Source organism: Leuciscus leuciscus, assembly GCF_965113295.1.
Source record: "Leuciscus leuciscus genome assembly, chromosome: 5".
Lineage (NCBI taxonomy): Eukaryota > Metazoa > Chordata > Actinopteri > Cypriniformes > Leuciscidae > Leuciscus > Leuciscus leuciscus.
This window is the reverse complement of record NC_138729.1, coordinates 18,488,662-18,560,750: the sequence shown is the minus strand read 5'-3', so window position 1 is coordinate 18,560,750 and position 72,089 is coordinate 18,488,662. Positions and strand designations below refer to the sequence as shown.

At 38.2% G+C, this 72,089-nt stretch overlaps 1 protein-coding gene across 2 annotated transcripts; it reads left to right on the top strand.

The window, feature by feature from the left end:
- The first annotated feature begins 18,915 nt into the window (after positions 1 to 18,915).
- On the top strand, positions 18,916 to 63,949 carry notch1b (notch receptor 1b). 2 transcript variants are annotated; one of them, XM_082168891.1, is made up of 34 exons: positions 18,916 to 19,243; positions 20,709 to 20,781; positions 32,746 to 33,008; positions 33,229 to 33,456; positions 36,139 to 36,261; positions 36,361 to 36,594; positions 38,034 to 38,189; positions 38,360 to 38,545; positions 38,821 to 38,934; positions 40,518 to 40,631; positions 41,366 to 41,599; positions 41,694 to 41,804; positions 44,117 to 44,309; positions 45,247 to 45,392; positions 45,482 to 45,595; positions 46,855 to 46,974; positions 47,065 to 47,217; positions 48,159 to 48,387; positions 49,736 to 49,937; positions 51,282 to 51,435; positions 51,545 to 51,729; positions 51,928 to 52,060; positions 52,992 to 53,249; positions 53,358 to 53,470; positions 54,147 to 54,715; positions 55,349 to 55,783; positions 55,871 to 56,019; positions 56,918 to 57,131; positions 57,388 to 57,478; positions 57,601 to 57,763; positions 59,441 to 59,739; positions 59,850 to 59,997; positions 61,016 to 61,113; positions 61,259 to 63,949. In XM_082168891.1, the coding sequence occupies exons 1-34, from the start codon at positions 19,186 to 19,188 to the stop codon at positions 62,576 to 62,578; spliced, it is 7,380 nt and encodes a 2,459-aa protein (XP_082025017.1). In that variant the 5' UTR covers positions 18,916 to 19,185; the 3' UTR covers positions 62,579 to 63,949. The 2 variants fall into 2 exon arrangements, with proteins under 2 accessions (XP_082025017.1, XP_082025016.1); XM_082168890.1 differs by having other exon boundaries at positions 33,118 to 33,456.
- Positions 63,950 to 72,089: the final 8,140 nt, after the last annotated feature.

The window sequence follows — 72,089 nt, the reverse complement described above, 5'->3', positions numbered from 1 at the left end:
AACAGAATGATTACGCAGGATTAGTGAACGTAAATTAGCCTTTTGTCTCCGTCCACCTTTCTCACAGTCACACTCCCTCCCACATTCTTTATTAAAGATTTCCCTTTGTGGTTTCCCATCTGAACAACATTTCCTTCACAAGACTTCACACACTCCCTGGCTGAACATGAACGGTGACAAAAACTAAAATTTACTTTGTTTACCCAGCATCTTTACAGACATTTGAGGAGCCTGTGAAAATGCTTAGCTGCACCGCCATATATCTGGGAAAAGTGGCTCACGTGTGATAAGACCGACATAGATAACAGAGACTTAAGTAAACAGAGAAGACTTCAAAGACAATTCGACAAGAACATTTCACATATGCTGTGCTTTTTTTGAACCATGACATCAGTCTTATCATCTAGTGAGGCAGGGGCATCTTTAATCTTGCTATAACAGTCTCTAGAGAAGGAAAGGAGAAGAAGTTGCATCGATTACTCGTGGACCAATGATATTTTTTGGACAAATCAGGTATTTATCCCATTTAGCAAGGCTAGCATAACAACCAAAATCTTTGCGATAACACCTCATATTCCCTGCCCAAATCTCCCTGGAGAATCGTGACCTCAGATGTCAACAGGGAACTATCAACAACATTTGAATTGCAGTAACATAATAACACTCAGGGGTTAGCAAAGTTTATAGACAACTGTGTATGTTGACGTCTGTTATTTGTTATTTATACACAGAGAGCAATAAGTCAAACTGCATAAATTACAGTGAAATCACATTCAGCCGAAGTCAATAGGGAAAACAAGTTAAAGATAGGGCCATTTGAATGTCATCTCTGTTATGGGGCCATGTGTCACACAGTCCCAGCAGTGGAACTTTATTTAAGCTTCATTCCCATGAATGAACTGTAGTTATTTACCCAGAGTTCCAGACTGCATGGAGCCAATGTGTTCTCTCTGATCAGTGATCCTGCCACTTCATTCAGTTCTAAATTAATGTTGAACTTTGAACATGATGTTCAAAACTGCTTGTTTTGTCCTGGGAGTTAAGAGATATAATGAGAAATGAGGGTAATTGTGAGATGGATTCCAAATTTATCCCATGTTTATACCATTGGCTGCACTTTATATTAAGTGTCTGTAAGAAATGGAAAAAATTGAGAAAATGGAAGATTATTGGAGTAGGCCTATGTTTTACAAGAAAATACTGTTTCAGTCTTTCAACTTCAAAATCTCATTTAATTCAATGTGTTACTTGTCGTTTCTTTGTAATTAATTTTGAAATTAACTAGCAATTTCAATAATACAGAAAGTACTGTACCTTCTGTACCAAACTTTGTTTTTGAAGTACAGTTTTCAGGAACAACATGCCATGTGTGTGTACATTTGAGATATTGTTTATATCTTCTCAGGACACATTTATTATTTACAGTTAAGCAGATGTTTTGGTTTCAACAAAAGAGCCATAATTTCTCTTATAGTGCCGCTCCTGGAGATTTACCTGCCTACAGGGTTTATTTGTCTAATCAAACACACCTGAGTTATAGATCATCAGGTTTTGGAGTTCGGCTAATACATGGTTGGAGCTGAATGCAGGAAGGAAGAGCATCAGGATCAGGGCTGTGCACCCTTGCATTAGACTGAGATCAATTCTACATTTTTAAGAAAAGTATGTAAGAATAGTGCCTAATGTATACTGTTAATTTTCCACATTGTTTTGATCATATTTTAAATTACGCAAAATTTGCGGAAACTTTTGAAAATGTCCTGTCAGAAAATTACCAGACTTTTTTCATTTTTCTACAGATTTTTTTGTGATATGCTACAGATAGCATAGTGTATATCAAGTAAACTGCAAAGATAATGTATGTTTTCTTTGTACTGTATACTATAGTACTTACAAACTTGTTAACTTGTTAACTATCATTTTTTTTGGTAAAAAATAAATCATTTTTGTAAATAAATAATATGTTATTTTGCCGATAGTTCATAACTGTTTGTCATTTAGTTAATGTTAATATAGAAATCTATTTGAGCAAAAAAAATCAAGGTTTAAATGTTGTTTGTATGTCTATGTGGTGTTTTTAATATAATTTAAGTCAGACCATGTGTAAATTCATAACTTATCACAAGTCAACACAATTGCTGCGTATTTTCTCTTTAAAACAGTGAACCAAAGACGCAGTTTGAAATCGCTGGTGTTTCTGACATAACAAACTACCTTGTAACCAATCACGTCAACATGTGATCATCCATGAGTGAATCTCTGAGCTGGTGTGAGTGAGTGGAGGTGGGGCTAATTTGAATATTATAGAACCGCATTAAATTAGGCAAGAGTGTAGAGTAACATTCAAGCTATTTTAAGGTTTAAATATGTCATTTTGGCGATCACAGATGAGTTTAAAGGGATACAATTATTGACTAGAGGGGGACTTTAATTATTGGATAATTGATATAACCTACTTTACTTCTGAAAACATTTGTATTACAATATTTCACAGAAATACTTTCAAAAGAAATACATATTTTGTCTTTAGGCTATGTATATGGTATGATAACTTACATTTAGTAAATAAACAGGTGTTTACTGTAACATTGTTTTCTTTTACTTAAAAGTAACATGATTGTAACTTGACCAAAAACATAATACACATATTCAGAAGAGGACTTTGATAAACCTGTATAAAAACAGAAATAGTCTCAACAGATTTCTCAGGTTATGCTGGTTTTACATGCAATCAGATTGGTTTTACTGATAACAAAATAAAAATATTCTAAATCTGAGCCATGTGTTGGGTTCTCAGTCAAAAAGCATGTTAAAACATAATCTTCTGTATTAGTCCCAAATTATAATCAACATGGTGACGTGGAAATCTATCAGAAAAGATTGCTATCATGTGTATACAAATCAGAAAGTGAGGTATGTTGACCTCAAATTTTGATCTTCAAATGATCAAGGATCCATGCAGAGATTGCTGAGAATTAAGAGAAATGGGGCGACATGGGGTCTGTAACGTAAACGACTCGGGGTAAATGTGAATTAGCTCAAGAATATAGGGAATATTAATATTTATAACGCATGGTCATAATTCATAAGTCGCATGTACATTTATTTTATCAATTTTCGAGATTACCTTGTTCTGTACTGTCTGATCATTACAGTTAAGAAGGGGTATCCCTTTTAAACTCCACGAAAGTTTTATCTTCTGGCCGCGAATATCAAACTTTCTGAGTTTATGAATTAAAACTACTCAAGGTAGTCAATATCGAGCTTGTAGCTTAGATCTTGAAGTTTCATTGACTTTTATAAGGTGGGTTTTCAAACACAGAGACAATTAAAAGTATAAATGGGTTTATTAATAAAATGGCACACACTAGAGATTATATAAACTACAAACATAAACGTACGTAAAAATGCAAACAAACCAATAAACATTTAACCGAACACAAAAACATGAAATGAAAGAAAGAAAGATATAGAGGGAAGATAGAGGGTAACTTAGTCCACAGACCTAAGACCTAGACACCTGGAACAGCTTTTATAGGAATCAATATACTTGCGAGTGCTCTTTTTGGTCAGGCTGAAGCTGATGCAAGAAGCGAGGATGGTGTCCTGTTTCTGCTGCGTCTTCCGGTGTCGCGGGAAGCTTGAAAGGCTCACTGAATGTGATGTTACCGAGAAAGTTCAGATTCGTCTCCCGGGATGGGAGAGGCTGGAAATCTTAGTTGCAGAGACCGGCAGCTACGACTGGAACATGGGTTCGTTCGATGGAGAAGGCCAGGGCCTCCTTCAGATGTTCCTTGGAGAAGCGCTGCGCCGGGGAGGAGGGTCCAGAGAAGTTGGATGAGTTGGAAGTGGAAGGATGAGAGAAGAAAAGAGAAGAGAAGGTTTTGGACTTTTATCAGTGTCCCAGGTGCCGTCCCCTCCTTCGTGTAGGACGAATCAGCTGTCGAGATTTTTCGAGCGGGAAGATTCCTTTGTCCGGTTAGACACGCCCACTCGAATGAGTCATGATTGACTTTAACTGGAGAGGATTTTCTCCAGACATATGAACTTATAAAACAATGCGCATCACTGAATTCTGTTATTGGAATTCAACTCCGTTAGCTGGAGAGGATTACAAAGATATCAAAAATAGAATCTAGGCGTTGTAGCCATGCAACGATACATTATTATGCATTTGTATAGGCAATAGCAGTTCTATTAAGGTCACAAATAGGACATATGCTTTCCTATGGGTTACACACACCTCTTAACACACAAATATATATATTTAGTACCTTTAGGAGTGACTTTATGGGTAAAAGTCCTTTTCTGAAAGGGGGTTTCTGTTTCACAGTCCAGAGTGTGTTTGTATGTGTGTGTGTGTTGGAATGTTGCGACCCTGTTATCTCATGCATAGGGCTGGATAGCTCTGTGGTCAAATTTTATGACCTGCCAATGAGCTCGGGTTACGGGATGCGATTCTACTGGGAGAACATTCTTCAAAAATACATTTCAGATCCAAACACTCGAAGATCATAACTGTATGATCACAACACATTAATCACACATACATACAGGAAATTCAGATACCAGTCTGAGTTACACACATTTTAAGTTAAACACAAAAGGATGTTGTGTGTGTGTGTGTGTGTGTGTGTGTGTGTGTGTGTGTGTGTGTGTGTGTGTGTGTGTGTGTGTGTGTGTGTGTGTGTACGTGTGTGTGTGTTCTGGAATGTCACGAGTCTGTGAGGTTGTAAAAGTCACAGGGAGTCCAGAGCTAAAATGGGGGTTTTAGAGGGGATTCTAAGAAAACAGGGTTTCCTTATGTGACTCAAATGTCCCTCGGGGGAGCCACAAAGATGCAATTTTGACCGTTCAAGCAGACTTGGAGATCAGGATTTACTAATTTGAACAGCATGTGACCGCATGTCATAGTCATTGTCGTTACATATTCCCCCTTTTTGTTAGATAAAGACCTCGGAAGGACTTTATCGAACAACAAATTAGCGCAATGGTCGATGGCAAGCGGCTGATGACTGAGGACTCAGGTCAAATGAGGTTTAGGCGAGCCCCGGATCGGGACCCCCTTTTTGCGGTTCCATAGGAAACCACCAGACACGGCTTTGTGAGCTTTGCTGTGGCTGCTCACATTTGGTAGGGTCTGGTACAGGGTGAAAGCCAAGACGGGAGTCAGGGCGTGGTCGGTTACCGTGGAGGTGCACCGCACAGTGTCATCTGGGGTCCAGGTACGGACACAGGTGAGGTATTCAGGCTGGGCGGTTGCCCATGCTTGGAGGGCTGTGATGGGAGCAATGTCTGTACTCAGCGTTGTGAGTTGCTCTGTTAGCTGTGAAAGTTCAGTCTGAATGTTGGCCACAGGCTGTCTTACTGTGACTATGTTTGCTGTTTGAGGTAGTGTGCTCTTTCGACGTTGCTGGGATTGAGTCGAACGTACACTTTATGAGTGAGAATCCTGCCTTGGTAGTCAGGACCGGGGCTGCTCTCTCCATGCGATGCCGGACGCCGGACCTGGTGAGGTGATGTCCGATCGTGGCTGCTTTCTCGCGAACCACCACAGCATCCTGTTAGAGGAAAGAGGGAGAGAGAGAGAAAGAAGGAGAAAAAAAAAAATTCCAGCGATGGAGGTCCTTAGTTGGTTTAGGACAGTCTTTTTGGTTCGCTGAGGTTGGTATGCCACATGCTTTGATGTCCCATGCATGGCTTTTTGGCACATGTGGCGTCATTGTTACGCCTGCCCCCCCCCCTTGTGCTTTGTGGCTTTACGAGCTGTGGCGCTGTGATGGCAACAGGTGCACAATGCGTATTGAAGTCTTGTGAACGCAACATGTGCATGGTGGCAGACAGCTGTCTGAGGCACTGGTTGTCAGTGAGCTCGGATGGCCTGCGAGGGCATGACTTTCTTTGTACACAGCTGAGGTAGCGTTTTAGCGGCTCTGAGGCGTGCAGTGTAGTTGGTAAAGTTCGTTTGTGCTGTGTAATCACTTCAATGGTTAGGGTGGGTGCACTGTCTTCATCTGTGATGTAAGAAGACTCTGCCTCACCAGTGTTCTGGAGAGAGTGGTTACAGGTTCGACGGTCTGGGCTTGGAGTTCTGGACGGCGGGTGATGCTGGTTCCAGAATCTTTCCGAGCGGTCGGTCCGACGCTTTGGACGGGCACCGTCACAGTCGTGCCGCCACCTGCTGGCCTGGAACGGTGTTGATTCTCTGTGGTAAGGTCTGTGTGCCGACGAAGATCGTCCAGGGCATTTTGAAGTCTTTCAACTTCCTGTTGTAGCGTTGTGTCCGTCTCGTCCTCTTCCTCGGTCAGGAAGATTAGCTGGTCTAGCCGACTCTGTGTGTGGGCTCGGTCCTTCCGGGCTTCTGTGGCCTGGAGCTGTAGTGCGGCTGTCTTTTGCTGCAGGTCGGCGTTGCTCCTTTCGCTGTCCCGGGCCCTGGCGACGAGTTTGAGTGCGAGGTCTCCGAAGATTTTGGACAGCTGCTCGCGGCTGTATGTCTGGGCTGGATCATGGGGCTCGAACTGGCTCAGGTCTGTGTCCCGTTGCTCTTGGCTCGAGCGATGTGGGTCCTGGGGCAGCACGGTCTTTGTTATGTCCCTCAGCCATGCCTCAAGGTCGTCCCAGCGGACTGCAGGACAGGGTGAGCTCGACATCTCGGCTTACTGTTGGCGAGAGAAGCACAGCACACACAAAAAGAGACAAAATGCAAGTTTGTTTTAGGGTCAAATGAGCTATACTCATACGGGCTATGCCGTTTATGAGAATTTCGGGGCTAACTGATGCCGACAGTTAGCTGAGCCAATTTCGTGGGTATGGATGAAACCCACAATAGAAATTTGGACAGGCGGTAGCCTGGGGGTCGTTTTAGCGACGCCCGCTTTGATCGTCACTCTATTATTCAGCTTTTCCTGGGGTCTCTCTTAGGTTCTGTGTCTAAGTGAAATGAAAGAAACAAATCACAACAGAGTGGAGAAAGAGACAAGGTTGAAGGTAGGGAAGATCAGAGGGAAACACAACACAAGGAAGTGAATTGGTCTGCAATGAAATGTCACAAACAATAACACGGGGAGCGTTATTTAAGGAAAATAAATCAAATAAGATAAAATAAAATAAAATAAAGAGGCCTAAGCCTTATTAACACTGCGAGAGTTCCTGATCGGGCCAGGAGATGCGTGGGTTATCGGGACAGGACCTCGAAAGAAAGTGTGTCTTAGAGAGAGAAAGGTGAGTCCAAGCACTTAAAATACACCCGAAGGAATAGCTAGTATTCTGTGGTTCCTAATAAGTGGATGGGTTCTATCAAATTTTAGTTCACCTGGGGTGAATAGAGGTCATCCAGGTGGAAACCAGCGGGCGCGGTCAGACCCTCCGACGGTCCCAACACCAGAAGGAGTGCAGTGTCAGTAACGTCGGACAGATGATCCCCGCCCACCGGAAACCAACCAGTGATGACGTCTCATTCACCACAGTGCACTGACTGAGTCCTGCCAATAGATACACAATGAGGGATTACAATGTTAGACTTAAAGTAAATTAAGGCTTTCTGGTTTCATCAAATTGAGTAAATAGGTATGCAGGAGTCAGAGGCAAAGGCTTTACTAAAATAATGATACAACAAAGGAAATTACGATAATTGGTTGTAATTATCAGAATAACCTACCCCCCCCCCCTTGGAGAGACTGGAGAAAGAGGGAAGAGAAAAATAATTATCAATGAAAATAAAATTTGAATAAACAACACAGGTTTGAGACGCAGGCAGAGGAAAAGGCCCCGGCAGTGGGTTTGTGCCACAAGGGTGAGGGCCGTGTTTCCTCTCAGTGGTCCACCTGGTTGAATAGACACAATTTGAAAAATGCAAACTTGTTTAAATTAAAATTCAAATAAGCATGCAATGAGAGGTCCAAAATAATAATAATAATAAGGAAGGAAAGAAAATTAGAATGATAACAGTGATGTATCAATACTAAAAATAATCAAAACTGAAATTCAGAATGACTTCCTATAATCCTTACAACAACACTGAGGTTATTAGTATGGATCATAAAAATAATCAAACGAAAAGGGGAGCAAGGAGACACTTCAATTGCAGACTGGGGGTTAAACAGATATTGATAAGTCGACCCAAGATCGCCACACGGTGGCGTGCTTCTTCCTAGGCGGACCTATCAATGAACTGAGTGAATCGAATCTAAGTTTTTAATTCGAAAAGTTTTCCTTTTTTTTTTTTTTTTTTTTTCTCGAACTTAACTTAAAGTGTGACCGTCGAAAACAGAAAAAGGAATTGTCTAACTCCAAATAATATCAGCATAAGCTAAGCTTGAATGCAGTTAAGTATTTGAGAGAGAAAAATGAATGCAGAGAGAAAAAAGAAATTGAAAGCAAGTATTATCTTAGAACGCCACGAGATGGCGTAGTTGCGCTCGCGCAGGCTGACGTCAGTGGGAGGCGACGCTCACGCAGGATGACGTCGGTTGGGGGCGCGTAATTTGAGAACTGCCCCAGACTTAGAGGCTGCCCTCTAGTGTCGGTCAGTGGCGTAATTCAGCAGATTTTTTTTTTTTGGAATCACGTGGTGTTTTGCGCTTCTGTTGCATGCGGAAGACTGACGCGAGTTTCACAACATGTGACTAACAGGAATTACACATTATGCATTACACATTGAGACGGTTTTAGAATAAGAACAGGGATTATCGTCTTTTCTTAATTCATAAAACTGGTCTCCAATTTACACATTATATATTATACACATGAGACGGTTTAAAGAAGGAGAACAGGGATTATCATCCGTTTTCTTAATTCATAAAACTGGCCTCCAATTACATATTATACATATAAAACGGTTTACATAACAACAGGCATTAAAACTTCGTGTTTTAATCACTAGAAACTGTGAGCAAACAGGCGTTGAACATCTATTTACTTAAGCTGTGAGCACACCAGGCATCAGAACAGCTGTGAGCAGGACTTATCATCTGCTCATCTCCCATAAGCATTAATCAAAATAGCACTTTTATGATTTTTGCGTAGGTTTACGAAATTGGATCGCGAGGCCAATTTCTGACCAGGAGTTATCGTTAACGTATTGTATATCATAAGGCCTATTACGACTGAAAACTATCAGATTTACGTCTTCGTCCTAAAAGAGATCCTTCGTCTTCATTTAGTCGGTTTACATCATGTTACATGTATCAACTGCAAAGAGTTTTGCTTCGTCTTTACAGAGACAGATGTAATGTCATGGACTGCAGTTTTAGCAGAGCTGGGCTGGCTTTGTGCCCGCGATCAGCTGGGTGAGTTCGCCTTAGCGACTTACCTCACAATTCAAAACGCGCGTATAGCCTACAATTATTAATACCAATAATACACATTCAACTGAAACTGAATTTTGTCCACCAAACAAAGTTTGAAACTGCTTTTGGATTCTCCACCATAATAATGTAACGTAAACGACTCGGGGTAAATGTGAATTAGCTCAAGAATATAGGGAATATTAATATTTATAACGCATGGTCATAATTCATAAGTCGCATGTACATTTATTTTATCAATTTTCGAGATTACCTTGTTCTGTACTGTCTGATCATTACAGTTAAGAAGGGGTATCCCTTTTAAACTCCACGAAAGTTTTATCTTCTGGCCGCGAATATCAAACTTTCTGAGTTTATGAATTAAAACTACTCAAGGTAGTCAATATCGAGCTTGTAGCTTAGATCTTGAAGTTTCATTGACTTTTATAAGGTGGGTTTTCAAACACAGAGACAATTAAAAGTATAAATGGGTTTATTAATAAAATGGCACACACTAGAGATTATATAAACTACAAACATAAACGTACGTAAAAATGCAAACAAACCAATAAACATTTAACCGAACACAAAAACATGAAATGAAAGAAAGAAAGATATAGAGGGAAGATAGAGGGTAACTTAGTCCACAGACCTAAGACCTAGACACCTGGAACAGCTTTTATAGGAATCAATATACTTGCGAGTGCTCTTTTTGGTCAGGCTGAAGCTGATGCAAGAAGCGAGGATGGTGTCCTGTTTCTGCTGCGTCTTCCGGTGTCGCGGGAAGCTTGAAAGGCTCACTGAATGTGATGTTACCGAGAAAGTTCAGATTCGTCTCCCGGGATGGGAGAGGCTGGAAATCTTAGTTGCAGAGACCGGCAGCTACGACTGGAACATGGGTTCGTTCGATGGAGAAGGCCAGGGCCTCCTTCAGATGTTCCTTGGAGAAGCGCTGCGCCGGGGAGGAGGGTCCAGAGAAGTTGGATGAGTTGGAAGTGGAAGGATGAGAGAAGAAAAGAGAAGAGAAGGTTTTGGACTTTTATCAGTGTCCCAGGTGCCGTCCCCTCCTTCGTGTAGGACGAATCAGCTGTCGAGATTTTTCGAGCGGGAAGATTCCTTTGTCCGGTTAGACACGCCCACTCGAATGAGTCATGATTGACTTTAACTGGAGAGGATTTTCTCCAGACATATGAACTTATAAAACAATGCGCATCACTGAATTCTGTTATTGGAATTCAACTCCGTTAGCTGGAGAGGATTACAAAGATATCAAAAATAGAATCTAGGCGTTGTAGCCATGCAACGATACATTATTATGCATTTGTATAGGCAATAGCAGTTCTATTAAGGTCACAAATAGGACATATGCTTTCCTATGGGTTACACACACCTCTTAACACACAAATATATATATTTAGTACCTTTAGGAGTGACTTTATGGGTAAAAGTCCTTTTCTGAAAGGGGGTTTCTGTTTCACAGTCCAGAGTGTGTTTGTATGTGTGTGTGTGTTGGAATGTTGCGACCCTGTTATCTCATGCATAGGGCTGGATAGCTCTGTGGTCAAATTTTATGACCTGCCAATGAGCTCGGGTTACGGGATGCGATTCTACTGGGAGAACATTCTTCAAAAATACATTTCAGATCCAAACACTCGAAGATCATAACTGTATGATCACAACACATTAATCACACATACATACAGGAAATTCAGATACCAGTCTGAGTTACACACATTTTAAGTTAAACACAAAAGGATGTTGGTGTGTGTGTGTGTGTGTGTGTGTGTGTGTGTGTGTGTGTGTGTGTGTGTGTGTGTGTGTGTGTGTGTGTGTGTGTACGTGTGTGTGTGTTCTGGAATGTCACGAGTCTGTGAGGTTGTAAAAGTCACAGGGAGTCCAGAGCTAAAATGGGGGTTTTAGAGGGGATTCTAAGAAAACAGGGTTTCCTTATGTGACTCAAATGTCCCTCGGGGGAGCCACAAAGATGCAATTTTGACCGTTCAAGCAGACTTGGAGATCAGGATTTACTAATTTGAACAGCATGTGACCGCATGTCATAGTCATTGTCGTTACAGGTCTGTACCACAAACTTTCACACAACCTCCAACAAACAAAAGGGGGAAGTACCTCTGTGTGACTAGCCCAAAGCAACTTCCTGTTTGTGATTATGTAGCCAAAAACAAAGCGTGTAAGGGAACTGTCCTGCAGTTACAGCTCTATGGCGCATTACATGTGCGCTGGGTGTCTGTCCACACACTGTATCTCTGTACAATGCTGGGAAGCAGCTGTGGCCTCCCTAAAACAGACAAGTCTGTAGTGCATCCAGCTGGTAAATTTGGGGTTGAAATGTTTGGGTTGAAACTTTTGAATTCTACATTTTACCATTTGGTTCGCCCATATCTTCCCCTTCGCAATGTGAGCTCTACATCTACCATGTCTTAAAATGTTCTCATTCCAAACAGTAAGACGCCAAACATCTATTGTGAGAAGAATCCAGAGGAGCAGGATGCATAAATCAATCGCTGATTCACTAAGGAAGCTATTAGACTACAATAGAACCACAATAGGACATTGTAGCAATTTTTGGTGGGCTGTCCTCCAGCAACACCAGGAACACTTATATGCACAGACAGCCTTGAAGCTACAATGGCAGGATTCATTCAGTAAAATTGGAGACATCAGCTGACATAAATCTGATTCTAAGTGGTGTGATTGAATGCTATACACCAATGTTCAAAAGTTTGGGGTCAGTAAGATTTTTGGGGTCAGTAAGAAATGCTGACTTTCATTCAACAAAGATGCATTAAATTGATTTAAAAAAAGTGAGTCATGACAGTAAAAACTTTCAAATTTTTTCAGAAGATTTATATTTCAAATACATGCCATTATATTATTTACTTTTTATTTATCAAAGGAAAAAAAAAAACACATCACATTTTCCACAAAATATTAAGCAGCACAACTGCTTTTAAAATTGATAATAGTGAGAAATGTTTCTTGAGCACCAAATCAGCATATTAGTATGATTTCTGTAGGATCATGTAAGTCTGGAGCATCAAAAAATATTAAAATAGAAAACAGTTATTTAAAAATGTTAATGATATTTCACAATATTATTGTTTTACTGTATTTTTGATCAAATAAAGGCAGCCTTGGTGAGCAGAAGAGACTTTTAAAACATAAAAAAATCTTATAGAGCCCAAACTTTTGAAAAGGATTGTGTGTCTGAGAAAACTTCTCATAAAATCAACAGTATTTCCTTGTTGAAGCCATACAAGAATGTAAAAGAATTGCAGTAATAGGCATTATATTTTTCAATGTTAAGTGGAGAATACCGATCTAATAGTTTCTTCTGTATTAACATCTTTGAGGTTCCTGCAATGTAAAGTACTGAGTTTAAGTAAATACTGTAAATAACGTCCTGTCTTTTAGCACTAAGAGTAATAAAGCCTTTTGCACTTCCTAAAGCTATTTACACCTCTGACTCTCTGTGAAGTGTGAGGTGATTAGTGTGAACTGCGTGTGAACACAGCAAGAGAGACCTTCTCCTATTTTGTCCAGTTTCCCCATCCGTCTATTGGTTTAAAGTAAACCAAGGACCTCCCATTCCTCCAGGACCCCCTGCATGGCATATTATTACGCCTCACTAATTTTGCACACACAATTACTAACAAGATGATGAGTTGAATCAGGTGTGCAAGAGCTGCAGTAATGGACAAAGAAACCCTGGACTAAATCAAGACCAAATACTACATCCTTAGTCTGTTTATGAGGTTTACTTCTAATCATCCACTGCAGCACATGTACAATTATTTACATAAAATATGTCTGCAAAGCATCAAGAATAGTCAGTTTATTTATAAAAATACAGAGTGGAAGTGAACTGTAAACTGGTCTGATATCTTCGTCTCAGTGTTTTCTTTATGCAGGACATTCACACTGAGTGCTTCATCTGTCTTTGACCATCACAATGGCTTCTCAACCACACTAATGTTGCTTCCTTTGTGCTTAAGTTTCATAAATAAGCATTTGCTATAAGAATGTTGGGAACCAAACAATTTTGGTTACCATTAACTTTCACAGTGGAAAAAAAAAATCTCAAAATACCTTAGACATTTCTCAAAATATCTTCTTTTGTGATCCGCTGAGGAAAGAAAGTCACACAGCTTTGGAGCTACATGAGGGAGAGTGAATGATGACAGAATTTTTGGGTGAACAATCCCTTTAATACAATATGGTTAAGAGAAAGACATTTAAGAACACCACAATATGTATTTTCACAGATTTTTACATGTCTATGCATCAAAATCAACATGGTACCATATGACCTTATTTCACCCCAAAATGAAAGTTTTGTCATCATTTACTCACCCTCATGTTGTTCCAAATCTGTATGAGTTTCTTTCTTCTGTTGAACACCGTCGACTTCCATATATATCTTTTTTTCAAATATGGAAGTCAAGTGCCAACGTGGTTGCAAAATTCTTCAAAATATCTTCTTTTGTGTTCAGCAGAAGAAAGAAACTCATGCAGATTTGGAATAATAACATACCATTGTTCCTAATAATCAAGAGTCCCAAAACAATTGTAGGAAACTTTGATTTATATCTCTGATATGCCACCTATGAGCAGTACTTCACACGAGAGTTTTCTTTCCACTACAATATGATAATTACTTTGCAGTATGTTACTTATTTACTAGTTTATCAATAAAGCCCAGCAGTGTGAATGAGACAGTATGTTAATAAAATTAAACCTGCACTGATCAAAAGGTCTGGAGTGGCGATATTGACATGTTTGCAAAACATCATTGTAAGCATACTGTCAGACATTTTTGGAGTGTTATTATTTTCAAGTGGCCCATTATACCATTTAAGCGGCTTGCTAGCCTCACTTTCACATCTAATGGATTATGATGGATTATCCTGACACATAAAACCTACATAAATATCCAATTAAAGGGTCTTTAGCCATAGAAAACTGTAGTGCACAGTGCCGGCTGGAATGTTGTGGTTTTGTGGGTTTCACTCGATCCCCCACAGATATGAACAGAAGTCCACAACAGACTTTACTCACAGGAAAATACCTACTGTTCTTTTTAGCCATACAAATGAAAAATATAACAATAATTTTTAATAGACTCAATGAGCACATTGTTATGGAAGCTTGTTTCCGCCGCAGAATAAAACATTTAAAAAGATATTTGCGACTTTTTATCTCACAATTGCGAGTTTAAATCTTCAGAATTGCAAGATATAAAGTCAGAATTGTGTGATATAAAGTTGCAATTGCGTGTTATAAAGTCAGAATTGCAAAATATAAACTCACAATTGCATGTTATAAAGTCAGAATTGTGAGATATAAACACAATTGCGTATAATAAGGTTGTAGAGACCATATTTAACTCCAGAGCTCCATCCACGAGGAAGCTATCTGCCCTGAAATGGAAATTTTTACTACTTGGTGTAATTCACGACAATGGGAATCTGCAAGATCATTTTGCTTCAGGATTATCTCCTTCCACACTGAAGGTCTATGTTGCGGCTACTGCTGCCTACCGTGCCTCTTCAGGGGGTTTATCTATTGGAAGAGATCATCTTATTATACGTTTCCTTAGTGGAACCCTGAGGCTGAGGCCTGCAGTGCTTACCAGAGTTCCAGCTTGGGATCTGGCACTTGTTTTAGAGGTTTATATATCGCTCCCTTTGAGCCTCTTGATACTATTTCAGAAAAATTTCTGACCCTCAAAACTGTGTCCCTTCTAGCCATTTCCTCACTAAGAAGAGTTGGAGATCTTCAGGCCCTTTCGGTATCACTTTCGTGCCTTGAGTTTGCACCCGGGATGGTCAAAGCGTTCCTCTATCCCAAACCTGGATACATACCTAAAGTTCCAACAAATGTACCACGGCCTATTGTACTGCAGGCATTCTGTCCTCCTCCATTTCATGATGTAGACCAGGAGAAACTGAACCTCATCTGTCCAGTCAGAGCACTGGACACCTACGTCCACAGAGCTGCCCAGTTTAGGAAATCTGATCAGTTACTGGTATGCTTTGAGCCTCCTAAAAAAGGCCTTCCGGTATCCAAGCAGACACTTAGCAAGTGGATAGTCGAGGCTATCTCTCTTGCATATGAGGTTATGGGCCAGCCTTCACCTTTGGCCACTGAGCCCATTCTACTAGGGGTATGGTGGCCTCCAAGGCCCTAATTTCTGGGGTGTCTCTTCAAGAAGTTTGTGATGCAGCTGGCTGGTCTTCGCCGCTTACGTTTGTCAGATTTTATGACTTAGACATGGATACCCCTGAGTTTAGAATTCTCATGTCGTGACAGTTTCGACAGAATCGTCTCGTTCTCTACTCCGGGAACTAGGGTTACAGTCATAACCTGATACGTTTTAGTGATATTTCCCATGTTCACAATCATTTTTGTGAATATAATCTGTTAGTGTGTGGTGTGCTGTCTTGGTCACATCACAGCACACCACACACTGAACAAAACTGTTAAATCTATGATTTTTTTTTAATCGTCATGCTTGTGGTTTCTCACATTTGGAAAATCTGATTCTAGTGTGGGCCAGCCTTATAAGGGAGGCCTTGTCTGTGTTCTCTGAAATTAGTTATCAGAATTAAAGAGTCAGTTATGAAATGATTCTTTAAAATTGAGCTGGCTGGTGTGTTAGTCATTTAGAAACTCATGGAATTAAGACAACCTGCTTACTTGACAAAATGAAATACACTAATCGAAACACCAAACAAAAGTCAAACACTGCAAGCACATGCAGGTGCCAGATAGGATGTCAGTTCTCACGCTTCTGATGCCAGCCTTGAGTGTGGGAAGTGTTTTTGCATGTCCACACACAAGTCCAATTATCTCCTTATCGTGAGCACCTCCTCTACAGCCTCTTAGTTTTCCCTGGCCCACAGGTCACACTACATCTTGAGACATTTCCCGCACACCATCACCTTACTTGAAGCCTTTTGACATACAGACACAAATACGCGAACACACACATACAAAGGTTTATAGAATACCAAAAGAATTTGAAACACAAAACTGCCTGCGGGTGTTAAAATATACAGTCACACCCTTTTCTTACTAACTCTACAAATACATCAGTCTTCTTATGAGTTATTAAGTTTAACTGAATTAAAATGGAAATGCTGTCATCATTTACTCACCCTCATGTCGTTCTTTCTTCTGCTGAAATAAAAGAAGAAATTTTGAAGAATGCTCTAACCAAACTGTTTTGGTACCATTGACTTTCAATTGAATGGGGATAAAAACTAATTTCAAAATGTATTTTTCAAAAGAACATTTTATAACCATAATGTCTAGAAGATTCAATATTTTAGCTGCCGTGTAAATGCTAAACAGGACAAACATATTGGAATGTGGCTTTTTCAACCCAATCTCATGAGAAAACATAACTATGTTTTGGTGGTGAATTCATATGAATTCAAACAAATGAAATCCTACTGTTCTAGCAATTAAACTAATCATAAATGATAAAATGTTTATTGTTTCTTTTCACTGCTTAGGAATGGCTCTTGGACATCCGGACGATAAACTGGTACATCAACTAGTTTTTTAGCTTTTAGACTGGAGGACCTATAGTATTTTGGATCCAGTGCTACAGAAAGTTACTAAAACAACTAGCCCTTATTTTTCCAGTTTGAATCTCTGTTCCATTTGTCATTGCTAAATTGCGCAATCCAGAAACTTTAAATCTAACCCAGCAGTGGTGTAATAGATGCAGTGCTTTCTCGTAAGGAGAATTACGATTACTCACATTGAAAGGCTCCACCGCACCTTATACAATAATAATAATAATAATAATGAGGGTCCCTTTTAAAGATAAGCCAGTCAGTGGCTATCTTGGTTCTACATCTCATATACTTAAGTTGGGAAATACTGAAACCGTTTATCAAAATCAGTGTGCGCATTCAAGAGCAAACAGTCAGGCAACGTTACAATTTTCCCAATCCGTTTTTTTTTTTTTTTTTTTGTCCATCCATACCCCTTTAATAACAATACATAAATTATCTGGTATTTCTCTTTGGAAGAACCACATGTTAGGAGGTTTTCTGAAAAAAATATATAATAATAATATTCTGAAAATTTTATATTTTAAATATATTCCAAAAAAGTTAATCAATGTAAATGCATGTGACTGAAAGGACACTGTAAATGTGTCCTTCCATCATAACTGCTACTTATACAAATTTAGTTCACTCAGATGTGCTCAATACTATATGTGGTGTCGAGCAGGCTTACTACAAGCCTAGGTCATTCACAGTCTGAGAGTCTGGAGTTGATTCTGTCACATACATTGGAGCATATTTTTTCTCCCCCTTTCACTTTAAAAATCTGCTATATTCCTCCTGTGGTTCACAGCTATAGAGCACAGGGACTTTCCATTTGTGTTCAGACAAAGTGAGAAAGTGAAAATAACTTTGTGTGTTGTGATTCATTACTGCATGTTCTAGCTTTGTATTGCAAAATACCAAAAAAAAAACAAAAAAAAAAAGAAGATAGCAGCAGCCTATTTTTATAAGTCCACAGAGAGGCAATTAGGGCCTGACTACTTCTCACCTCTTAATGAAATTAGGACCTTTTCCCTTTTGAGCTTTGTTATTTTCATTCTTATAATATTGGCCAGTGTCAAAAACAAACTTTTTATTTATTTATATTTATTTATTTAGGTGCAATATTTGAACCATGTTTTTTCAGAGGCATTTTAACTTGAGCATATAAAACAGCACATCCTGCATTTATGTTAAATTCTTTAACTGAATCAGTTAATTAAAACTTATGATGTTACTGACAACATCAATTACAGCTCTCTGCTTCTCTGTTTAACAACAGTCACCTGGTTGAACACTAAAGGCCAACTAGTGTCTGCAGAGGCACTAGTTCCTAAACTGGAGAGATATACAATAGGATAAGATGTAATATAACTATGGCGGAATTTTTGCCCCAAAATTGTAAATGTTTGAAGCCATTGTCCTGGCTCTTTTTTTACCCTAACATTGGCTGATACCTTTCTGAACATAAAAGACTGGCTCCGAACTAAATCAAAACAATACAAATGTAAGGTGTCAAAAGTAAACCCCAAACCTCAGTGACAGCATGCTGCATAATGTATGCAACTATTTCCACTTTATCAATAACCATCATTATCATGCAAATCAAACTGAGAAAAATCTGTTTCTACAAGGATAATATTCTATGTTACCACAGGAAGAGTTTCTGAACTAAAAGTAATTTCCTCATCAATAAAACAAGCACAAAAAAGTGTAGCCTGATGACAAAAACTCCCATAATAATAATAATAATAATAAATAACTTTTCAAATACATTATCATAAAAAAAATTATAATAAAAAATACTTTATTTATTTAGTTTAAATTAATTGGATTGGATCCCCCATAGGTGCAGTGTAGGCTTTAGATTAAATTTTAAAAGTCGATATTTGATTAGTTATATTTCGATGGTAACTAAAATCTTACTGTAATTGAAACAACAACATCGATCAGCTCTTTTGGAGATTTTCCCGCTTACATGTTTTGAAATCCCCAACCGAGTTTAAAGGGTGGGCGTGTTTTTCCCACTGCCATTTCAGAAAGTTTGTCAAGTAAATGAATAGCTAAGGCTCCAGCTCGTGAAGTGGAGTGGCGGAAGGAGCCTCTGGATGAGAGCAGGGGAATGAAGCCTTGAATACATGATCTCATTCACTCAGCTGAGACTGCACGAGCTGCACCGGAGTTCGCGAGGACAAGCCACAAGTGCCATTTTTGGATCTATTCTTTATACTTACGTGATTTATTTCCTTTTCTTGAACAGACCAATGTTGGATATATGTTAAGCCTGCGTGGAATCCCACAACTATCCATAAGAAGGAATGCATCTTTTCCTCGTGAAACTAATTCTTCTGATATCACTCATTACTTTGACGCAAGGTAGGCTACGTTTCATTGGAAGATGCTTTCTTCGTTATCAGACAAGTAGCACATTTCTACACGATCTTACATTAGGATTAATATGATTACTAATCAATAGCCTAATTTAATTTCTGACATTTATTGTAAAATAAAACACCTTGTTCGAGAAGAAGTCACTTGTTGCGCACTGATGTCAGCACGCAGCCTCACTTATTTCAAACAGAAAGAGCAGGCAATCCAGGCATCATAAATCGTTTGATTTTCTGTAGACTAAAGTTTAACTTTGTTACCTGTAACTGTATCACACATTATAGGGTTATCAAAATATTTTGGACTACGGCTGTTAACTTGTAACTAGTGTAACTTTACCGCAAATACATATTAATCTTTTTAGTAAACTCTGGATATTGTATTTTTCGCACGTCACTCGTAATGATATCGATTTGTACTGAGCTGTTTTTGAATATCGCTCCGCATGGCGGTTCATAAGTAGTATTCGGTGCAAATATTGATCTAGCGCACTTTGAGTAGATTTCTAAGTTTCAGCAGTTTTGCAGTTAGATGCTACCTAACGTGCATTTATGGCAAGCCGTTTGTATTCCCTGCTACTAACTGTAATATTTATGTTTAGTAGTATTTATTTTTAAATACTAAGTAATCCATTAGTGAGCATCCTTTTCAATTTCATTGGTAACTATTTCCTCCATGCTTATTCCAGTTGTGACAAGTATCAATTCAGTTGCTAACAAGTAGGCCTAGCCTACATATAGTCATTACACAGCCTACTAATACTTATTCCATTGATTTTAGTCACTATCCTAATGCTGTATATAAAATAATATAAAAAATAATAATAATTAAAACAAATACAATGCAATTGAACTAATACGATAAAAAATAGCATGAGTTGGTAATTGAACCTACTACTGGAAAAAGTAGTATAGTATCTAATGGATAGTTAAATACAATAAAAATGATACTAGTCACTGTTGGATTGCTTAAAAGTAATTAAAAATAAGTATTAGGATATATGTATATGATACTAGTCACTTTTGGATTGCATACATTTTTTTTTTATTAGGCAATAGGATATGCAATAAGTACAAGTAATGAAAAATTTATATTACTTGGTTTTAAGTAATAAATGTTAAGACAGCTTGCCATAGTACATTCCCCAGAACAGCTGCTGTCCAGTCCCTCTGTCCACAAACATCACTTTAAGGTGTTAGGATTCACACTTTCTTTCTGGATTCTACCCAGTATCTAACTCACTTTTGCACAGTTTGGAACCAAACTGACAAATCAAGAAAATGTAATAAATAGTATTATTAATTTAGTATATATATTAAAAAGCAAGCTTGCTTAATTCTATTCTTTTTAAAATTAAGGATAATACTACTTTTGGAAATATGTAATAGATCGAGATGATATCAAATCATGCAACACTCAGTAGAAATGTATTACCCTGTTTCTGTATTTCCAGGCCTGGAATGTTCGGAAAAATGCCAAAATGATGGTACATGTGAACCTACGGCAGACGGGAGAGGAGAATGCAAGTGAGTAATTAGAACTCAATTACATAAAGCTGCTGCGTCTGAACCATATTGAAACCCTGGTGGAAATGAATATGATGTTTTTGAATTGCACAAATCACTAATATGAGATTTTCTTTTGATCCGGTTCCAAAAGTTTTGAATGCCGTGTACAAACAATTGCATGCCAAAACACATGCGATCAATTTGAATTCCAGCCTCGCAAACAAAAGCAAAGTGTGCTTCTCTCCTTGAAGAACATGGCCTCAGCTAATGAACGACATACACAACCTCTGATGAAGAGAGTCTAGGGCATCACCCCCCACACCCCCCTCCGGCTGGTCGTGAGTACGGGCCACTTCTCCAGCCCAAGTCTCGTAGACACCCGGAGCCCTAAATCTTATTTCGCTTTTCTTTTATGGAACGACAGCTGGGGTTTGCCAGAAGCCCGGTAATCATTGTTCTCCAGTCTAGATTAATTCTGTGTGACTAATCTGTTTGAGGCTTCCCAGAATGCCTGAGTCCCCCCCACCCCTTCGCGCCCTGCCCCTGTTCGGGTGTTTTGTCCTATTTTGAATGCCCATTCACTCTCTGTGATTTACATTAGAAGGACAGATGGCAGTAGAGTGTAATTGGACTGGATGTTTTCATAATTGGTAGCATTGCACCAGTGGAAAATCATGAGCAAACAGGTTGCCTCAGCGCGCATAGCATCACATAACTCTCCTTTCTGTACTGCGCCCAAATGTACGCTCGCAAACAAACGCAATGGTGGACTGCTACTTTCTTCTGATTGTGTTGGTTGATTTTCTAATAGGGTTAACTTCTCTTTGTCCCTCTGTACTTTTTTACTTGCATTCAGCAGTGATGTGAATGAGGGATTGGGTTGCAAGCATTTGGCCAGGGTAGCATTGTCTTTCTCCGGCTATCAATGAGTTTATCAGGGTGGCTATGAAGGAGCACTATTTGAAATGGGATGGTGGCGGCTCTGTTTTTTGGCCTCCCTCAGTGGACTGCAAGCACATGGAGCCGCGCTGGCGGTGGGCCACATCTTAATTCTGTCTGGCAGCCTCCCTGCCTTAGTCGGGCCACAAAGCCACCATTGTGCCCTATCATACTCAGATTCCACTAATTAAACATGGAGATACAAACGAAGGCCGCTCTCCCGCTCAGGATGGCACGTTACTATGTCTAGTACCTTTTATCTATTGTTCAAATGCAACTGGTGGACAGACCGCTTTGGCCTCTAACATGTCTGACAAACTTTGGCAAAAAGTGAGTTCGGAGCTCAGTTTGGGGCACACTGTCCCTCTAATCAAATGGATCCATTGTGAATGCCCTCAAATGCTTCGTGACATACTTGCTCTTTTAGTAGCCTAGCCGCACTGTAAATAGTGAAAAAGTGTAGAGGTTCCCTTAAAGGGGTAGTTCACCCCAAAACAAAAATTATGTCAACATTTAGCCTACTCACCATGTCTCTCCAAACCTGTATGACTTTTCTTCTTCTGTAGAACATAAAAGAAGGTATTTTGAAAAATGTCCATAAATGAAAGTCACTTGGGACCAATTTGGTTTTGACTTTCATTAGTGGAACAAAAACATTAGTGTTATTATTCCTCAAAATATTTTCTCAAAAATAACTGAATGTAGTCATGTTGATTCAGTAATATATAAAAAAAAAAACATTTCTACATTACATTACACATTAGTTCTTCTTCTTCTTAATAATAATATTATTAATCATATTTATGTATTAAATAATATTTACCTACATAAAAGTAGTTAATTGTCCCATAAGAGACAATTTATGTTACTTGACCAAATATGTTTACTGTGCTTGGGCTCCTGATACGCACTTGTTTTTATTGTGAAAATTCGTATTAGTTAATGCAGTTTTAATAAGTAAAATGAAACTGTCTGCACATGCTGAAAAAAAGTTAAAATGTGCACTGCAGATTTATTTTATTTTTTAAATCTGATCCCTAAAAATTACGTTCATTGGTTTCATTTAGTCAGTCACATTAAACTTTTTTTTTTTTTTTTTTACTTGAAAGTTATTTAAATTAAAATACAAAGTACATATTATTACCTGACAAACATTTTATTACAGTGCAGTAATTTAATGTGGCACTTCAAGAGTAAAACGTATGTATAGTTTAACTGCAGGTATATCATTTTAAATCAAGTGCTGTTCATCTAATCTTACTGTATATTGTTCTGGAAAAATATGTTGGATCTACTTGACATTCCATGCCAGGAATACCAAACACTCATATCTGGCGCTCTGACAGGCTCGTAAAGGAGTGAGTGAGCCGTTATCTTTGACTCTTTGGCAAGGCCAGAAGTCCAACTGACAGTAATACAAACCAGCTTCCACATCTGAATTCCTTGTATGTATGAGGGACGGCAGATTTGAATCAAAAGGATTAGTGTTCGACAAGGAGATGAGAGATGCAAGACTGGAGGGAGATGAGTAAAAGTTCACATGCGAACTTCAGATCTTCCGACTCAGTCTTTGATGGTCGGGTGTTGATGTAATGTGCAAAAAAAGCTTACTGTCTTCCTATTGGGTCCCCATAGAGTCACAAAGATTTTAATAAAGAGCTAAAGTGACTGATATAGGTGGGATACACATTGTTTTAACTCATCACTAACATATGATCAAAATGTTAATTTCACACTTGCGGCTTAGTTACATAATTGTAGTTTGCTTCTATTTTTGTAGTTACAGGATTAAGCTCTTCGCTCTGAAAAATATGTATTATAGAAGTCAACTGTTGCTATTTAGAAATTCTTATAAATGTTGAAAACAGCTGCTGAATAATTTTTGTGGAAACGGTGATACATCAGGATTCTTTGATGAATGTAACATTATAAATGCATTTATTGTCAATTTTGATAAATTGAATGTGTCCTTGGTGGATACATTTATTATTTTTATCAATAAAATAACAAGTTTCTAAGTTACAAGTTGCCAAAATTGTAATTTACACCCTGGGCCATGTTGTGTCTAATGAGTTAAGCCAGAATGGCCACTTGTTTGTTCAGGACAGTTTCAATACAAGCTCTGTTTGCTTTCTAGAGATGAGTTCTTCTGAGTTCTTCACTGCATTTAGATACAGGAAATGGACACCAGTGCCAAAGAAAGAGAAGTTGTAGTCTCTTATCATATCACTACAGAGGCCTAATGTCTTCATGAAGATGCTGGGTGTCCCATTCTTGGCATGAGTTTAATGTCAGCATAATATCTCTACTAACCAAAATGACTTGTGTTGGCAAGTTGAAATCTGATTCTTCCTCATTTCTATCTGGAATTCAGCAAACTTTGATTGTACATTCTGTTATTGGTTGCTAGATTGTGTTCTGTATGTACAGCTGGCCAAGTACAAAAAAAAAAAAAAAATGCAGCGAAACACACCAGGCGTGTGTTGTTTTTCTTTGATGCTTTTGACCTGAGCCATCTGTCTGTGGAACACTGCATTACAAGTGATCAGTATCAAGGTAAATAATTCACCATGTACAATGGCTGCTACTTACAGCATAAAAGCCGCTAATGCCTGTGGTTTTGCCATTCATCCCTGGCAGTGGCAGATGTTTGAAAGTTTCTCACATTGTCACACTGTCAGAGGGATTGACGAGTATATTCTAATAAATAAATCCTCTTCCTGTTAAATCGTTCCACTTAACATGACTTCTAGTGCCATGAAGGACATCTGAAAACATTAACCTAGTCCCTGGCCTCATAAAATCACCAGGAGTAGCACTCATTAGAAAAGTATTGGGTTCGTTAATGGCTGCTTCCTGTCCCTCACTGTCGTTCCCATAGGGTCCCTCAGTACAAGGGACAAATAAACACAGGCGTAATGAACACTAACAGATGTGGGCCTGGAGGATCAGGTCTCCACCAGTGATTACAGAGAGAGTGCGAAGAGCCCCAGGCCATTGTTTCATAAAGAACAGACAAGACTCAAAGACTCCTCAGAGTTAAACTCCCCACTACAGGAAATTAGGGTTTAAAACAGAGTAGATTTTGCGTTACTGTTGAATGGCTTAAGGGGACAAAACATGTCAGTGGTGCAGCCACCTCCCTAACAAAACGTACAGGTAGACTCATCACACAAACAACTAATACTAGCTTATTGCCTGTAGGAATGTTCTGGGTTCATTACAATTTAAGCTTTATTGACGGTATTTGAGGCATAATTTTGACAACCACAGTAATGGTCATTTCAATTAGTTTATCAGTTTTTTTGTAATAAAACAATAGGGGGCATTAAACATTAAAATAAACATATATATTTAATAGAATAGAATAGCTTAAATATTTAACACATCTGTAAATATAGTTTAAATTAATGTAAAAAAAAATTGTAAAATAAAGTACAGATTAAAAAGTGAAACAAGAGCACCATAAAAGTATCACAAAGATGGTCCATAAAGCTTCTGTTCTATATTCCAAGTCTTCTGAAGTCATATGATAGCTTTCTGTTATAAACAGACCAAAATTTAAGTTGGTTCTGATAATCTTCCCCTCCAGTGAGCTGTTAACTTGAGAAGCTCTGCAACCGGATCAGTCCGGTACATGAAAGAATCATTCGCTACTTCTCTCATGAAGAGCTAAGGCAGACGTCAAGGTTTTTTGTCAATAACGGATGCAGTTTTTGTAAATTTGTGCAAAAATCATATCAACTTCAGATAGACTTGGAATCTAGTATGGGAGTAATATGGATCAATATTTTATGTTATAAAATATACATTTACAGTTTGGGGCTTTTGTGTCATTTTTGGATTAAAGAAAATGACTTTAGTTTAAATAGAGAATAATCCTAACATAAAAAAATAAAAAAAACATTTATCCAAGAATTCATGTAAATGCTTTAACCTAAATACTAGATTCATTTTAAATTTTGTACCCTCAGGCTTTGTATACATCCATTTAGGGTTGTCAGAAGTACCGGTACTTCGATACAAAGTCAGTACTGAAATTTTAAATACGATACATCTTTGCAGAACCTGTAGTACAGAGTATATTGGGTATCCTCTTATAGGCGCTGCTTTCAAACACTCCCTTGTATCTGTGTAAGTGCTCAGTTAAGACTAAGGCTACATTCAGACTGTCAGTCCAAATCCGATTTTTGTCCATTGAAATCCGATCAGATTTAGCAAGTATGAACAGCAAAAAATAACATGAAATGCAATTTTTTTCAAATCCGTTTTAAGCTAAATTCATATGTGGTTTGAAATCTTATTCAAATCGCATTTCTGGAAATCCGTTTCTGTCTGACCGCTCTGATCGGTTTTCGCGTGCAATGTGACTTTCTCATGCCACGTAAAACGTAAACTTCAGACGTTGTTATAGGAAACATGCTGAAAGTCGCTGCCGAAAGTCGCGGCGGCTACACATTGTCATGTTGTAAAATTTAAATAAGACAACATCTCTATTGCAAACCCATCCATGTTGCGGTTGTTGTTGTATTTGGCGTATTCCTATCAACGCAACATCATTGCCATAGAAACTAATGCAGATATTCTGGAAAATGAAACAGCTGCATGGACACACAAATCGGATCTGAACAGTTGCGATACACAGTGTGGACGTCAATCATTTTAGATCAGATTTCAATCGGATACACAAATAATCGGATTTGGACTGACAGTGTGAACGTAGCCTGAGAGCATTAAAGGTTTCTATTTACAACATGTTTTTGAAGTGCTGATCATTGTAACCAATCACAGTTGATCAATCTATTGAGCGCATGAATGCAGTGACCAATCAGAGGTTTTTAAGTTAGTCAGAATACGCTAAAAAACACACACACAAAAAATAAGTTCACCGCGCGCAGACAACTTTTTGAATTATAGCGGTATCGTTTTTGCAGGAGTGCAGATCTCAGTGAGCAGGCGCTGTGATTGACAGCTTTAGTGATTATAAAGGGAGCATTCTTTGCTCGCTTTCTGTTTATAACCCATATACGAAAAGTTTTGTTTTTCACGCAGCTCAGTATACACAAGTTTCTGGATTTACAACTGTATTTAAAAGCGCGATTGAATCCGAAACTGCAATGATTGACAGTGATATAACCATAGCAACAGATGGGACAAAACAATCTGATTCTGTATGTCAAAATATGCATTTTGACATAATTAATTAATAATTAATTTCTATGGAAATCAATAGAGCTTAACGTGTATTAAACCTGTAACATCCTTTAATTAGCCTACACTTGTAGCATGATATCCAAACAACACAATGCTGGTTTTAGACATTCATTCATTGTCTATTTACAGTGTCAACCATGAAAGGGCTTACAAGTTAGACTTTAACTTTTTTTGTTGTGAGAGATGGACAACCCCCTTCACTTTGTGACCTTTCAATGGCAGATGGCAGATTGGAGCGCAGTGGGTGGAAACCCCCTGTGTTTCATCTGGCTGAGGGTCAGGTGTCAACAAAACATCTGCTCTGGCCTGGGCGAGCATTGTAGCACTAGTAAAACACTGTTGTCATGGGCTACTGGTGGCCACAGAATGAATCCCATCATAGTGAAGGTAGAATAACAGTATGGGGTCATTCTCTGGTCACAGAATCAAACACGAACTAGGGCTGTTTACAGAATCTGTGATTTATTTTTATGGGCTTTTTCTGTCTTAGTTGAATGGAGATTTGCAAACGGAGAGATTTTCACCTAGGTTAAAAAGGATCCTGCAGTTTTAATATGCATAGTTGGAAAATTTTGTGTTTCTATATTGTTTTTTATAGGAAACAAGCAAAACATCAACTAAAAACGAAGCGAAAAATCTTGTTTATTTCCTGTTTGGGGAAGAGATTTGACATGACACTTTTAGTCATCACATGTTATATTTTTAGCGATCATACACAACTATATGCTGTTGATTACCATTGAAAATAATTTTGATGTTTCAGTTTGTTAAAACAAACGAGAAAATCATTTAGAAGAGAAACTTTGATGGAGCAAGAAAATGGGCACTGACAAAAGGGGCTATGCTATCACATAATTTGGCCTTTATTTACAACTTGTAAATAAGGGCCAAACAGACCTGGCCTCAATGCTTTTGTCCTCTTTAATGTATTTATCTTAGTAGGCTACTCTTTTGTGGCCTTATGCCACTTTAAGTAGCTTGATTGCTAATGTGACAAGCATTTGCCAAGTTAAAGAGCAAACTGGCAGGATTTCCTACTGAGGTCCTCAGTGTACTCCCCTTAATTCCCTAATGTGTGCTTTACTAGCAGGAGCCAGCTCTGACTAAGTGCCCTATGTATTTACCCCCTTCAGAAGCAGGACTGTTTGCCAGGACGGGCAGGTCTAGTAGACTTTCAAAGGTGGTGTGATTTTCCGCAGGGTGCCGTTAAGTGCGGCTGCCAGGACTCTCCATTGAGGAGTGTTGTCAGGGATGGGGACACAGAATGGGGTGAATTTCTAATGTAAACGGTTACATTCCAGCAAGGCCATAGACTCCTCCCCTCAGGCAATGCAAAAATCCTTTAAACCAGGTTCATATTCTTTCTTTCAGAAAGCTTGTGGGTCAAAGGTCTATCCATCATGGAATCCTCTAGACTTGTTTTGGGAAATTAAACTGAAGAAGAAAAGAATTAGGGATTTTAGTGAGCTGGTACCAGACTGATGTGTACTAGGAGAGTTGTCTTCATTCCACACAACAGATAATATTGTATGTGCTAAGGTTTAATTCTAATAAAAAGTGTATTTAATGATTTGTTAGTAGTACCATACTTGTTAGTAATAATTACTATATTTAAGGCAAGCATCAACAACTCCTGTCTGAACACCTTAAATAGTGTGGCTATTATAATTGATAATTTTTGTCAAACATGATTAAACAGAAAAAACACCATAGTAACAGCATAGCAACACACTAAAAACACTCAAACATTGCCCCGGCAACCACCAACAACACCCTAGCAACATGGAAGTGACTTTAGCATGGCCGCAACTCACACTTTCTCTAGGCAATGTACAAATCAAGTTCCTCTACTGCATCAAATTATTTCATGCAATAAATAATTACAGGTTGTTATTATATCGTCCATCCCAAATAATTTGCCAGTAGTTGGTCATTTTGAACTTACCAGTATCAGATGGTTAACTGTTATGTGATAGTAACCACTTTTTGTCAGTGTCAGTATCTACTAATAACTTTGTAAGTGAATAAAACACATTTTCTTTTTTCAAATATTTTTTATTTAATTTTGAGTAAATATTAGGGATACACCGCTATTTAAATTCTGGCCGATACCAATAATTATCTTCATGTAGTAGTATGCAAATATCGAGCTTAGTAACCTTAGTAACATTTAGCCCAGTGTTGAGGCGTGTGATTCAGTAATGACCTCATCATCCAGATATACCAGGAACTGCTTAAGATAAGGAAAAGGCAGAAGGTAGTGAAAGGCATACGTGGAGAAGTGCGACTACAGCTCTAGTCCAGCCAAGTAGGAAGGAAGTGAAGAGGAGGCTGGGAGATTAAAAAGGGAGGCCATGATTAGAACAAGAGGAATAGAGAGGTGACCGAAGGATTGGGATGGGATGGAAGGGAGGGGAAAGAAGAGGAGGTTTAACAGCTGAATGCTCACTCAGAGGGGTTAGAGGCACCCAGACTGCGGTCAGCTCCACTGTGAATGGCGGCAGGAACAATGGGCCTTCTCATGGAGCCTGTCTGCTCTGCTCTGTGGTGGGCAAACCATTCAACTGCCTGCTGCCTCGGCCCTCTTATTCTCTTTGGGAAAGTGTGGGGGGAGTTTATGAGCAGGGAGTCGGGTGCGCTGTGACCAGCAGCTGCCGCTCCCTCATTAGCATGCGCACCTGCTCCCTGAGGCCTTTTTGGAAGGCCGACACAGGCCCTCATTGCATTATTCCAGCTCAGTACAGATCATAACTGCACACAGCGATGTGTTGTCTGGGTTAAATCAGCCTAATTTTTCTGTAGCCTATTAGATCTCAATTCTTGTTGAAAAAAGCTGTTATCATTTTTTTTTTTTTGTGATACAAGAGCTTGATAAGCTATGAAAACATACTGTAACTTTGAAAATGCTACTTGAAACCAAGCTGACAACTAAGCTTGAACCCCCCCAACCCCTTGCAAAAACATAAAAAACAAATCAAAAGTAAAGAAAAGAAAAGAAATAGTCCTAATTAATTCTGTTAAATATTTTGCTGTTCTTATCTATTTAGCACCTATATTTTACATCTTATTGATCTTATTGTGTGAACAATTCATCCATGCATGCATGTTTCATTTTTTAATATTTTTTATCAAAATGTTAATCTTAACTCTCTTTCTAGTGACGTATGCAGGACTTCTCCAATCATTTAGTCCGCTTAAACCCACTCCTTTCCTACAATCAACTACAAGCTTACATTCACATCTGCCTTCATCTAAACAACAACCAATGATTATAATCAAGTTCTTTTTTGATGGTTATATGCAAGAGAATGTCGGATATGGAAGAAAAGATCTGTCGCTACTTCCATATTTTATCACAACTTTAAGGGCACAGCAGCAAAATACAGACCGTTTAATTCTCAGGGTCAGAGAGAGGGTGGAAAATGGTCATAAAACCTAATAAATGGACTGCAGTAAACAGAATAAAAATGTATGATATTACCCTTAACATATAATTGGATTTGAATTCATGAATATTTCTGCCTGTTTCACAGACTAGAAACCAATTCTCTACTAAGGAACTTTTACGTCGGGATTTATAACACTTATGTAACTTTAGAGAGTTTGTTGTTGTGCTGATTATGTATAAGATGTTTGTGTTGTTTGTGTAATATCGCAAAAAACCTAAACAAACCTCCAGAAATGTGCCAGAGTGGCCATGGGACAATGAGAGGAAAGGTAGCATTGTGGGCAGCAGTGCAGTTCCCACAGCGCACTTAATGGTTTTGTCGTGCCTGGTTCTCAGTCCCCTGTGTTTTCTTTTCTTGGTTGAAGTTATTGGCCATCCTAATCCTGGGAGAGACACAGTAAAAACACTCACCCCACTGAGGGGGGCCCTGTTTGGATCAGAGAACAGTGCATTGGGAATGTGTTGAGATATTCCGGCTGCCCCCCGAGGCCAAAAACATGGCATAGGTATTCCAGAGGCTCTGGGTGGCTTTAGCTTTTTGCAAAAGGTTATTTCAGCATAGTCATTTTCGAGGGAGGGCCCCTTTTTTGTCGCTGAGTAAAATCGGCAAAAGATTACTTTCAAGCCAACCCAGGAAAAACCTGTTATGAAGTCTGTACGGCTCTTTTACAAAGTTTTCGCTGTGCCGTCTCCGTATTCCCAAGGCCCTGATTGATGCTGTGGAGACTCTCTACTGTAGAAGAATAGCAGGCATTGAGGTGGAGGAAGACAGCTTTGAAGTCCTGATAATGTTAGCCCTGGGTTCAAAGACCCTTGTATAGACACTGCCTTGTCTTTGGAGTGAATGAATTCAGATTCATTCAGAAAGGCTGAGGTGCTCGATTTTCTCCCTAAGAGCCGCTGATGGATGGCTGACTTTCATAAATCCATTTGAAACAGGATTAGACTAGTTGAACCTTTTGAAGGATTAGAACTTTAAACATTCAGAAAAGCACTATCATTTTCCTTTCTTATACTTTTAAAACAGCCAGATATTTGATCTGAATTCATTTCTCACTTCAATACAATAGAAATGTACTTCTTACACTTTTGTTGCTGCTGTGTTTCGCTGCTGTATAAGTCAAGTCAAGTTTATTTGTATAGCGCTTTTCACAATACAGATTGTATCAAAGCAGCTTCACAGTATTAAATTAAAATAATACAACAAAGTTTTTTTCAAGAGGAATTTATTGATTGATAAAATTAAATTAAGTATCCCCAAAATATCCCCATATATACTGTATACTGTTATGTATTTCTCAAGCATACATTATATGTAAGGATGCACAGAAATAAAATTCTGGCCAATACAGAAGATAACCTGTATTGCATTATTAAAAATAATTTTGTCTAAATTATTAAAAAATTAACATCAATATTAATGCTACAACTACAAGTGAATTTAGGCACCATGATATTATAATGTACAGAATCAAAATGATTAATTTTTAAACTTAAATTATTAACATTTTTACAGATCATCTTTAGGTGAGCAATTCCACCATTTAGGTGATGGAAAAAGTAATCTAAATAAGTGAAAATAACTGCAGCAATAATGAGCAAGCACAATTAAATATTCAACATTGTCTAATATTTTTAAACTAATATTTCCAATTCCACACCAGTAATTATATGACAGTTCAGTGGTGGACTAAGTAAATAAAAGCCAGTGAAACTTCTGTGCTTCTTTTCCATTGTTTTTATATATAAACATGCACTAGATGTATGTGTTTGACTGTTGCACTCTAAAAGAAGTTCAGCTTTTATAAACACCTCTCTAGGTCTTGCGTTTTTGCCACTACCCTGCATTTCAAGTTTTTAAACTTAAAGACATACTCTGTTTAAATGGTCCCTTAAAGCTGGTTTGTGTAATAGTTTTGACGTAAAAATGCTATCCCAGCTTACTATGCAACTAGTTGGAAGCTGTTTGTTGGATGATTCCAATAAAAAGTTATTTTTCCATTTGTATGAGCATCTTAGACACAGTTACATTCCTGATTGGGATTTGTTAAAAGATACTTTGTAAAACCTTTAAAAGTTAAAAATGTTGTGGTTTCACATCATTGAATCAGTTGATTTAAGAGACCTACTAATGTCCAGTCCTGTCAATATTATTTCTCAATACACTCTTTTTTTACTCCAAACTGTAAGACATTTCATGTTTGGTAATCAAAGTCTAAAAGGATTTGCAATACAGCCCAGTTACCTCAATTTACACTGACACTTTATGCCGTATAGGCTAAAGCCAATGAAAGTGGCCTTATGACTATAAAGCTCAAATCATATACTGAATTCAGTTTAAACTAATTTTTAATGAATTATGGTTGCTTTCCACTCTCCAGGTGTCTCGATCGTTATGCTGGCTCAGGGTGCAAGTTCCGCAACCCTTGCTTCCTCTCCCCATGCAGAAATGGCGGCGTGTGCCATTTGATTACTTCTGCCAACAAGGTGGACTTTGTCTGCAACTGCAGCCTGGGCTACACGGACCGACTGTGCCTCACTCCCACCAATAACGTGTGCCTTAGCGCCCCGTGCCGAAACGGAGGCACGTGTGAACTCACCAGCATCTACAATTACAAGTGTAAATGCCCACCTGGCTGGTCAGGTAAGACCACAATCCAGTTTTAAATGAGGCATTTCAGAAGTATGAACTAAAATCTCAAAGCCAGACAGTGTAGAGCATATTCTGACCTTAAAACGCTCTTATTCACTAGGTAAAAACTGCCAGCAAGCTGATCCTTGTGCCTCAAATCCTTGTGCCAACGGCGGTCAGTGTAGTCCCTTTGATTTTGACTACCTCTGCCACTGCACACCCTTCTTCTCAGGCCAAACCTGCAAACAAGACGTCAATGAGTGCGCCCAGAGTCCCTCTCCTTGCAAGAACGGTGGCGTGTGTGAGAATGAGGTGGGCACGTATCGCTGCAACTGCCCTGCGGAGTACACCGGGAAACACTGCGAGACCCTCTATCAGCCCTGTAACCCCTCACCATGCTACCACGGGGGCACCTGCGTACAGAAGGGAGAGACGAACTACGAGTGCTCCTGTTTGCCAGGTAGGCATCCTTAATTCTTTCATAACCATTTCCATTAGTTACAAGTGATAGCATTGAACTAATCATGCTACATATGCTTCACCCAAACTGGTAAAGCAAAGGAACTAGTTCAGGTTCCTTTCTGACTAACAAAATAATAAGAGTCCATCTTTCCATCTTTTGATATTCTTTTTCTCAATGTTTATGTACTTTCTCTGGAATCATTTAATGAAATGTATAAAGTACAGTAAATCTATTTCAAATTGAAATTCCTAAATAGTATTACCCCAATCAACAAAACCTCTACCAATTATATACAATATAGCAGTAAAATATTGTTATTGTTATCGTTATTGGCCTGATAAGAAAATTTGGTTGATATATTACAGCCGATAAATAAAGATTATTTCCCTCGGCTGAGACACTTCAGATGCACACTGTTCCCAAAAACACTGATGGTTTTGAATTGCTTGAAAAATGATTGGAGTGCAACATGTGAAGCGCTAGTCTGTTATATTGGCTACATGAAATTATAGACATAATATATAATTTTGTGCTTAGGACATGGCTTTTAATTGTGAGACTTTTGTTTTTGTAATCAGGCAAAAATCATATAAAAATTTGGATTTAGATTTCTCTGCCAATATATCGGTTATCAGCTTTTAAATATTAAAGAATTATCGGCATCGGCCACAACGTTCATATCGGTGCATCCCTACAAAATAAATAAATGAATCAACCGAATAGTATATCAAAACACAAACACATAATTTAAAAATAAATAATAATATTATTAAATTAATATAAAAAATACGTAAATAAAAAATACAGTTACAATGCAGTTTGGCTTTGTGACAGAAAGTAGAGACAAAACAAAGCCACATGACATGGAAACGTATTGGTTAAAATAAAAAGCTTTAAAATAATTGCAATATTCACAGTGTTGCCTTATTTTATATGGCCAGCTGAATCACCATGAATATATTGTGAATATTTGATATATTGCCTGGGTCTAATACTTATGTGATTATGTATTTAGCAGACTTGTTCTAGCATATACCCTTTCCTGGCTTAAAAGCTGTTTACCATGCTAACAATTCAAAGCCACGATGTCTTAAACACCCCTCCTGATTATGGGGTATATGGCTTGAATCTTGAATCTTTTTAATAACAACGAAGGCTTTAACTGACATTAGTTACATAACAAATGAGTTCATTAAATGACGAATCAATGGCAGCCTCTTAACTTTGATCACTCAGAGGAAATCCACTCTGCTTATTTTGACTCAAAAGTGTCCTGTTGACGACATCAGTTCCAGTGGCAAGACAAATGATATCGGCCTTCTGTCCGGGTCAACACTGAAGGTAGAGATTTTAGATGAGCTCAGTGAGTTTGCAATAACAACGCAGTATCAGTGTTTCCCACAACTTTGGAACATGGGATAGGCTACGTTTTCCAGCGTGCCCTTCTCTCAGCCTCATTTAAACCCAGTCTAGTCATAGTATCTGCACTTCCACTGCAGCTCTGTGTATGTGTGTGTGTGTGTGTGTGTGTGTGTGTGTGTGTGTGTGTGTGTGTGTGTGTGTGTGTGTGTGTGTGTGTGTGTGTGTGTGTGTGTGTGTGTGTGTGTGTGTGTGTGTGTGTGTGTGTGTGTGTGTGTGTGTGTGTGAACAGGCCGGCAGGAAAATATTTGCGCTTATCGTGAGGAAATGTCTGAACGACAACATCCTTATGCTGGTGTCCCTAGGCTAGAGTCAGCGTTGGGAGAATGAGTGTGTGTGTGTGTGTGTGTGTGTGTGTGTGTGTGTGTTTAAGTGTGCTTGTCTCCTGTCACTACTTTGGACCTGAATGGAACTCGTATCATGTCAGACAAACATAACCTAAACCTCAGCTGTGAGGAAACACCATCAAAGTAATTTCTCACTTTTTTTATTCCATGCATTCATGGGTTTTGAAAAAGGAATTAATTTTATAAAATGTGATCAGTTATTAAATATATCCTAACTGAACTTTTTGGCGTTAAATCGTAGGAAATTGTGGTTAGAGTCGGTTAAGTCGTTGTCGTTGGTGCCTCTAACAGAGCCCTGGTACTGCCAGCCTTCTCAGAAAAGGAAGACTGTTGACCGCAACAACAGTAACGACTGTTTTCGAATGTAATAGGGAGTTTCACAACATTTTATCCCTCTGTTTATACTGGGAAACAATCACATTTTCATGTTTGTGTTAAAGGATCTGTGCTGTGCAATCTGATATAAATATTTAGTTCTTTGCAAGGCGACATGAATTCTGTCAGCAAACAGTTGCTCAAATATTAATCCATGTCTAGTATATTTGAATTTATGGGTTTATGTGTTTAGTGCTGAATTTTTTATTCACCCTGCTCAAAAGTTACAGGCTATATAGGCATAATACTGTGAACAGCAAAAAAATCTGCAAACTGCAAAATAAAGTTTTACCACTGTTTTCTATTACAATGTATTTTAAAAATGTAATTCATTCCTGTGATGCGAAGCTGAATTTTCAGCATCATTACTCCAGTCTTCAGTGTCACATGATCCTTCTGAAATCATTCTAATATGCTGATTTGCTGCTCAAAAATATGGGCAGTGCCTGATATGGGCATGTAAACAATCTTGTTGCTTCTGGCTTTTGAAACTAGATTTTTAAGAACATTTTTGATGAAATCGCTTCTTTCTTTCCAGGCTTTAGTGGTCAGAACTGCGAGGAGAACATTGATGACTGTCCAGACCATCGCTGCCTTAACGGAGGGACCTGTGTGGATGGAGTGAACACCTACAATTGCCAATGCAAGCCAGAGTGGACAGGTACCAAATGCCTACTCAAACCCTATCTCTGTTTAGAAAGGTACATGCTGTATTTTGCAGTGAAATTAACAGCTAAATATTTATATATTAATTCCTCAGGTCAGTTCTGTACCGAAGACGTCAACGAGTGCGATTTGATGCCCAATTCCTGCCAGAACGGTGGTACATGCTTGAACACGCAGGGTGGATACAACTGTGTGTGTGTGAACGGCTGGACAGGGGATGACTGCAGCGAGAACATCGATGACTGCGCAGATGCTGCCTGCCACGCAGGAGCCACATGTCATGATCGGGTGGCCTCCTTCCTCTGTGAATGTCCTCACGGGCGCACAGGTGTGCATAGTTTTTTCACATGCAACTGAATCTTGGTTTGAGGCACTCATTTCTTTTATTGGAGCATTAGCTTTATGAGAGCTTTAAGCAAAACCACTGAAGATAATTTAAAGACCCTATTTTTAGTTTAATGGACCACTTATTTTACTTATTTTCTATTGAAAAAGTAGTTAAGTTGCAACAAATCAGTTTGCTTTTTTAATCTGCTAAAATGAATTTAGTCCGTATTGTATGTACACTTGCACATAGATGATGTAAAGCTAATAGCCATGGATTAAGTGTCATGACATTATGTGTAACACTTTATTTTACAGTGTTCTTGTTACACATCTTACATGTAGTTGCTATAGTAATTACTATAAATTGTGCATAATTGCATGCAACTAACCTAAACCACACCTTAATCCTAATCAGGGTTTGGTTTTATGCATGTGGATTTCAGCAGTGGCGTGTAACGCAGTCACTCCTACTAGCCAATTTGGCAGGTTGAACTATATATATAATATATGCATGTTTCAATTGTAGTCTTTTAAAAATCATCTGAAATAATAAACTAAGTGCAATTTAGTGTTGTCAAAAATATAGATTTTTCAATAAATATCGATACCGAAATATCTGAAACGCTTCCAATACAAATTTTCCGCAGAATTGATACATGATACAAGCTGCGCTTTCTCATCTCTCTGACACACAAACCTGCCTCCCCTCTATCACTCGTCTCATTTGCTTCGAATGAAATGCCTCGGCATAGGATTGTGCATATTTTGCATAATTTTACTCATTCCTTCAGCTTTTGTGCTCACACCCAAAGTTTGCACACATAATGCCGCCTCTCAATACTAAATTGAGTTCTTTTTCACTGCTTATTGCACTTAAACAGTCAAAAACACACAAAATAATGTCAAAAAATGCTGGTTTTGGCGAGTCTTAATGTAAACACAGTCAGATATGTTTTAAGTGCATGTAAACAGTTGAGAAAGAAAATGCATGTGTAACAGTATAATGGATCTGTGTGTCAGGTCTTAAAGTGACAGCAGCCTAATATACCTGCTGCCAAATTATGAGATAATATAAAAAAAATATCTATATGACAGTTTTTCCTAATGGTATTGATGTCAAAATTGTGGCCAGTGAAAATGCTGAGTAGCTGATAACTTTGGAAAACCACTAGCCACAGTGGCTGGTGAGCAAAAAAGTTAATGTCAAGCCCCTATCCTAACCCTATAGTCAGTACATGTAGTTAATTATTATTACTCAGTACTTTAATGTATAATTACACTGTAACACAGACACCTTAAAATAAAGTGTAACTAACATTTGTTTTGATTTCATGAGGTCTTTAAAACCTGCCATGCTTTTTAAATAGGAGACATTCACAAATTTTTATTGTCATAAATTTCTGTTCAAGCTAATGTTTATTGTGTGTATCGATGTCTTAGGTCTGCTGTGTCACCTGGATGATGCTTGCATTAGTAACCCATGTCAGAAAGGCTCAAACTGTGACACCAACCCAGTCAACGGCAAGGCCATCTGTACCTGTCCTCTGGGTTATGTTGGCCCAGCCTGTGACCAAGACGTTGACGAATGCTCACTGGGTGAGTAATGGCTTCTTTAAAACAAAAACCTGAATAAAATGAACACTTGAACAACACAGCAACCACCCAGAACACCCTAGCAACCACTTAAAACACCCTGCTAACCTGAATGTATTAGTGATGGAATGATGGATAAAAAAAACAAAAAACGTTTTGTGTCTCGTTTTTAGGTGCAAACCCTTGTGAACATGCTGGAAAGTGTATAAACACAAAAGGTTCCTTCCAGTGTAAATGTCTGCAGGGATATGTGGGTGCTCGATGTGAACTGGACATAAACGAGTGCATGTCCAACCCATGCCAGAATGATGCTACCTGTTTGGATCAAATTGGAGGCTTCCATTGCATCTGTATGCCAGGTAATCCAAAATATCTGCTGCATTTGGTTTTGGACACAGTCTATATCTAAGTGCTCACTATATTACCTCATACTGGTGATGTCATTACCTCACATGACCAACCTGTGATCCAATAAATAGCTTTTTTTGGCCGTCGCTCTAATTATACTGATGCCTGTCTACATAAAGCTGATATATTGTGTTTATTATAGACAAAAGAAACACTAATAGCATCGCTAAGGCAGGCTGAATTCTCTTGTTAGATCTGGAGCTAATTCCCCTATGCTAATTGGCAGGGTACGAGGGAGTCTTCTGCCAGATCAATACTGATGAGTGCTCCAGCATGCCCTGCCTCAACAATGGGAAGTGCATCGACAAGATCAACAACTACCAATGCGAATGCCCCACAGGTGAGCATACAGGGGTCAATCACCTCCCAGGACAGAACAGAGAGGAGAACACTAATCCCTGCCCTGAGGCAGGCTTACACAGCCAGGGCTAAAATGTTCCGAATAATCCATATGAAAGCTTTTGGAAAGTTAGAATTTTTAGACTTCTTGAATAAGTATTTTCACCCTTATTTTAAAAAAACTAAAAATATGTTTAAAATCTTTATTAAACTGAGAAATTTAGTTTTTAATTTCATTAATTTAGAAATTCTAAATATTTAAATGTTTTCTTTCAATTCATTATTTAATGACTACATATTAAAATGTTTTGAATGTTGTACACAGTAGATATATCACTTTTTTTTATTTTTCTACTCTACTTTGATACTTTGTCCTGCTCCAATGATGCGAAAATTATTTAGTTGAAAATGTAGGTTCATGAAAAAGGCTCTTCTTGTAGGAAAACGACACATTTAGGATGCAGAGGAAATCATGCATAACTAAAAAGGGGTAGAGCGGAGGTACAATATTAGGCATGATGAGAGTGTGTAAGGAAAGGGGCCTATGGGGACTATAGAGGGGTGTGGAGGAGTTTGGAGGGCGGTAAGCTGAAGAAGTGGAAGCTAGGCCTCTTCGCTGTTTCAGATGGAAATCAGAGCTCCTTTTCAACATGCGGCGCAGGGATTCTTTTCAGTAGTTTACTAACTGAACCCATAGCAACTACAATGGGCGCTTTTTGTAATGTGGCATTTTAGCAGCTCAGAAGAAATTCCAGTTTTTCTGAAGATTCATGAGACAGAACTTGATTACAGATACCAGGGGGTCTCTGGGAATGGCACGAGCAAGTTAAGAATTTGTTATCAGGATTATCACTATTAAACAAGATGTGTAATTACATTTCTAAATGTGATCAGACTTGCGATTTAAACCAGGCATACAATAAACAACCCAGAAAAATCTATTAGATTTACCTTAAGAACTCCATAGCAACAACTTTCTTAAAAAAAATATATATTGTTGAATAACTTTAGTCTCCAACTGTGTCCCATAAGTCTCTGCACTGATGGATTTGTAGCCCTTAATGTGTTCAGACTGTATATTTGAACAGCAGACGTCTTTAGCGAGGGATTAAAATAACTGAGGGAGAAAGCACAAATGTTGGGGGTTCCTGGGCGGCAGGGTTGCTGAATAGCATTAGGTCAGGGGTTGCGTGGGGCTCTTTTGGTGAGACAGATTCAGAGAGGGGGGCAAAGGCTGGATGGGAGAATGCACATTGTGATGGAAAACTTCTACGGGACAAAGGAGGCAACCGGCATGGCTTGGCGTTCCACTGAATAGACAGTTCCTCTTTGTCTGGTGCCCTTGGTCAGGAGGCCTTGGAAGGTTTTTACCGCCATTTTACCCCCTTCTCCCCCTCTCACCGTGATGGTTTGTTGAAAAGCAGTTTGAAAACATGAGAGAAAGAGAGAGAGGGGTAAAGCTTGCTGCCGTGTATTAATGAACACTGGCTTAGTTGTATAGGCGAGTGTGGAGGAATGAAGTGAGTGCAAACCGGAGGAATGATTGTAATGACCCACAACTCTTTCCTCTTACCTCCCTCTCAGGATTCTCGGGTAGCCAATGCCAGTTCGATATCGATGAGTGTGCTAGCACCCCCTGTAAAAATGGGGCCAAGTGTATTGATGGGCCCAACATGTACACCTGCCAGTGCACTGAAGGTATGAAGACACTGTCTGCTTGTTTCAGTTTTTTAAATCCTGAAAAAGTCATGAAAAATATTAAATACCATATTGGTATCGGCCGATATATGTAATTTTTTTATGTTATCGATATCGCCCTGACAAGAAAATTTGGTCAATAAATTACAGCCGATAAATAGTGATTATTCCTTTCGGCTGAGACACTTCAGATGCACACTGTTCGCCATGATGGTTTTGAATTGCTTGAAATATGATTGGAGTGCAACATGTGTCATATAGGCTACATAAAATTATAATGAGAGATACTATATAATTGTGTGCTTTTAATGGTTATACTTTTGTTTTTGTAATCAGGCTCTCAAAAATTATATAAAAATTTGGATTTAGATTTATTGGCCAATATATCAGTTATCGGTTTTCAAATATAAAGATTAGAGTTACCTTATATTACCCAGTATTTTCTTAGGTAAATACACTGAAAGTACACATCCACATTTTATAAAGTGCAACCAAATATTTATTTGGCTATAAATTGCTCTAAAAGCACTCAGAACAAAATGTATAAAAGCTGTCACTGTGTACAAAAAGGTACTAATATGCACATTTTAAGTTTATATAAGGTACATAGATGTACCTTTTAAAAAGGTACCGTCCCAGTGACAGCTTTTGTATCTTTTTTCTGAAAGTGTGGAAAAACATGTGAGAAAATGCTGTCATAATAAATATAATAAATGAATCTGTTTTCTTTTTAGGTTACACAGGGCAGCACTGTGAGACAGATGTAGATGAGTGTCTATCCAACCCATGTCACTATGGCACCTGTAAAGACGGCCTGGCATCCTTCACCTGTTCCTGCCGTGCAGGTTTCACGGGTCGTCTGTGTGAGATCAACATTAATGAGTGTCTCAGTCAGCCGTGCCAAAATGGAGGCACCTGCCAGGACCGTGAGAATGCCTACTTATGCATCTGCCCAAAAGGAACCGCAGGTGCCACTTTTACTGGAACAACCAAAAATGAGTAAATGCCTACCTGTCAAAAGCTCTTTTGGTCATTTACTTTAATTCTGTTGTGTTTTAACAGCTGCTAACTGCGAGGTTAACCTAGATGACTGTCAGAGCAATCCCTGCGATTATGGAAGGTGCATTGACAAGATAAATGGTTACGAGTGTGCCTGTGAACCAGGATACACTGGTAAGTGGTCTCAGATCATGTGCTTAATACACCAATAAATGACAACCGTGCTGAAATATAAAACTAGTAAGAACATGTGAAATGAGAGTTTAATCGAATAGTTTACCAAGCAATGAACATCTGTTTATGCTTGCTGTTATTTATCTTTGAAACATGAAGGAAAGCTGTCACAGAAAAGTATCTTCACAAATATATTTTCTATAGTTCATAGTGGCCATGGCCTGTCAAGCTTATAAGGACTGTCAAGGACTATAAAATATAAAAGGGCTATATAAAAGACAAGTGTAAAAAACAGACTGAAATTATTTGAATTGAATATGATTAATTTATAATCATCACTTCAACTGCAGCTCTAAAAGAGCTCAACGACTTGTGTGTGTGTGTGTTCTATGTATGCGGTGAGGGTGAGGAAATAATGAATGTTAAATGACTTTTAAATAATTAAAGCTAACAATTACAATCACAGTTGATCTTTTACTTTAAAATTAAAAAAAGAGATCTACGTGGAAAAAGCTAATTTATGTTTTGCTTACTCAGAGAGAGAGAGAGAGAAAAAACAAGCAAAAACAAATGATGGGGGTGATAAATCTCGATATTTTCTTGTAGACAGCATTAAAGACGCAATAAAGGTGATGTTATGCAATGCACATCAATTGTTGCTATTACCAGGCAGATATCACTGAAATGCTTTCTTTTTCCAAACCAGTTTGGCGCAAATGGTCAACTCAACCATTCATTCAACCATTCATTCACCTGTCAAGTAAAGTTCAGACTTTATGGATTCAGGTCAGAGTTCAGAAATATCACTGATGTATCTGACAGTCTCGCCCAATCGGGACAAACAGTAATGCTCTCTATCAGGATGTGCTACCAACACTATACAAAGTTAGTTAGTATTTGTTTCAGTGTTGTGTAAGCAATCAACATGACCAGTGAAATCTTCAGAATCATGTGGGGTTTGTGTTTAACTGGTTCCGGGGGAAAAAAATCAAGCCACTAAAATAAGTGTCTTGAGACTTTATAAACAGCAAAAAAAAAAGGCAGTTTTTCAGACAATCATTTTTGGGTTTGCTAACACCTGATTGGCTGACATGTCTTGAGAGGGCGGGGCTTTGGAGAGAGAATATGTGGTCTAGTGTGAAGTCTAGCAGAGGTTAGAAAATAGAGGTTAGAATTTCATAAGAGGTCTAAACATTGTCTCAAACTGTGCTCTGATTTGCCAAGATACCAAAGAGATTTCAGTATGAACTCAAACATCAAATTCTTCCTGAGCTATATTCAATTATCTGAGCTATACTAGCCACATCCATTGCATAACTCTAAACTGCATGTTAACAAATGGGTAACACTTTACAATAAGGTTCATTAGTTAATGTATTAACTAACATGAACTAACAATGAGCAATACATTTGTTAGAGTATTTATTAATCTTTGTTAATGTTAGTTAATAAAAATACAGCTGTTCATTGTTTGTTCATGTTAGTTCACAGTACATTAACTAATGTTAACAAATACAACCTTTGATTTTGATAACATATTAGTAGATGTTGAAATTAATATTAACTAACATTAATAAATGCAGAAGAAGAGTTGTTCATTCTTAGTTCATGTTAACTAAGGTAGTTAACTAATGTTAACTAATGAACCTTATTGTAAAGTGTTACCAACAAATGTCTTATTTTTGTCTTTTAGTAGAAAAATCTGGGACAAAGTTGGTACTTAAATGAAACATACTCCACTATGTCTTTTGAGCTTTGGAAAAGTATGTGGTGAAAAGGCAGTCAAGGTGGTATACTGAGCTCAGGTCTTTATCAGTGTAGAAGAGATGGGGAGTCAACAAAGAGTTCAACAGGTGAGACAGGCAACAAAGCAGGGTGGGGAGAGACAGCTGGCCAGCGAGCAGACACTCGGCCCGGGCCGCGGTGTTGGCTTACAGTCTCGCCCAATCCCCCGCCTGCCGAGCAAACACGCAAGCCAGCCCGCTCCCCCATTCAGCCAGAGATCTCCAGGACATCTGGGAGTTTGAAAGGAGAAAAGATTTGCAAAAGATTTGTGAAAGTCGATCTTTTAAAAGGGGGAAGTTGGCCATTGCTTTAAAGACAAGTGACAAATGAAACCTCTGCCTTTATGCTGGGCATTGCGTTCGGTGAATAGTGGTGCTGCCTGAAGTGGAGTCTAAAAGCTGGACCTTAAGCCTAGGATTTCAAGAAAAACAAGGAATTGCCCAATGAATGCTGTTGATTCAGAAGTTATTTTGACTACCATAAGACATGTGACACTAACCATTTTCATAATTCTTTATTTTTTTTAGGGAAAATGTGTAACATCAATATTGATGAATGTGCCATCAACCCCTGTCACAATGGTGGAACCTGCATTGATGGAGTCAATGGCTTTAAATGTCTGTGCAGAGAGGGGTATCACGACACTACCTGCCAATCACAGCTCAACGAATGCCTTAGCAACCCCTGTATCCATGGACACTGTGAAGACAAAGTCAATGGGTTTGTATTATTTACATACATTACCATTCAAAAGTTTTGTGTCTGTAATATTTTTAAAAGAAATGTATACTTTTATTCAGCAAGAATGCATTAAATTGATCAAAGGCTATAGTAGAGACATTTATAATGTTACAAAGGATTTTGAATAAATTATGTTTTTGTTTCTTGAGCAGCAAATAAGCATACTGATTTCTGAAGGGTCATGTGACACTGAAGACTGGAGAATGTAGTTTAGTGATGTTTTGTTCATCAAATCCCTTAGGTGGTCTAGATCAGCCTATGACCAGTTGGGACCAGCCAGAAACCATATACTATACTGTAAAATCACTTTAAACTGGCTTTAACTGCTGGATTTTTCAGCAGTGAAAGAGAACTGGTCCAAATCTGTTAGCAGGGTTCGTACAAGATGCTTAAAGTGCTTGAAGTACTTGAATTTTACCTTTTGAAATTGAAGTCCTGGAAAATCCTTGAAAACAGACACATTTTTTGAAGAGGAGCTTGAAAAATGCTTGAATTTTTTCGAGAAAATACAATCGTTTCACGCAAAATTAACACTGCAGTCTGTCTGAGCTATAGAACTATTTCACTTGGCTATGAGCATGATATTAAGTTTATGATAAGTATATAATACAACTTTCATACTTCAGGTCAATCATATATTCATGGAAAAAAATCAGTTTCAGTATCCTTTCAGTGGTTAAGGGGATTTCCCATGCCCGACAGCACTGGTCAATGGATTGATCTCTATGAAGTGAAACATCAGATACCATATATATGTAATTTGAGTAAAAATACAAATAAATGAATAAATCAAAATAAAAAGATATTGTTTGATAAGTGCTGATTGAAAGTCCTGGAATTTCATTTTACAGAATCTGTACGAACCCTGTGTTCACAAAAATAGCCAAATGTAAAATTCATATCTTGTTTCTTACAGATATAACTGTATTTGCGACTCGGGATGGAGTGGTATCAACTGTGACATCAACAACAATGAGTGCGAGTCCAACCCCTGTATGAATGGAGGCACCTGTAAGGACATGACCAGTGGCTACGTCTGCACATGCCGCGCCGGCTTCAGTGGTTCGTATCATTCATTCTGCTAATGTACTGTAACTATATGGGATGCCCTTTGACCCCCATATCAAACTCTTTCTAACATTTGATTATAGGTCCCAACTGCCAAACTAATATCAATGAATGCGCCTCCAACCCTTGCTTGAATCAAGGAACCTGTATTGATGACGTGGCCGGATATAAATGCAACTGTTTGCTGCCTTACACTGGTATGAGTTTAGTTTTATTCATGATCATTTTCTCATTATGTAGCTTTGACTGTTTAGCTGTTTTAACTAGGATTTTCTAAACTGGGTTTGAGAACCCCTGGGGGTTCAGGAGTTGATTAAAAACTAATAATTAATTAAGTTAATTAATAATGAACTAATAATTAATTACGTTTTAATTAAAATTTTAAATGAAAATATATATATATTTTTAAAAACAAAATAAAATTTTTTAAAAAATAGATTTAAAAATACTTTTTAGTTTACCTGTATGTCATGTGACCCATGTGACCCCACATCAGAGAACATGCACATGTATTGTTTAATTATTGAAAAATAATATAACATCTCATGGGGTACTTCAAATAAATAGTTTACAAAAAGTATGCAAGATGATCCATCAATATTTTTAATCCATTTTCTTGAGGAGAAAATACATTTTAATAAATTTAAATAAACTTTTAAGACCTCAAAGTTTACATAAAAAGTAGTTATTTATTAATTGAATAATTAAAAGCCTGGAAAACTAAAAACTTCACCTATAACTTTTTGTTCATTATACTATACTTAAACCACTTTAACTGATGAGTAGTTTGTACCTTGTGAAGCTACAATTTCAATGTCAGGAACAAGAGACCCTCCTCCATCAATCTAGTCCCTGTTTGTTGACAATGGCCCCTCAATGAGCCCTGCAAGTATCTCTGTTGACAATACAGGAAAATGTGATTTCAGCAGACGATACATTCTTTCCTCTCACTGTGTTATTTGACAAAATAGATAATTATGTTCTGCCTCTGGAACAGAAATTATATTAATTCCCAGTGACTTTCTTTTTTGGAAAAATCCACACAGCATATCAAGAATAACAAGAATCTGTTCGTACCAGGGTGGGAACAGTAGCCTGTCATGTTTCCTGTTTGCCCTACTTCCTCTCTCACAGAAACGCAAATGGCCAGACAATGGCAGGAAAACCTGCTGGCTTCCTGCAGGGTCCGGCCGTCGTGGAAACAGATAGGCCAAATGTGCTTTGCTTTGCTAGGACTGACAGGCTAATCTCCAACAGAGAAAAGAGGAGCCGTGACAGAACCTGTGCTGAAACATAGTGTCACCTTCTAAATTTAGGCCTTCTTAACGGAAGAACGTCACCTCTTAAATGCAAAAAGAAAACACCTTGAAAGACAGATTTATGCATAGAAAAACAACATATCCAATCTGAATGGAAGGTGTTTTAATGCTTTGTACTTCGATATTTAATCTTCCAGGCGAGAACTGTGAGACCCTGTTGGCCCCGTGCAGCCCTAAACCTTGCAAGAATGGAGGTGTATGCAAGGAGTCTGAAGACTACGAGAGCTTCTCTTGTGTGTGCCCTGAGGGATGGCAAGGTACAAACTTCACAAACCTAACTGGAAATTCTGTCCTAGCATCAATACTATGCATAACTGTATTCATATTTTGCGCTCTCCCTCTTGTAGGCCAAACGTGTGAGGTGGACATTAACGAATGTGTCAAAAACCCTTGTCTAAATGACGCCATCTGTCAAAACTCTATTGGCAGCTACAAATGCAGTTGCAAATCGGGCTACACTAGCCGCAACTGTGAGACGGACATTGACGACTGCAAGCCCAGTTAGTGTCCTTTTTCATCATTATTTCGATCTGGTGCAGGAGTGTCAAGCTTAGATTCCTGGCGGGCCACTGCTCCAAACCTAATTAAACACACCCGAACCAGGAAATCAAGGTCTTCAGGATTACTAGAAACTTCAGGTGTTTTGGAGCTGGTTGGAGCTACATTTTGCAAGTCAGTGGCCCTCCAGGAGCGGAGTTTGACACGTGATCTAGTGTATTTTGTCATGGGGAGACTTATTATTCTTAATAATATTGATAGGCTTTGACTACATTGTATGAAAACTGAACTGTGTTTACACGACAACGATGTACTAAAAACTGAAAGTTTTTTTTTTCTTCCTCTGTACAGATGACATTATCACAATTATTCCCGTTCACACGGATCCACGAAAACGGCTAAAAATACTATTTTGCATGCCAGACAAGTAATTGGCAATGTCGCTTTGTAAAAAAAGACTACACGCCTGTGCACATATGCATTCAAATGCACATACCTATAGACTAAACATGTAATCCGCATGTGCATGCCGTAACCGCTTTCATTTTCAAATCACGTTTTTGAAGTTTACATGGAGATGATAATCGGTATCGTTTTCAAAAACCTTTCAAAGTTTGCATTCTCAGGCCACCAAAACGTCGTTGTCATGAAAACGAATGGCCATAACGCATTAAACGTTTTCTGTTTTCAGTTGAAAACGGTGTTGTGTAAATCGCCCCTAAATGAATAACTAATGATTTTTACAACGGAAACGATTCAACGCTGAACTTACTTAAACTGGACAATGACTTTCTTCTAGAGCTGCTGTATAGCCAAAACAGTCTTTGTTGCATTATTTTCCTGTTATCACTGTAAAACTGCTTTGAAACAATCTGTATTATAAAAAGCGCTATATAAATAAAGTTGACTTGACTTGATGTCTAATCTCGTCTTTTTCCTCTAGACCCTTGCAGCAACGGTGGCTTCTGCAAAGACGCAGTGAATGCCTTCACTTGCACCTGCCTACCAGGTTTCCGGGGCAGCAGATGTGAGGAGGACATTAATGAATGTGATAGTAACCCGTGTAAAAATGGTGCGAACTGCACTGATTGTGTGAACAGTTACACATGTACCTGTCCACCTGGATTTAGTGGGATTCACTGTGAGGACAACACACCTGACTGTACTGAGAGGTAACGACTGCACTTATTTCTGGCATGTGTATACGTTTTCAAGTATAAATACTGACCTTTGCCAACATGACAATGTTTGGGCTACAACAGACAATTGTTACAACCTGCCAAGAGGCAACAAGTCAAATCCATCCTCACTCTCTTAGAATCATATCAACAAAGCAGTAGTGGATACACTCCAAAGAACAATTGGCCAATCTAAATTTCAAACCCTGTGTGCCATTCTGCACAACAATATAGGTGTCAATGTGATGTATTGGGCAAACTCACAAAACAAGAACTGGCTGAAAAACATGGGAGACTCCAAGATAAAAATAAAAAGCACTTGTAGAACATGATTAGCATTAGACTAATAACTAACTAAAATGTGTATTTATCCTACTTACTCTAAAGATGTTTCATACAAAATGCATAATAAAAAGACTAAATTCACTGGAGAAAAACTAATTTTCCCTAAATATAATGTAGACTGCAACATGGCAGAATACCTGACCACTTTGACCAATATGCCGATATCACAAAAGGAAAATACTTACAAATACTTATATTTTGTGTTAAAGAGATTCATATTTTATTCAGCAAGGACATTAAATTGATCAACAGAGACAGGAAAGACATTTATAATGTTACAAAAGTTTTCTTTTACAAATGAAAAAATCTTTTTTTTACACAGATATATTAAGCAGCACAACTGCTGTGCAGTTTTCAACATTGATAATAAGAAGAAATGTTTCTTGAGCAGCAAATCAGCATATTAGAATGATTTCTGAAGGATCATGTGACACTGAATGGAATGAAGAATGGAATAACAATGCTGAAAATTCAGCTTTGCATCACAGGAATAAATTACATTTTCAAATATATTAAAATAGAAAACAGTTATTTTAAATGGTAATAATATTTCACAATATTACTGGCTTTGCTGTATTTTTTATCAAATCAATGCAGCCTTAGTGAGCATGAGAGACTTCTTTTAAACAAAATCTAATGGACCCCAAACCTTTGAATGGTAGTGTACATTGTACTGTCATTCTGACATGCAAAGAAAATTCAATATTATGCCTCCATACATGGCTATCAGGAAACCACTGATCTCAGCTCAGTTTTCAGAACCTGTTTGTTAAAGTCAGAAAACTGATCTGCCTCTTGATAAAGTGTACCAGAAAAAGGCTCTAGCTCTCAGTCTTCCTCTGTTGTTCATTAGCGCCCCCTCTGGTGAACAAAGGACAATGCAATCAGAGCAGCATCACAAGCCATTATAAATTACCTGAGAAACAAAATGATGTTAAATTAATGTAATAAATATGACTGATAATCATGACTACCCCCCTCCCCCTCCCCTAAACAGCTCTTGTTTTAATGGTGGCACATGCATGGATGGCATCAACAGCTTCACTTGCCTGTGCCCAGCTGGGTTCACTGGTAACTACTGCCAGCATGACATCAACGAGTGCGACTCCAGACCCTGCATGAATGGAGGCACCTGTCAGGACAGCTATGGCACATACAAGTGCACCTGCCCTCAAGGATACCATGGCCTCAACTGCCAGGTAACAAATCACAGATATGGACAAAAGTTTAGTATGCACCCATCTTACATTCATTGCTTTCACAGTGTTACACTGGCTGCGTTAACATGGACCCTAATCGAATTGTAATCAGACTAGTTGCACTGTCGGAATAAAAATACATGTAACCACGTCAATCGGAATGAATTGGCAAATCCGTATAATTTGGATTGTAAAGGGTGGTTCAAACCTTTTTTAAATCCGTTTGATAGGACATGTTAACACTTGATCTGAAATGTTCTGCGTATGTGCAATGAAGTAGTAATGAAGAGATGCATAACGCATGGGACAATGTGTTGTTGCTGTTGAATAGTGTCAAAAATGACTGTTTTGTCAATCTAAAATTCTCCTTCCACTCATCATCTGTGAAGTGCTGCAGGACAACATTGTCCTACCAGTTCTTGATTCGGACTCATCCACAGACGCCTTGATTTGGGGAGGGGAGGGGCTTATTTACCGCGTGATACATATAAGCACAAAGCTTTTGTGTAATCATCATTTTATAATGAGGACCTGAAATAGATACATTTTATGTCTGCTTTTTAAAACAAAGAAAAGAAGCAATGGGTGGAGGATGCGCCAACAGTTGGAAAGATAAATTCCGATTTGAAGCTTGTGACATTTAAACACACATATCAACCCAATCACTTTATTTAGCCTTCATGTAAACACTATGTTCGGATTCATCAATTTAAACAAAAGGTGTCTACGAAAACGTAGCTAATAGTTGTTTAGTTATATTGAAATGAAAATATATTCTGTAGTATAACTAAAAAAATGGCTGAAAATTACTCAAATTAAATGAACATTTAATTTTACACAATATTCACTTAAAAATTGTTTAAAAATATATATATATTTCTGTTAATTCCACTTGTTTTAAGTAGTCGATGCCAGTAACTTAAAACCTGATTGATCTATTAACTCTGTATTGCTTTACAATAATTTTTCATTTGTTAGGATAAGTTAACTAGTTAACTAATGACTAACAACTGGTCTAAGCCTTCTAGTTAACTAGATTAGTTGTATGTTAACATAAATTAATGCACTGTGAACTAACATGAACATTACATTGTTTACCAACTAACATTAACTTGTTTATAAATGTTGTAAAACTATATTGCTCATTGTTAGTTCATGTTAGTTAATGCATTAACTAATGTTACAAATGAGAGGTAAAGTGTAAACCGATCTATCCTTAATTCATATCAGCAATTTTTTGATTTTTTGAATTTTTTTAACAATAAAATAAGATAAGGTTAGATAAAAGAGATTTTAACTCATGCATGTTAAAATGCGAACACTGGATGAATTCTTGTCTTGCAGGAGCTGGTGAACTGGTGTAAGCCGTCTCCCTGTAAGAATGGAGGTATCTGCAGACAGAGCGGCACTAGGTACAGCTGCCAGTGTCAGACAGGCTGGACTGGTTTATACTGTGACGTCCCCAGCGTTTCTTGCGAGGTGGCCGCCAAACAACAAGGTAGGTTTGTTTGTATAAAAGAAAATATCTTTGCCACTTACCACACATTTTGGCGAGGCTGTTCAGCATTTAACCAATCTGGTGGGATGTTTGCTTCTCCCACTTTTAGGTGTTGAGGTGGTGCGGCTGTGTCGTAACTCTGGCCAGTGTCTGGATGCTGGAAACACACACTACTGTCACTGTCAGGCCGGATACACAGGCAGCTACTGTGAGGAGCAGGTGGATGAATGCATTCCCAATCCTTGCCAGAACGGAGCAACCTGCACCGACTACCTGGGTGGCTATTCCTGTGAAGTAAGTAAAGAAAATCTGGTGGTTAGGGAGAGGAATGACTGTAGAAGAAGACACTTTAGGTTAATGCCCGCTAAATCACCCTTCTTTGTAAAAGAATTGCTTGTTTGGCAAAGATGGAAGAAACTGCCAAGTAAACAGAAAAAGGCTTGTTTTATGTTTGCCATTAATTCGCCTCGCTCTTTCTCTGGTTTCTTGAAGTGCGTGCCAGGTTATCATGGAGTGAACTGCTCTGATGAGATCAATGAGTGTCTGTCTCAGCCCTGCCAGAACGGGGGCACATGCATCGACCTGATCAATACCTACAAATGCTCCTGTCCCCGGGGAACACAAGGTCGGATATCACTTCCTCTGTTTTGCTCTTTTTGCCCATTCCATACTTCATTAATTAGGTCTTTACTGTTATCAGCAGGCTTAGATGATTCTATTTGATTGATGTAGTCATGCTTAATTACATCTCATAGATGGAGTTTTATTTCATAAAATGGACAGAAACTTTTAAACAGTGTATTATATTACCCAGTTGCATTAAAGTTAATTGTCCTTTCTCTTTGTCTCTAGCTCTGTGATTTTAAGGCATCATAGGAACACTCAAAACAAGAGAAACGCCAATATGAATATATATATTGATCTTATATATGTATTTTTTTTTTTTTTACTTAATTCCTTTCTTTATATTAACATAATTATACTAATAACATTTTACATAATTATACATAACATAAAGCTTTCCTGTAGCTCAGTGGTAAGAGCATTGCGTTAACAACGCAAGGTTGTGGGTTCGATCCCAGGGGATTGCACGTACCTATGTATAAATGTATAGGATAATGCAATGTAAGTCGCTTTGGATAAAAGCGTCTGCCAAAATACATAAATAAAATGTATGAAACTTTATAAATATTTTTTTATTTCATTATATTAAATTTTCCATCATATTATAAACCTATAATTAGTTTTCAATTTTCTAAAATCAGTTTAATAAAAAAAATTCAGTTTACAGTTTTATTTTTAGGCTTAGAATATCACATTGTTAGCTTAGCAACATGCTAACATCAAATTTTATCATATAACTCTAGGGTGAATCACAATATAACCAACTTGGATTTGAAAAATCTGACAACACCACAAAATTACAATCCCATGAAGCATTGTGAATGAAAATCAGAATACAAACGATGTATAAATATGAACCTGTAGTTTTAAAGATGTTGATGTTGATGTTAAAGCAGCTTTTATTACACCTTTGCCCTCCGCTCCTCTCTCAGGTGTGCACTGCGAGATCAACATTGACGACTGCACACCCTTCACCGACCCCATCACCCATGAGCCCAAATGCTTTAACCAGGGCCGCTGCGTGGACCGTGTGGGTGGGTACCACTGCATCTGCCTGGCCGGATACGTGGGGGAACGCTGTGAGGGTGATGTCAATGAATGCTTGTCCAACCCTTGTGACCCCCGTGGCACGCACAGCTGCATCCAGCTCACAAACAACTACCGCTGCGAGTGTCGCACAGGATACACAGGTACAGCACAGGCTACTGTGAACCATTTCTTCTTTGATTTAGAGAGTAATACTACTCTCTGATCCTGGTGTCAAAATGTGTAATAACCTTGTTTGTGTATCCCTACAGGTCAGCACTGTGACAAAGTGTTTGATGGCTGTAAGGGGAAACCTTGTCGTAATGGAGGCACCTGCGCTGTGGCTAGCAACACTCCTCATGGCTTCATCTGCAAATGTCCACCGGTTGGTCACATTCTCTGATACATTTAGCCAACGGTCCTTTGAACCTGATTTGCGTCATTTCGATCCTGTTCTCAACTCTTCTGCCTTATTATTTCATATTCATTACACATAATTTTTTTAAGTTAATTTAATTCTCTACAATCATACACTATCGTTCAAAAGGGCCAGTACATTTTTATTTATTTTTTAAGAAATGAATACTTTTATGGAGCCATGATGCATTAAATTGAAAAAAAGGGACAGACTTTTTTTTTTTTTTTAAATGTTATGTAAGCCTCTACTATAAAAAAATGCTTTTTAAACTTTATATTAATACAATTTTTGTATTGTAGTACATAGTTTCCACAAAAATATTAAGCAGCACAACAGTTTTCAACATTGATAATAATAATAAATGTTTCTTTAACACAAAATCAGCATATTAGAATGATTCCTGAAGAATCATGTGGCACTAAAGATGCTGGAAATTCAACTTTGCCATCAAACAGATAAATTACATTTGAAAATAGATTAAAATAGAAAACAGTTGTTTATTATTTGTCAAATTGTAATAATATTTCACAATATTACTGTTTTTACTGTATTTGATTGAACAAACTTTAAAAAAAAATCGTATAGAGGTTAAATGGTACTGTAGCCTGCATATTAACATAAAACTTGTGTATGTCTCGTTTAGGGTTTTACAGGCTCAACCTGCGAGTATGACGCTCATGCTTGTGGGAGCCTCCACTGCAAAAATGGCGGTACATGCGTTTCTGGTCACAAGAGCCCTAAATGTCTTTGCACCCCTGCCTTCACTGGTCCTGAGTGCCAGTATCCCACTGAGGGTCACTGCACCACCAATCCCTGCTACAACGGTGGCACGTGCGAGTATATCCCAGAGGCCCCATTCTACCACTGCATCTGTACTACTGGCTTCAATGGCCTCTTCTGCCACATCTTGGACTACAGCTTCCCAGGCGGCTCTGGTCGAGACGTCACACCTGCTCCAGTGACGAAGAGCTGCGAGATAGCAGAGTGTGAAAACAAGAAGGGCAATAAGATCTGTGACAGCGCATGTAATAATTATGCCTGCGATTGGGATGGAGGGGACTGCTCACTGAACTTCAATGACCCGTGGCAGAACTGTTCGGCCGCGCTGCAGTGCTGGCGCTATTTTAATAACGGGAAGTGTGACGAACAATGTCACAACGCTGGATGCCTCTATGATGGATTTGACTGCCAGAGACTGGAGGGCCAGTGCAAGTGAGTGCTATCTGATCATTTGTAACACAAGTTTCAGTGCAAGGTTTCAGTGGGTTTCTTGTTTAAACTTCAAACAGTTTGAAGCTAAAAGGGTCATGCTGAAGAGAATTTGTCAGGGAGTTTTAAAATTGTGATTGCAGGTCTGAAAACAAAACAAAACATGGATTTTTTTCTAGTTAAGCTCAGATATGAAATATTTTTCAGTTAGAATTTTCTATTAAATTATTTTTATTTTGTAAGCTTAATTTTTTTAAATCCAATCTTTTTTAAATGGCTATTAAAATTTGTAAAAAAAAAAAAAAAATATATATATATATTATAAAATTAGAGCCTATGGCCTCGTGGTCAGTGCTCTGACGTGTAGTGTGGTTGCGCTTCGGGCGACCCAAGTTTGAGTTCCAGCTTGTGGTCTTTTCCCAACTCCCATCCCCCTCTCTCTCCCACTTCACTTCTTGTCCTCACTCCAGCTATACTCTCCTAATAAAGGCACAAGCTTGTAGTCCAGCCATCAATACCAGCTTGTGAAAGCTAATAGCCATAAATGGCCATCTAGAAACTTTGTAAAAGCACAATCATAAGCTTTTTATCTCTGTTTTCCATGCCATTTCTAAACTCTGCTCTCCTCTCTCATAGTCCACTCTACGACCAGTATTGCAAAGACCACTATTTAGATGGCCACTGTGACCAGGGCTGCAATAATGCAGAGTGCGAATGGGACGGGCTGGACTGTGCCAACAACATACCCGAGAAGTTAGCTGCTGGACTACTGGTTGTGGTGGTCCACATTATGCCCGAGCAGCTCCGAAACAACTCCTTTGGATTTCTGCGAGAGCTCAGCAGAGTGCTCCACACCAACGTCGTTTTCCGACGCGACAGCAAGGGAGAGGAAATGATCTACCCGTATTACGGCAACGAGCAGGAGCTGAGGAAGCACAACATCAAACGATCACTAGATGGCTGGAACGGTGCTTCTAGCAACGTCATGAGCTCTGTAAAAAGCGGTATTTACAATATAGTAGTGGAAGGAGGGAGAAAACGCAGAGAACTGGACGAGATGCAGATCAAAGGGTACGTATGCTACAACTGAGCCCTCATCTGCTTTAAAAATATGTTTTAATATAAATCAATAAAAATCATCCTTTTGATTTCCATCAGCTCTGTGGTATACTTGGAGATAGACAACCGCCAGTGCTACCAGCAAACCTCCGAGTGCTTCCAGAATGCAAACGATGTGGCTGCTTTCCTCGGAGCCCTAGCTTCCAGCGGCAATCTGAATATGCCTTACGTCATCGAGGCCGTCACAAGTGAGTGTTTGGCACGAGTATTGTCGTGTGCCTCACGTCTTCCCATAATGCCCTTAATCAAGACTAGGCCTCACATCTTACTGCATGTATTCAGTAGCAACCCCCCTCCCCAACCTTTAACCCCACCGCCTCCTACCGCGGATTACAGGGATCACTTTGAAGTTTGTGCGTTTCTTCCTTATAACAATGAAGCAAATGTTCTTTGTGCATTAGACAGACTAAGCAATCAATGTGGCAGTCTGAGGGCAGATCCACTGGCTCCAGGCACCGAAAATAGCTAATTGATGCAAATCATGTCAACTCATTTGGCCCAACAAGACACTCTCACATACATGCATATCACCCATACATGGCATGAATCTAAAATGATGGGGGGCTGCTGCAACCTTAACCTTGTTGAATGTACCAGACTTAATGCATCTCCAAGGGTTTAGGTGAGCAGAGTTTATCATTTCAAAATCGTTAGTGGAGAGAGCTTGAAAAAAGAGAGGAGAAAAATTGATCGGGAGTGTGCTAGAAGTTGGGAGTCTTTGTTATCTCGAAAATCCTAATAAATCCTTCGTCTTTACAGCTTAAAGTGTGCGCGGTAATTTGAAGTTCATTAATCCCTCCCTTTTTTTCCCTTAAAGAAGAACGGGTAAAGTTGTCTCCTGGTACCCTGGGCTGAGAAAGGGGAGAGGAGGTGTTCTTTCTTTTCTCTTTTTTCTATCCTCCTCCTTTTCTTATTTGCCAGCTCCTTCTTTTTGATGAGAAGCGGTTAGCAATTCTGATTAACACGAACGCGTGCCTCACTCTAGTTTGTCTGTCCATCTCCAGCGATTTGTGCCTCATCGTTGCATGAGAACATATTCGTGTCCCTTTTGTGGGTCTGACATGTCAACTGTGCTTCCTGTGGCAGGTAAGATTGATGGACCCTCGCCCATAGAGCTCTATCCGGTCTACGTGGTTCTGGCAGGACTGGCACTGCTGGCCTTTGTCGGCGTGGGAATGGTCGCTTCCCGTAAACGCCGCCGTGAACATGGTCAACTTTGGTTTCCGGAGGGATTCAAGACTAGCGAGCCCAGCAAGAAGAAGAGGAGGGAGCCAGTCGGCGAAGACTCTGTTGGTCTGAGGTGGGTTCGCTGCGTCATCTTCCGATATCAAGTTTGAAGGGACAAATTATGATGGAGGACAACTTTTTCATTTGAAATTATGATCATTTGTTGAGTTTAATTTAATTGACTAGTTTTAGGAAGAAAGTGGAGGCTTATAATCAGTGACAGTTTGTTGGTGTTAGAGCACAATCTTTAAGTTAGTTTTGCTGGGATGTAGTAAAGTGCAAAAAAAAGTTATTTCAGCATGTCTAATGAGTTATTTTTCTGAAAACAGGCCACTTAAGAACTGTTCAGACATTTCATTAATGGATGACAACCAGAATGAATGGGGAGAGGAGGAACCATCAGACACCAAACGCTTCAGGGTGAGCAGAGCAACAGAAAGCGCTAACATTTACATAGAAGTGAATTTAAAAAGCCTCTTACAATGAATATTCTTGCATTAATTAATACAATTAATTACATTTTTCAATCACTCCTCTTTTAGTCTGAAGAACAGGCGATTCTTGATTTAGATGATCAGCCAGATCACCGGCAGTGGACGCAGCAGCACTTAGACGCAGCCGATCTGCGAATCCCATCCATCGCTCCCACACCCCCTCAGGGCGAGATTGAGAGCGACTGCATGGACGTCAATGCCCGAGGACCAGGTTAGGCATTGTTGTATAATAATAATAAAAGAAATTCCCCCAGGTAATGATGATTTTGTTCTTTACAGTAATTGTAATGGGAATTTAATTAGAATTATTTTTTAATATGTTTCTATTTATTTATAATAAAATGTTATTAAATTAATTCAAATTTAAATAACATTTTTAAATTATATCTTTCTATAACATTTATTATTAAACAATTTGATTATAATATGTTAACATATATATTTATATATATATATATATATATACACACACACACACACATATTTATATATATATATATATACTGTACTGTAGATACATACATATACATGGTAACACTTTAGTTTAGGGTCCAATTATCACTATTGGCTAGTTGCTTATAAGCATGCATATTACTAGGATATTGACTGTTTATTAGTACTTATAAAGCACATATTAATGGATTATTCTGGATGATCATACTCTACATCCTTTAATCCTAAATAAAACTTAACAACTACCTTACTAACTATTAATAAGCAGCAATTAGGATAATACTGAGGCAAAAGTCATAGTTAATAGTTAGTTAATAGTGAGAACTGGACCCTAATCTAAAGTGTGACCACATACACACACACACACACACATATTATATATATAAAATGTGGCCTCATTGATCAGATAATTAAGTAGTTAACTATTATATTTTACATATATTTGCAGGGAAATCATGTTAATTATTTAGCTAACACAGATATGGAGATATTCATTAAAAAAATTTATGAGAACTCAACCTGCTTAAAATTCTGGATTGTGGATTACACCTGTTCCTCGGTTTGCACATAGTGTGTGTGTGCACGTTGTCGAGTGCTGGGATGAGGAACTGAATTGAGCTCTAAGTAGGAGTTAATGCTCAAGGCCCTGTGGGAAAAGGAATCCACTTCAAAGGCTCTGACTGAAAGATGTAAACCCCGGGGAACTGAGCACTTTTTTACCAGTCTTAACGATTCATCCTGTGATATTCTGCTTACATGTGTTTTGCTAATTAAAACTCTTTATGAAATGCTCTTCTCTTTCTATAAGCACCAATATACCCCTGACAACACTTGAAGATAGTCAAAGGCAACACTCTTTTGGTATCTCTTTGCAAGCTGTTTTTCCTTTTTTTCCTCTTTGTGTGGATTGATGTTTTTAAATCGACCAAATCAGGCCTGATTTGGGAATAGCTATTCTTTTGAAGCCGTGAAGCCCCTGTCGAAGTCAGAAAAGAAAGCAGCTTCTCAGAGGTGATAATACTCAGTTTTACCAGCGGTTGAAATTTCAAAGTGTGGCCCGCGTCCCTGAGCTTTACCAAACCGCCACGCTTGATTACAATCCGTTATCGAAGCGATCTGGGGTGATTGAGAAAGGCAGCGCATCAAATCCTACTTCGACTTGTTTGTTTCTTTGCCGTTGCTTTGGTCCATCACTTTAAGGAAAAGATTTCTTCAGATTGCCGTCAGACTACTCAAAGGAAAGTTTTTGGCCCTTCATTGGTGTTTCATTGGTCTCAGGTTTTTCTCTTTAAACTGTTTAGTAGAAATAACAATGAGAACTGGGGGTCTTCATGGAATTTCAGAATTTGAAAAATGAAAGTCTCCTTTGTATAAAGCATCAGCTACATAAATAAATGTAAAGGTAACAGACCTTCACTCTCTTTTTCCTCTCTAGATGGCTTTACTCCTCTCATGATCGCATCCTGTAGTGGAGGAGGGCTAGAAACAGGGAACAGCGAGGAAGAGGAGGATGCTTCAGCAAACGTCATCAATGACTTCATCTACCAAGGCGCCAACCTTCACAACCAGACAGACCGTACGGGTGAGACGGCTCTACACCTGGCTGCCCGCTATGCCCGCTCGGATGCTGCCAAAAGGCTCCTGGAGGCCAGTGCAGATGCCAACATCCAGGACAATATGGGACGGACTCCATTACACGCTGCTGTGGCTGCAGATGCACAAGGAGTCTTCCAGGTATGTGAACCAGCACTGCATAAATGAATACTGTATAAATTAAGGAGGTTTAATATTCTGTATTTCCATCGACTGATTCCTAAGCATGTTAACCTTTGTCCCTTATGCAGATTTTGATACGGAACCGTGCCACAGACTTAGATGCCCGCATGCATGATGGCACCACACCTCTGATACTGGCAGCAAGACTGGCGGTCGAGGGCATGGTGGAGGAACTCATCAACTGCCATGCTGATGTCAATGCCATTGATGATTTTGGTATGACTATTACACTGCCTTACTTAATTCATGCAGTTGTCTTAAAAATCGGATCTAAAGGTTCATTTTAAAATGCTTGTAAATAATTTAGTTGACAAAGAAAAAATGTGCTCATGAATTTATAAATAAATAAATAAATACATAAATATTAATAATAATAATAATAATAATTAATGTAAAAGATTATTAATATTATTATTACTTAATGCATTAATCAGAAAACAGCCCAGGTAAACCAGTTGGCACCTCATGAAGTTGCTTGAGATAAGATAAGATACATGTATACCTAAGATATACCGTTTAAAAAAAAAAAATGGGTCATTAAGATTTTTTATTAAATAATTTTTGAATGCATTAAATTGCTATATATATACAGTATATATATATATATATATATATATATATATAGCAATTTAATGCATTCAAAAATTATTTATATATATAATAAATGCTGTTTTTCTGAACTTTCTATATTCTAAATAATCCTGAAAAAGATCATGGGTTCCACAAATAATATTTAAAAAGCACAACTGTTTTCAACATTGATAATAATAAGAAATGTTTATTGAGCAGCAAATAAGCATAATAGAATGATAAAAAAATAAATAAAAAAAAATGTGACACTGAAGACTGCTGAAAATTCAGTATTGCCATTGTAGGAATAAATTACATGTTAAAATGTATTATTAGAAAAAAGAAAACCATTTTAAATTGTAGTAATATTTCACAATATTACTGCTTTTATTGCATTTTTTTATCAAATACTGTAAATGCAGCCTTGGTGACGATAAGAGAGTTTAAAGAAAAACCTAATTTAATTTAATTTATTTAAGTTTTTTGTTTTGTCTATTAATTTTTATGACTTAACCATTATTCTAAAATATTGAAAAAGATAATAATTAAAGTTGAGTCCAAACATTTTACTGTTAATGTATATACTATGGCAAGATAAATGTCAGATTTATCACTATTGTATGTTGTTTTTCACATGCTAAAGCACTTTCTGTTTGTGCTGCAGGTAAATCTGCTCTTCACTGGGCAGCAGCTGTGAACAACGTAGAAGCAGCGATGGTGTTGCTTAAGAACGGAGCAAATAAAGATATGCAGAACAATAAGGTAAGCAGCACTTGCTTTTCTTTAATCACAAATAATGCTTTGTGTTATTGTAGACATTCGCATTATACTCAGATTAACAGCATAGCACAAAACCATTGTCATTTTCAGAATGCTTTTTGCTAACCAATTCTTTTCCCACGTTCAGGAGGAGACTCCTCTATTCTTGGCAGCAAGAGAAGGAAGTTACGAGACTGCTAAAGTTCTGCTCGAGCATTTTGCCAATCGGGAGATCACCGACCATATGGATCGGCTCCCACGGGATATCGCTCAGGACAGAATGCATCACGACATCGTGCGGCTCATCGACGAATATAACCTGGTCCGCAGCCCTCCCATGCACAGCGCCCCCCTCTGCACCACCCTCTCCCCACCTCTCTGCTCTCCCAACGCCTTCATGGGCGGCATGAAGCCCTTACAAAGTAAGAAGCCCCGCAAGCCCAGCGCAAAAGGCATCGGTTGCAAGGATGGCAAAGACATGAAAGTCAAGAAGAAGAAGACACAGGATGGAAAGGGACATTTGCTAGACAGCTCGGCCGTGCTCTCGCCGGTGGATTCCTTGGAATCGCCCCACGGGTACATATCTGATGTCGCCTCCCCACCGCTAATGACATCACCCTTCCAGCAATCGCCCTCCATGTCGCTTAATCACTTACAAGGCATCTCAGATACCCACATGAGCGTCAACCATCTAGGCATGGGCAACAAGCAGGACCTGGCCCACATACAGTTCGATCCGTTACCCCCACGTCTCACCCATCTGCCAGTGGCCGGTTCTAACGGCTCAAACGTCATGAACGGCCAATGCGAATGGCTTGGACGGATGCACGGTAGTATGGGTCCTCAAAATCAATTCGCAGCCATGAGGAACGCCTCAGGTCAGGCCAGCCTTCACCAATCCGGCCTGATGACGTCTCTCCACAATGGCCGCCCCGCTACCCTGTCTCAGATTTTGAACTATCAAAGCCTGCAGAACGCGCACCTCACCGCTCAGCCGCATCTTATGCAGCAGATGCAGCAGAACATGCAACAGAGAGCGCAGCAGACAGGCGTCCAGCTGCAGCACCAGAGCACCAATCCACCCAGTGGCGTGAGCCAGAACTTCATCGGCGGTGAGCTGGGTGGCCCGGAGCTCCAGCAGAGCGCAGGGAACAGCATGCCCATCCACACCATAATCCCCCAGGAGACCCAGTTGCTAAACCCGTCCTCTCTGGGCCCCAGCATGGCGGGCACGCAGTTCCTGACGCCACCTTCCCAGCACAGTTACTCAAACGCCATGGACGCCAACACCCCCAGCCACCAACTCCAAGTGCCTGACCACCCTTTCCTCACGCCGTCTCCAGGTTCACCGGACCAGTGGTCCAGCTCGTCGCCCCATTCCAACATGTCTGACTGGTCGGAGGGCATTTCCAGTCCTCCCACCAGCATGCAGTCGCAAATCGGACACATACCGGAGCAATTCAAATAGAACAAAAAAAAAAAACAAAAAAAATCAAGGAACACTCCATAAGCCTGCTTACTGAAGGGTCATTAAAATGCCTCTTGTACTAACCATATTTTTTTTAATTTATTGATATTTTGTTATTTATACTTTTTTTCACCATTTATTTTTACATTTGGGCAAAATAAATTATCTTGGAGAAGAAGGTCAATTTTTATAATGTAATGCTATTGACCTCGATACACTGTACTCAAATGTACACACTGGGTATTTATTGGTCTTAATATGCCTGTTTTTTTTGTTTTTTTGGTTTTTTTTAGTTAAATCGATCATTTTTAAAATTTGATTTACACCTAATATTGTATAAATTTGTAAAAAAAAAAGTTATTGTACGGGCATTTTAGAGAGCACATTTTTATACAACAAACTTCAGTGTTAAAGTAGATTTATGTTGTCTGAAACAAGCTGCTTTTCCGTTATGATTGAATTTCTTACGCGTTACGTCGTCTGATATTTGTTTTGGTTAGGTTCTGATTTGTGTGTGTGTGTTACAAGATTTATACTACAAATAAGTAGTGGTTTTATAATTGAACATTTGTATAGTTCAAAGTGATTTTGCTCTTTCTTTCGTTCTCTCTTTCTTGTATATTAAATTCCTGCAAAAAGCAGATTTCTTAATGTCCACTGTGAATGTGGATGTGAAAGTGAGGATCTGAGCTACTTACAGGAAATACTTAATATTGACTTGTATGAAACAGGTGCCAATATCAAGTGATCTGTATCTTTCCTCCCAATTTTGTAGAACTGGTCATGTGGCCAAAAGTGTCTGGGGTTTTATGGAGGTGTTTCAAATTGAACTTCTCTTTACTGTACTTCCAGTTTTGTATCTTCGTTTGAGCCTATGGCTAATGTAAATAGATATATTGTATGCGTTTGTCATGTAAACAGGATTTTGTTTCAGAAATCTTAAGTGTGCCATGGAAATTTGAAATATTTTAATGCTTCGTAGTTATGTTTTCTATACGCAGAACGTCTATATATATTTTTTCTCAGTATCACTGGGGTAGAGACAAATATAATAAATGTAGGCTATACACACAAATCACTAGAGGATATGCCATATAAAATAACACAATTAGATGATTTATGACTCACTATTGACCACCAATAGTTTTCCACAAAATCAAAGTTAAAAGGTCCCAATAACGGGCTGTGTCATGTATCCTCTTTAAGCCATCAGTACTTAAGTGTTCATCAGCTTTGAACCGCACTGAGTATACAATATCTGTAAATGTTACATATCTGCAAACGTGTAGTTTACATGCAGAGTATTTTCTGTCAGTTCTACTGTCTGTACAAGTTTCTTTGCATAATAAAAGATACCTATGTGTATTCATATTTCAGTCTCCTTTGTTGTATTTCTCTGTCTTTCTTCCAATAACACTTTATTTTATGGCCTATTTAGCTTATCAAGTGTATTTCTTTCACACTTTAGCTTGATTTATATCAAAGGCCTTTATAGACAGCAACTCAAAACAGATATATCGACAAAGTTATCATTGCAATAAAAAGTTGGGTTTGAATATCAAAGAAAATTTTTTATATTTTTCTTATTGTATTTTTATGACTTAATATTTATATACTAGGGGCTGCAAATGGTTTTATTTCATTGGCCTGTCAACAGCGCCATCTGCTGCTGAGAGCTGAGAGGAAAAATGCCATCGTTGAACTAGAGCGGCCAACCAGCTTTCAAATGTCTACTTTAAGTATGTACTCATTTTGTGAGGCTCACTCAGCTATTACATTTTTGTTACATATACATTGAATTTCTGCATTGAATTATTCAAAATTCTCCAAATCTAATGAGGGATCACACAGACCTTGAAGTTTGGGGATAGGCGGGTTCGTTGTGAACAAGAATAATTAATTAATTAAAATTAAAATTAAATAGCAGAATTTTAATGAATTGATGCTGATAATAATTTATGCTGATGATTCTAAACCTTTGGGACCATCCTCTCAATATTCTTGAGGCAACTCTTCAAAATACTAGAATTTGATTAATTGTTTTTCTGACTATACCACCACTTAAAAGTCAGCTTGAAACGGAAGTTGTGATAGTCTTTTCTACGTATATCCGAGTGAAATGGCTTCTTAAACAAGGAACAATGCTGGCTGCGTCCGAAATCGCATATTCTCTTGCAGGTACTTATTTTGAATAAGCAATTACGACTAGCCTACTAAAAAAAAAGTATGTAGTAAGAGTGTGTATAGTATGAATGTAATCCGAATGTACAACATTCGCCATGTTGTCATTATTATGACCTAAGTTACCAGTGTCAGTTGTGTCGCTACACCTCCATTCACAAATCCTTTCCCATGGCCTCATGGGATAGTAAAGTGTCCATTATATCCACACTTCAGAATCTCGCCAGAGTAGGTCATCCGGGTCCTTTTTGCCTACTCCTTTATGAGTATTGTGAATTTGGACACTTCTTTTTTCACATTTGTTTTTTCATCCTCAGGTCTTTACACTGGCTCCCAGTTACATTTAGGATTGATTTTAAAGTATTATTACTGGTATATAAATCATTCAATGGCCTAGGAGGACCTCAATACATTGCAGATATGCTCACTGAATATAAACCCAACAGATCACTCAAATAAGGATCACATCAGCTAGAAATACCAAGGGTTCACTCTAAGCATGGTGAGTCCACTTTTAGCTATTATGCCAGCCACAGCTGGAACCAGCTTCCAGAAGAGATCAGATGTGCTCCTACAGTCACATTCAAATCACATCTATTTTACACTTTTCTTTTCTTTTTTTTTTATTCTAAACTGTTTTAATTATTCTTATTTCTTTTGATTATTTTAATTTCTTCTCTGTAAAACACTTTGAATTACCATTGTGAATGAAATGTGCTATACAAATAAACTTGCCTTGACTTGCATTGCCTTGCCAATACAGCTGTAATCAAAATTATTCAACCCTTATTGCAAATCAGGTTTATTGGCAATATTTACAGACTTTCAGTTGTTTGCAATGAACAAATCAAACAAAAGTAATTGAAACAGCTCAACACAACAAATGTTTCAAGTGGTTTCCCCAAATTCAACTGAAAATGCAACTTTTAATGACTTCTGCAGTCTCAAAATGATTGAACCCTCTAAATAGAATCCCTCACAACATCACAAATCTGCAAAACAGGGGTTGTCTCAAGAACACATGAAATATCTGAAATGAAAGCTCTAGCATAAGTTCTGCCAGGAAGACTCAAATGTTACGTCACCCATTACGTTTTGGTCTAACCAATCATTATCTAATATTTGTAGTATAAAAGATCGGTACTTACACATGTTTGAGTTCGCAGATGATGACGCAAACATTCACCCCCATCTTCCCCACCACCACCAGTATGGTCCCTGTCCATACCTCCCCGGGGGTCGGCTGCGCCCCTGCCTTCATCTTCAGGCAGGAAATGCAGAGTCCACTACCATCTGAATGTGAGCTACGGACATGGCCCATGCCAAAGAACTTTATCATTCAATATTTTTGCTTTCATTTGCTGGTCTATTAATTAATACATGTTGTGACACTGTCACACATGACACATGTTTTAACCACTCTATGTATTATAATGATTTTATGTGTAGGGGAGCGCGGGGCACAACCTAACGCGGGGCTAGTTGTAACACGCTTGTTTTAAATACTCCCGCACATGCTTGGATGACGAAACTTTGTGTATTTACTAGTTGCCATATCAACACTATATAGAAAAAAAAAATTCCGCCAAATATTTTTTTTTTTGGGAAGATATCCATAGACATTTATTAAACCATAGCAAAAGTAAATTTCTTACTTAAGTTAATTTTTCATCTCTATTTTTTGTGTTTATTTAAAATAAGACAAATCTGATATTATTTTCATCTCCAAGATGTTATTTAACAGTTGAGATAGTTCTTTAATGCTTCGCTAACTAGCAGAAGACACTAGCAGGGTTTAAACCCCAGTTGTGCAGGCGGGGGCATGTTGTCACACTGCGTTACAATGTGCCCCTATTTAGAAATATGCTATTATATTCTGTACTTTTATTAATTTTATTGGGAAACCGTGAGAAAAAGGTGAATAAAGACTGAGAGTCAATGTTCAGAAATGACTAATTATTTATTTGTTTTGAACTATGTTGTATAGCTGTGTTTTTCATGTGTTCGTAGTCAAAACTCAAAAATTTGTTTATATTTAATTATTAAAAATTGCCATTATTTTATATGAAAAAGTTTTTTAATTGTATTTTATTTAGAAAATATTTTAGTTTGTTTTGTATATATTTTTTATTAGATCAGATAACATTTTAATTATGTCATGTTACTATGTGCCCCACACATGTTACAATGTACCCCACCTATGGGGCATGTTGTCACATTTCACTTCCATTCTTTTGGGGTATGTCAAGAAAAAAGTATATACTGTATTAATAAAACAAAACCACATAATTGTACTAGACATGTGGGAAATTAGTGTGGGAAAAAACAAATACTCTGAACCATAAGTAGATTTACACAAACTGAGAAAGTCAAAAAGCGTTAGGTTGTGCCCCGCTCTCCCCTATTAGAGTTTTAATAGGTTTACATGTTGTCTTAGTCATTTTAGTCCATTTTATTCCTCTTATCTGTTTTATGTGTGTATGTCTTTAAATGATTATGGATCTGCCTGTCATGTGAGCAAAAACCTCTCACAGTTTAATCTGGCCCCAATTTTATTCTTGAAACGCTACCGATTAGGCCAATTGTTACAATGTCATTGTGATATTATCTTGCAAATTCAAAGTTAAAGGAACAGTGGTTACACTTGGACGGGTATCAACTAGCTATCAACGGCTGCAACCAGATTTCTGAGAGGGCAAGTTCAGAAAAACCCTAGAGTAACTGCAAAAGACCTGCAGCAAGACTTGGTGGCAACAGGCACTGAGGTTTCAGCTGCACAGTAAGGCACGTACTAAACGCATGCCAGAACTCCAAGACGTACACCACTACTGACCCAAAAGCAAAAGGAAAGTCCCCTTCAATTTGCTCAAAAACATATAAATAAGCCACAGAAGTTTCGGGATTCTGTTCTGTGGGTTGATGAAACAAAACTGGAACTTTTCGGCCCTATGGATCAGTGGTATGTCTGGAAGAGGAAGAATGAAGCGTATGCTGAAAAGAACACACTGTCTACAGTTAAGCATGGTGGAGCCCGGTGATGCTCTTTGCATCCTCTGGCACTGGAAACCTGCAGCGTGTGGAAGACAAGATGGATTCATTGAAGTATCAGGAAATCCAGGAGAAAACGTCAGTGAGGAAGCTGAAGCTTGGGCGTCATTGGACCTTCCAACAGGACAATGATCCCAAGCATACCTCAAATTCCACCAAGGCTTGGTTGCAGAAGAAGACCTGGAAGATTCTACAGTAGCCATCAGTCACCTGACTTGAACCCCATAGCAAATCTCTGGTGTGATTTGAAGAAGGCGGTTGCAGCACACAAACCCAAGAATATTACTGAACTGGAGGCCATTGCTCATGAGCAATGGGCTAAGATTCCTCAGAAACGCTGCCAGAAGCTGGTGTCTGGTTATACATCTTGATTGCAGCAAGTCATAACAGCAAAAGGGTGTTCTACTAAGTACTAAAGATGCTTGCCATGAAGGTGTTGAATAATTTTTAGACAGCAGAAGTCATTAAAAGTTGCATTTTCAGTTGAATTTGGAAACCACTTGAAACATTTGTTGTGTTGAGCTATTTTCAATACTTTTGTTTGATTTGTTCATTGCAAACAGCTGAAAATCTGTAAATTTAGCCAATAAACCTCATTTGTAATGAGGGTTGAATATGCCATTTCGGATGTAGCCGTAGTGAAGGACTTGTTTTTGTCCATCATTGGTTGGATCGTTGAATTGTTGTGGTTTGTTATTGCTGTGATCTCATGTAAGTGTCAGGTCGTCCTGCCCTCACGGTGTCATGAAACAGAAGGATTCACACAAGTAAAGTTATCTACAGGTTTATTTGCAGCAGTATGTGATCGCAACGATGGAAGCAGGAGAGTAAACTGATGAATATAGAGTTCAGGATGGATATCTGGATGAGTAATGGTCTTATCTGTTGCAGGTTCTGAAATGAAGATCAAGGCAGATGACTGAAGACGGATGAAGGAAGCAGATGACTGAAGACAGATGTTCTGGTAGGTATCGTGCAGGTAAGGAGTCAGGTAAGTGTTCTTTGAGGGAACGACGAGACCAGACAATGGTGAACTCCAGAAGGAAGTGTGCTGGATGATGATCACTGAAGATTGGTGACAGACAAATCATTTATAGTCCTGCATATAAATCCTGCAATATTCCATTTTAAAAAATCAAATAGTGTAAATTTTAATTTCATGGTGTTTTTAACAACGTCTTTCAACAATTCAGGCCCTTCAACTTGATTGATACCAGTGTTCCCCAATGCACTGAACTCTGTGGAGTGAAGCGTCAAACTGCAGTGTTACTCGTGATGCATTGCACATAGGTTAAGTGTTGTAACATGGTGCTCATTTTGAATAAAATTCAAATTATGTAGATAACACCTATTCGAGGTACAGCTAATGAATAAAAGAAAATTCACATAAAAAAACAACATAAATATGGAATAGAAACTGATTCTGGCGACCCTAGGTACAGTGAATTATACAACATGTTACATAACTCTTCTGCAAAACTATCTGCAATGCAGGCATCAAAAACAAATGTCAAATGTAATCTAATGTAATTAACTGCCGCGTGTTCACTGTTTTAGTTTTTTCAGTCACTCTTGTTTCTTTATCTATTTGTTCCCATTCCATATGACAACCAGCAGTGCTTGGTAGATTACTTACAAATTGTAGTTACTGATTCCAAATTGCATGACAAAAAATGAAGTTAGTAATGTAAGCCATTACCATATCTTGTACCATATCTTGTACAGTGGTGGGTATGATTGTAGTCAGCTACTGATTCCAAATTACATGACAACAAATGTAGTTAGTGTCACAGATTCAACCAACACGCCATCAGCACCAGCTCCACCTATACTTGTTCCCAATCACCAGAATACTAAGCACACAGCTCACGCTCATACTCACTCCACTCACTCATCGTCTACTTGTTCCTTCGAACTAGTATTCCTCAACCCTCATCATGCTTGTCTTCAAACCTGCAAGAAGAAAGACTTGTCAGTTAAGTGTGACTATCTGTTGAACTGCTTATGCTCATCACTCACCCGTCTGAAGATCCTCCAGATTGCTACCAACCTATTAAGAACTGTTATGTTTACCTCTGTGTCTCCTCTCCTGTTTCATGACAGTTCGTAACGTAAACCATTATTACACATTCAAGGTAATACAATCGGACTACTTTTGACCTATAACTCGTTTATCATATTGATTTGAATAGGATAATCTTATACCATATTGATATAAAAATACAAAGAGAGAGAAAATCTATTCCATTCTTTGTACTCAACAACAATGAAGTGCATTAAATATTACATCAGGGTTTACCAGATTGGGGTTCATGATGGAACTGCAGGGGGTTCGTGAGTTTAATGAAAAGCTATTAACCCTTTCATGCATAGTAGTCACTACAGTGGACAGCAATTAAAAAAGCTTTTTTTTTTTATTTGCACGGGTTTTGATGGCATAGTTGCACATCAACCTCTTCAGTGGACCCTGGTGCATTATCCTATACATTGCAACCAAGTGGCAAGCTGTTGTGTTTTGATTTTTTCCCCCCCTCCAAACCAAGATGGCCAATGGTCAGTCAGAAATGCCAAGTTGCTCTGGAATATCCACCCATTCCTTCTATCCTAGGAGACTCTTGTAGGTAAAAAAAAAATATATTGCAGCATCAAGCAATATCTAATGAGTCCTATCACAGTTCAATTTTCCAAGTTTTGATTTTAGATTGGGAGAAAAATCTGATTAATCCTCTGTCCACTATAGTGGACCTCATGCATCAATGGCTATATTTCAGCTACAATTCATACTTATACTGTGAATATTGTTTTTGAAAATACTTCATCTGCAGTGACTTTTTTTTTACTGTAAATAAATGTAATGGTATTATTAGGATGTCATTTTCATTGACATCAAAAAAAGTTATGTGATTACATAATGTATGTGACTTGTAATGCATTACTTTACTTGTTAGATCAAAAAGTAATCTGATTTCGTAATGCACATTATTGTAATGTTTCTTTACTCGTAACATCAAAAAGTAATCTGATTACATAATGCATGTTACTTGTAATGCGTTTCTTTACTCGTAACATCAAAAAGTAATCAGATTATGTAATGCATGTTACTTGTAATACATTACTTGTAACATTAAGACAATCTGATTACGTAATGCACATTACTTGTAATTAATTACTTTACTTGATAGATCAAAAAGAAATCTGATTAGGTAATGCATGTTACTTGTAACACATTACTTTTCTTGTAACATCAAAACACATGTAAAAACACATATGAAAATAAGTAACACATTACTTTACTTGTAACATCAAAAAAGTAATCTGAATGCGTTATGCATGTTACTACATGTCATGTCAAAGTAATGTGTCCCCAACAGGAGGGTTATGCTAGAAAGGTGTCCATCTTGAACATAATCAGAATTATCAGCTAATAAGGGTAAATCTCCATACTCTGGTACACTGGAGGGAGCATCTGAGTGGTTTCCACAGTTGTACCTTGACAGGCTGTAGAAAATTCTGATGGAATCACGTCCTCATGTTCTGATATCAAAGATACCCGAAGTGCAACTTGTATAAAGTTAAATTGCCTTTGCAATATTTCGCATTTATATTTTTTTTATATATTTTATAGTTTTCAGATGATTTGATATAATTTTATTGATTAGTTTGTTAAATACACATACTTTATTTGTTTGATTATTGTATTATGTTTAATACAGTATCTCTTCAGTTTAAACCATAAACGCATGCTGTCCACTCAAGTGGACATCTGAAAATCTCTTTGAAAAATGTGTAAAAATAAAATAAAAATTCAAATCTTGTTTTTCATGCCCTAAGAGCAATAAAAGACATAGGAAAAAAAATCCTGACTGAGGTCATTAAAATGTTAAAGGGGTGGTTGAATATGATTTCACTTTTTTAACTTTAGTTAGTGTGTAATGTTGCTGTTTGAGCATAAACAACATCTGCAAAGTTACGACGCTCAAAGTTCAAAGCAAAGGGAGATATTTTATTTTAAATAAATTGCTTATTAAGGACTACAACAAACGGCTGGTAGGGACTACATGAGCTTCCTCCCGGGTTAGTGACATCACTAACCCTAATATTTTACATAAATCCCGCCCCCTGAACACGATTTATAGATTATCAAGACAGAATATGCTAATCAAGGACTAGAAGATAACTACACATAAGATACATAAATTCACCAACTAACCATTCAGAAATGTTGTCTACATGTTGTCACTTCTTCTTGAGTCTCTCCATCTTTCTGATTTCGGTTTAAATA

Coding starts and splice junctions, on each gene's coding strand:
- notch1b (XM_082168890.1), top strand. CDS start 19,186: ATGCATCTTTTCCTCGTGAAACTAATTCTTCTGATATCACTCATTACT. Junction 33,457..36,138: donor CGAGTGCTCCTGTTTGCCAG/GTAGGCATCCTT, acceptor CTTTCTTTCCAG/GCTTTAGTGGTCAGAACTGC. Junction 59,998..61,015: donor CAATGCCATTGATGATTTTG/GTATGACTATTA, acceptor TTTGTGCTGCAG/GTAAATCTGCTCTTCACTGG.